The sequence below is a fragment of the Mustela nigripes genome, chromosome 15, assembly GCF_022355385.1.
Source record: "Mustela nigripes isolate SB6536 chromosome 15, MUSNIG.SB6536, whole genome shotgun sequence".
NCBI classification, from domain to species: domain Eukaryota; kingdom Metazoa; phylum Chordata; class Mammalia; order Carnivora; family Mustelidae; genus Mustela; species Mustela nigripes.
In genome coordinates this window covers 80,886,573-80,958,661 of record NC_081571.1, presented here as the reverse complement: position 1 = coordinate 80,958,661, position 72,089 = coordinate 80,886,573, and positions in this window count along the sequence as shown.

The following is a 72,089-nucleotide window of genomic DNA, read 5'->3' as shown; positions in this document are numbered from 1 at the left end:
GGGTGGGAGGTCGGGGTACCAGGTGGTGGGTATTAGAGAGGGCACGGATTGCATGGAGCACTGGGTGTGGTGCAAAAATAATGAATACTGTTACGCTGAAAAGAAATAAATTAATTTAAAAATAAGGGGGGAGAGGGAGAGAGAGGCCTTCCGTAACTGAACAAGTAAGTCATGGGAATAAAAAGCAGAGCACAAGGAATAGTCGATGATACTGTAATAGTGATATAATAGGGCTGGTGATAGCTATACTTGTGGTGAACACAGCATAATGTATAACCTTGTCAAATCATTCAGTTTAACGTGAAATTCTTTTTTTTAATATAATTTTTTATTTTTTATAAACATGTATTTTTATCCCCAGTGGTACAGGTCTGTGAATCACCAGGTTTACACACTTCTATCAAACATCAGGACCCGGTTTGTCCGTTCAGGAGACGGGCACAATTCCTGAGAGGACCAGCAGGTGGCAGCATAGAACACCGCAAAAGCGCAGAAGTGCCTCAAAAAGTCTAGGCTCTCACAGAGGGTTCTCTCCTTACTGTGACGGAGTCTTCCTGCCCGCCTCCCAGCCAGCCTCAAGTGTGAAAGCAGCAGGTGTCCTTATGCTGATGATGAATTAGCTTCGCAGTATGGAGATTACATATCCTGTTAGGACCAATAATCCTAAAAATAGCTAAAATGTACTGAGGGCTAAGTCACTCTCGCTGTTCCCGGCACTAGGTACCATCTATCCAATGTGCATAACAACCTTCTGTCGGTGTTATTGTCGTGCCCACTTTACAGACAGCAAAAAGGACGGAGGGGCTTTGTCCAAGCTACTGAGTCTACTGCTTGGGACTTTAAACCAGGCTGTCCGCCTCCAGTGTTTGACCACAATAAATATCATGTTGCTTAATGGTGGGATATGTAGTAACTGATTAAAATTTAACAGGTTAGGGGAAATACGATGAGTTTTCAGAAAAGAAACTTGAATATTAAAGATAAGTGTTCATTGATGGCAAAAACACTACGTCGTTAAGGAGTTACCCAGTAAGAAATAAAGAAATGCATGAGTAAAAGCAGAAGTCATTCAATCAGGAGATAAAGCGGGATTTCACAGAATTCTGGAGTGGCGGGGCGTGGCACCTGATGGAGAGCAAAGGGAGGTGCTGTGGAAGGGCAGGAGAAGCAAGGGAGTTGTTGTTGGCACAGAGAACTTCACATGCCCATGGGGGCCGTGGGGACTGGCTCTGGAGCCTTACGGAGGGATCAGTCTTTCCTGTGTCCTTGTGCTTCGCCAACGCCGTCTAATTCCAAGATGACTTCTGTATCCTAGCTCGATCTGTGCTGTAACAAGATTACATACCTCACAGGAGGGGAGTCGGACAGAGCTTAGGGAATATTTCGACCCTTTCTTCCTTGTGTGAGCACTGGGAAGAGTGAGCAGGTTTACTGATGACCTCTGGTTGAATCGTTTACTGACACGTCCGCTCATGTCTTCTCTCCCTAAAACCTGGCAGCCTGGCTCATCTCTGAATGCATCCCTCTCTTTCATCCTGTGTATTAGTTTATCTTGTTTACTCGACCCGGAAGGGCCCCTCCCTCCCGGAGCTCATCTCAACGCCGGTTCTTAGACACATGGCAGTACTGACCAGAGAGGCAGAATGATGGGGACGAGAAATGGGGGTGTGGAGGAGGTCAGAGGAGCTGGTGTGAAGAGCGGCCTGTGTTTTAAAAGCAAGGCGACAGAAGCCGCCTCTTGGCACTGCCGGCTCCCTGCTGGAACAGTGACTTCCCCAGCCACACTGCAGGATCTTTGAGAGGTGAGGCCACTTTTTATTTCACTTTGAGTCCCTTGTAACCTTATCTGCCGTACTTTGTGCCCAGTAGGCACTCAATGACTGGTCGTAGAAGCGGTATGCCCGGTCCAGCTCCTGGGGCACCTGGTCTACCCTGGCAGAACACGGACACCGCTTCCCCAAGTTTCTAGAGCCCATGAGCCAAGCTGAAATCAGGCAGAAAGGCTTTCTTGAATTTGGAGGAGAGAATAAACCGCCACAAAATGTGACCGTGAAGAGAATGGGCAGGTGGTCTAAGTCACAGTTGACAGAGTCCGGAATATGTTCAGGGAGGCTCTGCAGGCCCCTGTCAGAACCAGGAGCTGCACTCTTTCACTCACAGATCGTGAGAAAAATTAAAGCACCACAGGAGAGCGAGCTCTGTCAGTCTGCAAGGACACCTCTGTCGGGGGCTGGAGCAGGAGGTCGAGGTGGGGTCAGGCCTCTTGGAGGGAGGCTGGGGACGCCGAGCAGCTCAGGAAATCTCCGCTGGTAACTAGTCCCACCTCCTCCCCCCAGCACGTCGGAGCCAGGAGCTCCCCCATCTGGGGGGATACAAACCTTCGGTCCAGGTCCAGAACTCTCACCATTGGCAGCGCCAGTCCTCTGGGAGCCACTGCGTTAAAAGCTTTGTGTCCGGTGTAGACTTCTTGTGAACCTTTCTGTCACTCCACCCTCTGGCATAATTCTCTCTCTCTCTCTCTCTCTCTGTTTCCCCCTACTCACCACTGGTCTTGGAGGGCAGGAGCTTCTTTCTAATAGCACTTGAATATTCTGAGATGAAGTTATATGTCCTTTAAAACTGAATAAAAGTGTAATTACGAGTGAAAGTAAAGTACACTAAGTAAAATGAAGAGGACAGAGGCCGTCAGTGAAATCACCTAAGAGAACCCATGATTGTGTGTGAGTTATAGGACTCACCTTATCGTGTAATGTTTGGACAGTCTTTTTGCACTTGAAACGTATATTGTGCTGATGACACCTGGATCTACTGGTATATATAAAACAACATTATGAATAGGATCCCAAAAGGGGCACCAGGTGGCTCAGTGGGTTAGTCATCTGCCTTTGGCTCAGGTCAATCCCAGGGTCCTGGGATCGAGTTCCACATCAGGCTCTCTGCTCAGTGTTTCTCCCTATCCCCCCCCCCCCCACCCAACTCGAGCTCTCTCCTGCTCATGCACTCTCTTTCTCTCTTTCAAATAAATAAATAGAATCTTAAAAAAAAAAAAAGAGTAGGATAATAAAAACTTACCTATGTACTCTGAAGTATTTTTGTCACAAAACCTAAATACAAGCAAACCCCTCTGTATAACCCATTTCACAACATACACAGGGATTAGAGGAACAAGTTAAACGACAAGCATGAAATTGGCAAAATTGAGGATGTGGGAAATTCTTTTTTTTTTTAAGATTGTATTTATTTATTTGACAGACAGAGATCACAAGCAGGCAGACAGGGAAGCAGGCTCCCCACCAAGCAGAAAGCCTGATGTGGGGCATGATCCCAGGACCCTGAGATCACGACCTGAGCCAAAGGCAGAAGCTTTAACCTATTGAGCCACCCAGGTGCCCCGAGGATATGGGAAATTCTACACAGAAAAAAAAAAAAAAAAAAAAAAAAAAAAAAACCAAAAACCAAAAAACCAAAAAAAAAGGAAAATTATAAAAAAAAAAAAAAAAAAAAAAAAACAAACAAAACACTCAAAAACCAAAAAACCAAAAAACAACCTACTTATTAAATTATAAATGAAAATGACATAATAGAGAAGGGATTGTTATAGATTAAAAGAAACATCAATAAAATGCAACATTTGGGCCTCGTTTGCATCCAAACTCAGGAATGTTTTGTTTTTTCTTTTTTTTTCTTTTTTTCTAGACAATTGAGAAGACATGATGTGACCATTGACTTGATATTGAATTATGTTAAGTAATGGTGATTTTTATGGTAATAGACTTGTGTTAAAGCAACAGCATATCTGCTGGTAGTACATATTGAAGTATTTATAGACAAAATGATACAGTTAGTTGGTTTTGTTTTAAATATAACAATAGATACTTGTGTTTCCAGCTATAATGGACCCAATTCCAGTAAAGCACATTTTCTGTATCCCCCCAAATTAGAAAAGTAACATGTAAAACCACCTTTGTCCCCCATCTCCCTACCCTCCAAAAAATCTGTTCAGAGACATCAGAAAGCAGCCGAAGCCGCCAAAATTTGAGGGTCCAAGATCACTGGGAGAAGAGACAATCAGTGAGTCGAGCTTGACCTTCCATGCATTCCCCATGGACATTTGTTGCTATTTAACATAAGCTGGACAAGGGGCCAAGAAACCAAGGAGAAATCTGAGCAGACCACAGAGACCGTGCTGAGCTCGTAGCTCTCCTAGAATCAGGACGCTAAATGAAAGACAGCTTACCAAACCAGCAAGGATTTGGAGGACCAATTCCTCAGGCTGAGGTGTAAGCAGGGTTTTTGTTAAGTTTCACCAGCCTGGACAAATGAACTTGGGTTTGGGCCTGCCAGGGAGGAGGCACTCTCTTAGACATCCCAGACTCTTTGTTGGAATGCTGGAAGGACTGCTTTCTAAGAAAAGTGTAAACCTGAAATCAACCATGTCTTTTAGAGTCTGAAATCCCAAACTCACCTCAGAGTCGAGAGCCTTCCTCTTGTAGCCACAGACTGGAGAGGAAACAACCTCATCCCCAGGGGGCAGACAGAGGGGCCCATGCTGCAGAAATCAGTTCCCCATCAGATAAGGAAGTTCTGTCTTTATTAATACTGCTGTCGAAAGCGAAGTGTTCACACACTCCACAATTCCTTGTTAATATCCAGCATTAAATCATTAATTACCAGGAATGTCAAACAGCAGAGAAAAGAAAAAACAAACCGTAGAAGCAGAACATGGAAACAAGTGCTCCAGATGGTAGACTTGCTAGACACAATATTGACAAAAGTCAATACAATAACTGTGATTGTGAGGTTCAGGGAAATGGGTGACAATCTGGAGGATTTCTCCTGAGAATCTGAGTGTGGTAAAAAGAATTCAAGGGTCTTCAACTGAAAAATGCAGGCAGGGAACTACATGGTTTTAATTGCAGATTATAATCGAGGGGCAGGGAAGAATTGTCCATTGAAATATCCAGAGAGAAATGGGGTGACATGCAGAAAAGTACATGAGAGACATAAATGAAAGAGGTTTCATGCGAAATTGAAGTCAAGAAGGGGAAGAGACAGAATAGGGCAAAGGAAGTGTTTGAATGGATAAAGTAGAAACAAGTTGAAAAGATAATGTAAGATAAACCTTAAAAACTTGTGAAAACGAGTGTACCACAGATTGAGGCAGGAGGAATGCAAAGGGTGTCACACCCGGGCAGATCATAGCAAACCTGCTGAAGCAAAGTAGAAAGTCAAAGAGAAAACTCTTAAAGGTAACAGAGGAAGACGATGCATTACCTTTCGAAGGCTCCAGCTCCAAATGCCATTCAGTTAGGGATGCAGGATTTGACATGAGATTTTAAGGGTGCACAAATATTCAGACCATAACAGTGAATTTGCAAAATAATAAGTAGCTGAGCATTACTGCTGCATAAATTCCAGATGGAGAAGAAAGTAGATGGAGATGAAAAACTGGGCAATATTCCATCTTGAAAGGTCTTACTAAGAAACTCAGGTTTTATTATGTAGGTTATGGGAAGCTATGGAAGACTTTCCACTGAAGAGAAGCATGGCGAGAGCAATGTCGTAAGGTTCATTCAGACAGCAGTAACAGAGTGGATGGATGATAAGGAGTAGCGTCAAGGAGGCCTTTGTGAACCCAACTACGAGGGCTGAACCAAGGCAGGGTCTAAACAGTGAGGATAGCGGGGACAGAGCAGCTGTGAGATGGACAAAGCAAAATCCACCAGACTTGGAGAAGACCAGACAGTGGAGAGAGAAGAAATGAGGGATGGACAGTTGGCAGCAACACTACATACCTGACCTGCAAAGAGAAGTAAAATTCGCTCATACGGGTGATGAAGCTGACTGAGGAACACATGTTTGGATTTGTTAAGTAGGCGCTGAAATATTTGTCCATTTGAACTTGGAAGACAGAACTTTTAAGGGCAGTAGATAGTGTCACATCCTAGAAAAAATCAGAAAATGTAAGGACAAAACACTAACCATTCAGTCTAGCAAATGTGTAAGTCAGCGGAATCCACGAGGCCCTTGTGAAAGTTGGCATTGCTTTGAAATGTGGTATAACACAGCCATGGAAAAAATTCTATATATTTATCCAGAAGTGTATTATCTAGGGGATAATTTACTGAAAAGTAAATTGACTGCTCTCCACTCAGAAAGGGTAATTACCAGGTAACACGGTGGCAGGAGCTTGGACTCACTAGTACCGGGTGCCTCGAGTCAACGGTTTCAGTGGTTGGATGTAGTTCAGTTTATTATTTTTTACTTTTTGGAAGTGGTTTAGTTTAACTTGAAGCTACCCTCATTCCAAAATAGATAAAACCAATGTGCCTTCTAAAGGTCACAAGTAATATCCACGTGAATCTCCAAAATAGTATAAAATTAATTTACTTTTCATCTAGGCTACTCTGCTATCTACCTCTGAGAAAAAAATAATAAAATTGAAGTTAATTTAACTATTTTCTTGTTGAACTTTCCTAGCCTTTCTTATTAAAACTCCAAATGAATATCTTTGATCATTCTCAGAAAATACTTTTCAAATGCCAATTCCCTTGCTGGGCCAGTGTGCATTAACAAACAGTGACCAGCCAGCGGGACGTCAGAGCAATTTAATATCAAGGTGCAAAGCAATTTAAGATGCCAGAGCACCCTACAGGAATGCAATTATTTCCTATGAGGATTTCATCATTCTCGAGCTGGAATGAAGTCTCCTCAAGTAGGATTGCCCTTTTTACTTGGGAAAATACGAGTTTCTCTGCTCATAATATTCTATGTACTCACATTCTATTGGAGGGAAAAATTGTTTTGGCTGATCTGAAAACACTTCCGCTTAGAAAACTGCAGGTGGTCTGTATAGGAAAATAATGTCCATCCATATTTATTCATCTTGAGAGATTTTTAGGGCACACGAAACTAAAGTCTGATAACTTCAGTTTAATTTACATGCACTCTGCTTTGTTTTGACTTTGAGCATCGATGCTCCTCGGCAAAGTGTGGTGGACCAGCTGGGATGGGAAGGAGTTTGTACCCAATCCTTGCTCCAGGACCTGGGGTTGTTTGTTGGCAATGTTAGTGACTATATTCATTCATTGTTTGTTTCTTTCTTTCTCTTCCTTCTTTCCTTCTTTCTTTTAACTTAAATTCAATCAGCTGGGGCAACTGGGTGACTTGGTAGGTTAAGCATCTGCCTTTGGCTCTGCTCATGATCCCAGGGTCCTAGGATCCAGTCTCACAGTGGGCTCCCTGCTCAGCAGGTGGTCTGTTTCTCCCTCTCTCTCTCTGTCTCTTCCCCCCTGCTCATGCTTTGTCTGTCATTCTGTCTCTCTCTCAAACAAATAAAATATTAAAAAAAAATAAATTCAAGTAGCCAACATATAGTACATCATTAGTTTCAGACAGAGTTCAGTAGTTCATCAGTAGTGATGATTTTCTGTAAGACTCGTTACAATATGTAAATCCATATCTGAGTGTGTCTAACACCAACACTACCATCTGGATTGTGATGACTGCATTTTCCCGTAAGTGAACACGTTGCTTCATTATAATGCAGCGAGCCTTATCCAAAACTTGGGCGATTACACACCTGGGCTTGAATCTGGACCGTGCTGCTTGCTAGCTGAGTAACCTGGAGAGTCAGCCAGCCTCTCGGTGCCTAAGACCTGTGTCCATGTGCCTGCCACATGGCCGTGGTGCACCTCTTAGAACACTTCCTGCCAAAGTATAAGGGCCCCAAATGTTTAGTATTCTTCTTCATTTTTTCTTCTCTTTCTTTTTCCCTCTACATATTGTTTTCACAATTATTATTTTTCAACATCTGTTTTAGTAATGTTTAAAATACATTTAGGAAAAACACTGCAGTCTTAAGCTATATGGAAATATCCACAAGATGTTTCCGTTTTGTCTGGAGGAAACCTTACTTTGGAAGGTGTCAAAGTCACGGGCTTAGGTTTCACTGCCATTCCTCCCGCATAGTGTTTATCCTCTGGAAGGAAAGAGCCCAGAGTCTCAGTAACCTCATTATCTTTGCTGAGCAGGGATGCAAGTGTTTGGGGATTTTCCTGGTGGCCTCCAAGTTCCTTTCTGGCTCAAATTTACTTATTAAGGTTCAATAAAATAAGAGGCTGAAAGTCTATTTGGTGAGCTGCAAAGTAGTGGATTCTGCTTGATAGACACCAAGCGCTTAGTAAGGCTGCTCTAAGCCCCTCATACGGGGTTAACCGATAAGAACAAAAGTTTGAATGAAATAGTTTCTGTCTTCAAGAAGTTTCTAGCTAAAGTGGCCAGTGGTTTGAAACAAGGGCAATTTACCACATGGTAAATCCTTTGACATGGGGTGCGTAAACAGCTGTGGGTAAAGAGAGACAGTTCTTCGAGGTGGAGAGGATGTGAGCTCAGGCGGGCGTGAACACACCGCACACACGGTGCCTGAGGGGGTTGTCAAAGCACAAACCGCACAAAGGTAGACAGGCAAGGAGATTTTGTTCAAGGTCATTGCAATGGGGGCGAGAGGCTGGAGCTCAGGCTGAGCTTCTCTCCACCACAGCAAAGGGCAGGGGATCCTTCAGGCTAGAGGAGGGGGCAACACGGCTGCCGGTGGTTGCAGAAAGGCAGCAACCGAAGTAAAAGTAAACCCGGGTCCTCGAGACAAGAAGTAGTTTTGCAAAACGCCTGCCAAAGTTAGGGTCTTACCCTCCAACAGAACCTGGGAGAGGAGGGTGTTACCTCCTGGGATGTTGACATTTCAAAGGGAGGACTCTGGGTCCTTAAGAAAGACAGTCCTGGGTTCTGTAACTTTAAGAGGCCGTTAAAAAGATGAGCAGACATCACAAACAGGAAGAGGAGGAACTCGCAGTTTTCCAAAGTAAGCACTCTAAGCAAAAGAGTAGGAGAAGCCTGACTCAAGTTTCCTCTTGCTGAGGGAACATTCGGGCTGTTCAGGGCTGCCTGTGTATCCTGAGCATGCGGCAGAAGGTGTGCCACGTGACCGGGGGTGAGCAGGTGGCCTGAGGCCCGATCGAGGACAGTGGCGGAAGTCCTGACGGCGGTTCAGGCTTCCTTCTGTAATCACCGAACGGTTTTAAGCACGGGAATGAAATGATCAAACTTCCAAATTAAGAAAGTATGAGAATTTGCAGATGAGTACAAAAGAAGAAGAAGAAGAGGGTGAGACAGGTCACGAGAGGAATAAACATGTGGAAGGGGTTCTCTTGCTCGGGGCTCAAAGCTGTGCTGTGGGTGTTTATTGTTTCCGCTTTCACAGGATAAATTCAAGGCTCCAAGTGTTTAAGTAACTTTTCCAAATGTCATGTATTTAGCGAATATGAGTAATTTCACACCCATCTGTCTCCCAGAGAGCTTCCCACTTGGCAGTGGGGCTACTGAACCAGTGACCATCACGCAGAGCATGTTGTGGGCTTACGTTGGGAGATGCGAGGTCACGTGTGAAGGGTGGTAATTCGGGGCCTACGGCACACTGTGTGGTTCTGGAGAACTGCAAAGGGAATCACTATCCCCATAGGGCAGATTGAGATGGATGTCGACGCTTCCTAGAAAACACTACCAGGATCTTGGCCACCGTCAGCTTCGTTTGGTTTCCTAGATGGAATGAGATAATGTGCGTAGCGCAGCTTCACGAACTGTGAAATCCTAAGAGATAAAGGGCATTACTTCACGTTAGAAGAATATGAATTGTTTATGAACCAGTTTGGATCGTCCTATTTTGGGGGGCTGTCTGTGGATGAATCAAAAACCACCCCTGAAATCCAGAACAGTATCGTTGAGAAAACATCCTTTGAAATCTGTGTCACAGTGTTCTGTATTGCAAGTTATAGAAAACCCAATTCAAGCTGTTCTAAACACACGGCGGGTGAATTTACTGGGCTTGCCACTAGAAATCTGGCCTTGGGAAAGCCTTCGTGTAGGAAGGCGTATAGCGCAGGCTCTACACCCAGACCACATTTCGTCCTGAGTGTGCCCTTGGCCTCTCTGTGTCTTGGGCTCGAGCTCTCCCGCAGGCTGCACAGCGGCCACCGTGCTCCCTCCCAATCACTCCACCTGCCGCAGCAAAATGACTTCAACACCTCAGCTGTCCTTTCTCACATCACACAATTCACAAGAACGAGTCTCTCCCCGTGTCTTCTGTGGAAAGAAGAGAAAACTTTCTTTTCCCAGAAGACCTCCGTGAGTATCCCCTCACATCTTAAGGCTTTCCGTTGGCTACTGGATTTTCCCTGAACCAGCTGCTGTGACCAACACATAAGTAGGCTTCTTGACCCATTTGAGTTAGTCGGTCCCTCTCCCCACCTCATGCCTATGGCCACGGTCGGTGCAGTCCTGCCCCCACCACGGTGGTCCCAGAGACTGCGGAACCACGGCAAGAAGCAGGAGATGGACTTTCCCCACAAACCTCCTAAACCATCTTCGTGGTTGAACTTAAATTCAGCCCGTTTCACAAAATGGATCCATTTTCTTTGAGATTTCCTTTTAATTACTTTGAAGTTCATTGGTTCCTCCCCCGGCAGGTTTATTAAAGACTGTTGCATTTCCTTCAAATTATCTATATTTAATTAATAGCTTCATGTTTTGTTTCGTTGACCCTGGAATTTGTCTGGAATTCGTTTTGGTACAATGTGAAGTGAGGATCCGAGACTTTGTTTTTTGGCCAAATTGTTCTAAGTCCTTATGACCCTTTATTGAAAGTTCTTCCCTATGCGTTGTGCTGTCTCACTTAATGTATATCTTTTTAGGTATCTGTTTCATTCTGTTTATTTATTGGCCATTCTCTTGCTGTAACTCTATTTTGTTTATTGTAACTGTTAGTCAATTCTTTTTAACTTGTCTTCTTTTAAATATAAATGAAAGATATTTACATGGTGATTTTTTTCTCCATTAAGGGCATATAAAACAAAAACCCCTTCCTGTACCCTCATTTCATTCCACAGAGATAATAATTTATTATAATTCCTTCTGGAGACATCCAATGCATCTACTCATACATACACGTAGAAATCTGCAAAGAAGACTTTGCACTGCATACCGTTCTAAACCACAGTCTTTGCAATTGACAACATCTGGAAATGATTTCGATATTAACAAGTAAAAACTTTATTCTTTATAGTAGAGAATGTACATTCATGGGGGTACTGTAGATTAAGTAACTAGAATTCTCTTAAAGGACCCTTAGCTTATTCATTGTTCATGCTCTGAATAGATTTCCATTTGTGTACAAGTAAATTAATAAGATAAATGCTATAGGTGGGTGACCGGGTCAAAGGACAAAAAACATACAAATCGTGAAGAGCTAAGTTGCTGTTTGCATCATTCCAGCAAGAGGGGCCGGGGGCGGGGGGAGGGCTGTGTCTTACACTCTTCAATGTTGCAAGTCAAGCGCTTCAAACTTTACCAACATGAGAGTAAAGATAGTATCTTACCCTTTCAAGTTTGTATCTGAGTAATTCTATTTTATAATAACATGTGATTTTCATGTTTCTTATGTGTAAAAGCAATGTGTCTGCCCTGCATTATCAGTTGTATTTTTGTATCTTTATTTAAAAACACGGGATGTCAGTCTTTTCCTACAAATTTAGAGTAATTCTTTATACATTTTAGGTATTATCCTTTGGTCTGGCCTATGTTTTAAAATAAATGTTTCCTTAATGTACGCTTCCCTTTCCACTTAACGTTATGGGGGGAGAGGGGTGCCTTTCCATAGTTTATGAACGTTGACATGTTCAAGTTTTTCACTTTTTTCTTCATGACTTGTGGTATTTGTTTCGGTTTTCCTGAGCTTCTCGAACTAAACTAAACATCAAGCTCTAGGTTATTGTTGTATTACAAAGTTTTAATATCTTGCTGTTTGCTTTTCAGAACTCCAATAGTTGGGTTGTAAGCTCTGTTTTCCCTGCATACTTCAGAATCAGATTCCTTAGCTCCCCCAGAAATCCAGTTGGTGTTTTTGTTGGGAATTTTCAAAAGCATAAATCTGCAAAAGAGACAAAGAGAAAGAGTGAAAAGACAGAGAAGGTAAAATTTTGGCAAAATCTTACCGGGAGCAGGAAAGCAGAGGTACAGTAGTAATTAGGGCTACATGGACAGGAAGCATTAATTCTAAATTAAAAATGGGCAAAGCCAAGAAGCGACCCAACTCCTACAGCTACTCCTCTGGGGGCTCATGGTGGGGAACAAACAACCTCAACAAGGAAGGTCAAAGGCCGCCCTGGGAGAAGCGCTTTTACCTACTGAGCTACCTTCTGTCCTTCCCTACAAAACGTACCCCCGAAGAGGGTGCAACACAGACTTGCCTGATGGGTCAAAGCAGGAACAGCGGAGGATGAGGATGAGCTCAGGTATTTTAAAACACCCGGATAATGTCTTCACACACAATATCCTTTCCCGACTCCTGCTACGAAGCCGGGCCCTATCAGAGTGACCACGGGGCAGGGCGCAGGTGTCGGCCCCGGAGGTCCCGGAATCTGGAGACCTTCCTGCGGACTGAACGTGGTGTCCGTCAGAATTCGGGCCCGGCCGTAACCCCACTGTGAGGCCGTCTGGAGCCCTTGGAGGTGCCTGGGGTCAGACTCCTGCAGCAAAGGGAGCCCCTCCCTTAGTCCACAGGAAGAGGAAGAGACACCTGAGCTCTTCTCTCTGCTTCCTGGGGAAGAAATAACCACCTGTTTCGTCAGCCAGCATCGGTCCGCGGTGTTTTGTGACGGTAGCCTAAACTGACAAGACAACTGTCTGGGAAAGGGAAAAAAAAAAAAAAATCGAGGGTATGATCTTTCTAAATCAGAGGACCCCGTGCTCACGCCGCTCAGGCCCCCGCCTCCCCTGGAAGGGCCCCGCACCCTGGAGCCCGGTGTCTCCTTGGTCCCTCCGCCCTCGCTCTGCCCCGGGCGAGGCTGCTGGGTGGAGCCTTTCCCTCTCTCCTCCTCCCCCTCCTCCTCCTCCTCCTCACTCTTCCTCCTCCCCCTGCTCCTGGCCCTGGCTTCTCCAGGTCGGCTCCGGGATCCGACTGCACTCACTGATTCAAGCCCGGTCGAATTTAACTTGGGTTTTGGCCACATAGGCCAGACTAACCGACTTTTGTTATTCGAAATTCAAATACAATTCGGGCCGGCAGCTTCCCTACAGCATCCGAGGTGGCCTCTGGGAGAGCCACTCTTCAAGTCTTAACTAACTCTGGGTCCGAGGGGAACTTTCTCCTGTAAAATTACATGAATATCTTCTGAATAAAAGGACGTTTGGGAAAATACGGAGGAAAGATGGTCTTAATATAAACCAAAATAAACACAATCCTTTCTTGGGTATCAATCAGCTCTTCTGAAAAATGTTAGTTCAGAGTTATCTTTCAATAACTAGTATGCTTTCTGCATACTAATACAGTTTGCTCTGCAAAAATTGTCAAGAAGACACTTCGAATACCATATAGTTCTTTCTGACTTCATCTTAAAGAAGCTTGCAAACCTCTACCTAATTGACTATCAATATCTTGGAATAGACCAATAAATTACAGAGGCAAAGGAAATTTATGCCTTATTCACGTATTTTAAAAATGCACCCACCTCTCTTTTTCATGGGAGACGTGTGCATACATGGGACATATGCATTATATGTTTCTCTCCGTAGGAACACACACATATCGTCCTGTAATGCGTATGTATGGAACCCTCGATTTTGTGCTCTCCAGGCCATTCCTGATTCCTTGACTTAGATGCCTTGTTTCTTCTCCTTTCTTGTTGAACTTTCATTTACACTCTTTCTCTCTACTTATCCAGTTTTTCCTGTTTTAGGATCATGTCTGGAAGTACGGAGTTAGTTGGGGTCAGGAGCTTCATTCCAGGTGCAGCAAAAGGGGAGCTCCGGCTGAGCGGGAGGGGGAAAGTGCAGTGTGGTTGGGCCAGCTTGGGTGCTGGAGGCACAGGGGCAGAGCCCGCCCAGGGCACAGAGTTGACATCTCCATATATAATGTGTCTTTACACTATACATTATACTAACGATGTATAATGTCATCTTCTCTATAACCCTACACATCCTTATTGGCAGGTCCATTTAACAGATGCGGAAGGCAAGGCACAGAGCGTGTGAATATCTACTCCAAGATCGGCGTAGCGGTGGGGCGTGTACTCCGTGCGGGTCTTCCGATTCCCAGCTATGTCCTGTTCCGTGCCTCATGCCACCCCAGCCACTCTACCTGAACAGAGAAACGTCACCAGTTACTAGGGAGCGAATGGGGGGCTCGGCTCCGATGAGCATCGCACTTCAGTGGTGGGCGTCTGAAAAAGGATGGAGTCATGAAAATGGAGCCTGTGAAAACTGGTCAAAGCATCCCTGGGGAGTGATTTGGCGGGGGGCGGTATTTGCTTTACTATAACGTGACAATGATATTAAACCAGCAAGAAGGCATCTAAAATAATATATAAATACTACTCTATTTTAATTTTCTTCAGCTCACTGTTCATCCATGAATTGCTTATTTATACATTAATGTTTCCATGAGTTTAATGTTTTCCCACATATATGCTTGGTCCTATATATATTCCTGTATCTTCTGCAGAGGGTTCTATCCCAGCCAGGATAACATGGCTATTTTAACGCTGATTCTCTTTGACCGCCTGGGGACCTGCCTGCAGAGCTATTAATGAAGTCATATAAAGGAATTTGTCGGGAAGACGGATGCGAGCACCCAGCTCTGGGCCACACACAGAGAAATCTCGAGAGATAATGATAGTGTCTTTCACTGAATTAACAATGTAGCTGGTATGCTGGGCACTACTCCTTTCCCTTGATGGCGGTACTATTTCAAAGTAACCCACCATAATGTGTGCAAGGGTCAAACCTGGAGGCACCTTGCTGAGGAATCACTGATTTTTGAGAATATTTGCTCTCTCAAGCGAGAAATTACAAATGCATTTTGCAATTATGCAATTTCTACTTACATAATGAACTTATACAGGCTACTGTCCAAGAATGCTCTGTATTATATAGAGTCTCCAGATGCTACTGAAAGCACGGAGTAAAATGCAACATTATTTCTGAGAATGAAGGTATGAACAAATCTTTACCCAAAACACCACATCTTTTTGGGCCTTGCAATTCAACAAACACTTTTGTTGATAGACTATCTAAATGACAAAGGATTTTAATAAAATTAACTGCCTAATAATATATTTTCCTTTGAGCAATAAGCATTTTCCTCGACAAACTTATGTGAGACCTAAATTCAAGTCTGCGTTAGAGTGTGGGGTCTGCCAATTGGCAGCTGCTGGGGAAATAAAAGGAATATAACCAATAGTAAAGACAACCCTATGCCTGGTGAATAATTTAATTATCATTGTACTATTTTTTTAAGGTTTTATTTATTTATTTATGAGAGAGAGAGAGAGAGCGCGCGCGTGCGCACAGGATGGGTGAGGAGGAGAGGCAGAGGGAAAGGGAGAAGCAGATCTTCCCTGAGCAGGGAGCCCAATGTGGGGCTCAATCTCATGACCCTGAGATCATGACCTGACCTGAAACCAAGAGTCGGACCTCAAGTAACCAAGCTACCCAGGTGCCCCTATCATTGTACACTTGATAAAAATATATTTTCATAGTTGATTCTCTGCAAGTGAATTTTGAGTTCTATAAAGTTACATTTCATTCACTTACAGGAAAGCAGATAGTATCCTGATGTGCAAAATAACAGATAAAATGGGAATAAGGTACTCTCACCTAGGTCACCTGCCCTAGTCACTTAGTTAAAACCCACTTTGAACAGCTGTTATTTTTATGATCTCATTTACTTCAACCAAGACCATCATTATTTTCGATATTTCTTCTTTAAGAGGCATTTTTTCCTTGACTTCTTGACTCTCTCTGTTAAATATGTTTTAAGTGTCTTTATTAAATGCAGATTTCTTCCCCCCAAGTGCAGATGAATTTTAGTTGATTTATAGATGCTCTGTAGTTTATCGTTGCTTGTTCTCCCTGGAACTGTATCATTTTAGAGCTTTTAGAACTTTGCATTTGTTGTTATTTATACCCAATAAGCATTCAAGAAGAAACGTCAAATAAATGGAAAATTGCATTTCATATAGTTAATATGTTAAGTCCTAAAGTGACATAGCATTAAAAATAGGAAAGCGTAATAGACAGATGTAAATGATCACCCTTTTCCTGAAATATTAATAGGGCTTTAATCTTGTCATTATCAAGAACTTTGTGCCATTTCTAGGGTGAATTAAGCCTTGCTCTTTATCCCAGGATTTGACTAAAACTTTAATTATTGATATAATTCATCCCCTTTATAACATAGCTCATTATTCAAGCCAGATCTGTTAATTTATCTTGAGCACCTATTTTCCACTGGAACTGTGCAAGGTGCTTTTGGGACACAAATTAGAACAAAAGACAAAATGTCACAATCTGAGCTTTTTGATGTATCTAGAGAGATAGTAGTCCAAAGATTACCCCTTGGAACATTACAATCACGTACTGCAAAAAATAGGAAATGATATGTAGAGCTTATAAATTAATAGAGGAGACATTCACAGATATTATAATATTGTATTATTATTGTTTTCAATTGCTGAGCTGCTCATGTGATAAGGAATGACCCTTAGCTAGGGTTCAGGAAGACATGACCAACCAAGCAACGCTGTATGTGCTGCTTAAGAGGGTTTCTGGAAGCAATGTAAGTTTGGAAGACTTTGGTGGAACCAGGTCACATGAGCGAGATAGATGTGGTGTGTGTTGGAGATGAAGCTGGAAAGTGGAGGGTGACCTTACCGGTACTCACTGAATTTTACTAGGCTTTGTTGTGGTGACAAGTTGCAAATATTGACCACGTAACCAGCTACAAGTTGAATTTTTGATCAGGTCGTCTGCCAGGTATTGAGACAAATCCCCAGCATTGCTACAGTATGAAAACCTCACACTGACGTTCCAGTACAAAGGACAGACACCAGAATATAGAATCTGGAGAGAAAAACAGATTTTCCTAACGGAGTCTCATCTTGTGAAGGCGCACCTGTCCAGGACACAGACTGCACTGGACCAAAAAAGAGCGGCCTGTCCCTGAGCCTGTCACAAGGGGTCGCAGTGAGAAGGCGTAGAAAGCTGTAAGTCCCTCCTCTCCTGCCTTCCTGCCCTCCCCAGCCTCCGGGGACGTAGGTTAGAATTCCTCAGGGAATGGGGTGGTTTTTAAGCTGCTTTAACTTGAATTTCAAAGGGCATCTGGGTTACTATTCAGACAATGCCAGACTCGAAGGATGGTCTCCATCAGAGTTAGTTTCCCCTCCTCTCCTGCCCCAACCAGGGCTGAAGAAAAGAAAACGTGTTAGCTGGCGAACTAAAATGGCAGTAATTTCAAGGCACACGCAAGCTGTGTGTTTGATAATCTAGGTTTTAGGGAGGGAAGTAGCAATTTAGTGAATTACAAGTCAACGTGAAGTGATTTCTTTTTCTTTTTACAGAGAACTGCAACACTTTTTATCCTTAAAGTTTATTAAGGAAGCCACTGTATCTCTACCACAGACATCTGCTGTTGCCATACTTCATGACTAGGACTCATATTTTAGTGTTTTGTTTCCAGTCCTGGCTATAACTTTCTCGAATCTAAGAGTCTTGTGTTACATCCATATCTTTGCCGTCACGTAAAGATTTTCAGGATGTTCCGTACATCTTTAGGGATGGTGGTGTGGAGGGGTCAGGAAGAGTCTCGTTTTGTCTTATTTATCATTCGACGTGCTATAGTGGTTTTCCTGTTCATCTTAGACCGAGTCTGGGAATATTTTAAACAAGAACTTGTCCTTAAAATTACAAATATCTGGAACACATGTGGATTTTGCTTCTGGTATGAGCTATAAGGTAGCGGGCACAGCTGTATTTTAATAGCATTAATGTGTTAGAAGGATAGGGGAAGAGTGAGAAGGGACATTTTCATCTAATCACGAATGTCCTTAACCAGAGCCCTGCCTTCCGCAGGAGGTTAGCACTAGGGAGATGGAAGAGAATGGCGAATAGAGACTCCACCTCATTAGAGAAGAAAAGCAAAGGAAATGATGTTACTGGCAAACCGTGGGATGCAGGATGAGAAAGCTCCAGAATGCGACAGCTGGAGGGAATCCTGAGGAAAAGGGCGAGCAGGCGCGGCCCCCCGGCAGGACAAGAGCTCATGGAGTGAAGAACGTGCCTTGATTTCCGCTGCCTCCCACATGTACTCATTAATTCAGTAGGCTTCCAGCATCATGAAATGGAGCTCAGAGACACTTCGAGAACATTGAACTAGGGGGAATTAAGGCATTAATAATAATATTAAATAGGTTATGATTTTTTTCCCCACCTGCATGCACTGAATTCTTTTTAACCATTGCTTTTTTTCTTTTTTCTTTTTTTTAAGCTCGGGAATATAATGAACATTGAATTTTTAAATATTTTAGGAATATCAAGATGAAGAGAGACTCAGGAGTTTCCCTAAACACTCAGTTAGCTTTCTTATTTCTGCTTTCATGAAGGGTTGCCTTCTGCCTGCCTCATCTCTAAGCCCCAGTTCAAAGCCACCTGTCATCTGGATCACTCTGTGATCTCCTTTGATCCTTGCAGAGGTGAGTAGTATGTGTCTAGTATGGTTGTTACAGTGTAACCCTAGAGGTTATAACTTATGTTTCCTTTTCCTGTGAGGCCCACTAGGGTAGGGATGATGTCTTGTAGTCGTTTGGTTAGTGTGGCGCATAAACAGTGTAAGGACTTAAGAAACATCAGGAGAGAAAGTCAAGGTCTTGAGCAGAAAGAGAAAGACTCTGAAATCAGAGTCACAATGGAAGGGTTTTATTTCATTGACTCTCAGTGGTCTGCTTTTTATATTCCTACGTTGAAACTCAGTCTCCTCTCCCCACGTCTGAAGGGAAGGGACCTTAAGTTGGGACTCAGAAACTCAGGTCTCGTGGCTGGGTTTGTGGACATAGAGACTTTGGTGTGATAGTAGCCATAAAAGGAATGGGTTTGGGAACCAAAAAAACCCACCCTTTCTTTGAATCTGTTCCCTCCCCATTTCTGTCCTCAGAGGACCCCCATTTCTGTCCTCAGAGGATGGTTTCTCCATCCTCCGACAGAAGGACCGTCTTAATGGTCATCATCACAGCCCAAGGCAGAATATTGTAAAAATAGATGTTGGTTCGATCATGAATAAAGAATAAGAACCAGAAATGAAACACAAACAGCAAATAAAACCAAATACCTGGAAAACAAAGAAACACATTTCAAATATTTCAGAACACACCAATACGAGAATTGGCACAGCTTTGCAGATATTGACGTGCTACGATTTTCCCATGATCTCTCCAATGAAAACAGAGCACTTCTATTATTTGCCCGGGTACCCACCTTTGGTTTCCTTTGCCTGAACAGGATCGAATGTTTGTATGATCTCTTAAGGCTTCAGTGAGATTTTGCCAAAACCAACAATGAGCTCTGGTCACAATTAGTTTCCCTTCATCTCACGAGTTTCTAGGTCTGTTGGAAAACTACTTTTGTATCCAGGTTATATCTCACATAGAACATTAGAAATGTATTCACAAAAGGTAAGATCTCTGGGTGAACTGCCTCCTCGCTGTAGGAAAAGGCTGTCGGTTCTGTTAAGTCAGCCCTCAGGAATTCCCACCTCTCAGGGCCCCGATGCCACGGATCGATCAGACACAGTGCTCGATCAGATACTCACTCTGTAATTCCGTTTATACGTTATTCTAGAAAAGGAGAAATTGTATTGACAGAAAGAGGAACAGAGTTCCCTGGACGGGCTGCAAAGGGGGCGTGGAGAACTCTGGAGGTGGTGGAAATGTGCTATAGCTATCATGTGGCAGGGACTAAATGATGTCACGCATCTGGAAACTTCATCAGATCGTGCATTTAAAGTTAGCCATTTTTATCGTCGGTCAGTTCTACTTCAACAAGGCCACTGAAGTCTAAGGGCCAAGTTGGGTGCATGATAACTTGTGATTCTTATAGCTTGTCATTGCCGTGTCCTTACATTTCAGTGCTATGTTCTGAAGAAATCTCAAAAACTCAAGTGATTCTCACTCTTTCACAGGCAATGCTATGGGTGACAGCTGGGCTAAAATAAAACCAGTTTATAGAGGAAGCAGTTGAAGATGGGGAGCTGTGGAAGAAATGTAGGGGTAGGAATCAGTACAGTCCCTATCTCGGTTTCTGGAATAAGAATTGACAGCTTGGTTAGTGGATGCCCTGGAGTTTACTGACTTCCAAAGCTTTGCTTTTTATATTGATTATTCCACTGTGTGTGTGTGTGTGTGTGTGTGTGTGTTCACACGTATGTGCACACTCAAGCAATGTGTAATGGAAAAAAAAATCAGAACTAGAGTCCCAGTTCCATCCCTTACTGGCTGTGTGGCCTTGAGGGTATCATTTATATTTCGGAGCCTTTTCTGAGAGGGGACATAATGAAATTAAAAACAAAATCCTGATGCCCGATATTGTGAGAGCTTCAAACGATAGTGTTAGTTTTACCAACAAAGTAATAACGCAATCAATGAAGTCCTTGGGAGTTCATGGCCTTGAGGGGAAGGGCCCATGGACTCATTCTCCAGCCCTCATTAGAGCGGGTGCAGGTTATGCTGTGCGCTGACATTGACACTGTCTGTCTGTCTTCTTGTTCTCACAGCTAATGAGACATTTTAATAATCTGCTTGATGACTTCAGGTGTTGATCTCTATGAAGCTATACCTCTGTCATTCTCATTCTCTTAAAATAGCGCTAGAAAAGCGTATTAAAGGACATGCCGGTTTTGAACTCACTCAGTTAACAGAATCACCAACAAAAAATTCTCTATTTCTCAGAGGCGAATGCTTCAGTTTGTGGAATAAATTCAAAGAGAGAATAAGTAGAATCATATCTTTCTATTTGTCAATCTGTTATCACAATACATTTTGCTGTTTTGCCACGTCCTCTCCATTTTAAGTGGGCCTTCAGGTAATTTGCTTAAATTAATGTTTCTCATCCTTGCCCTTCTTCTTCTTCTTTTTTAAGGTTTTATTTGTTTGTCAGATAGAGAGCACACAAGCAGGGGGAGCATCAGGGGCAGAGGGAGAAGCATATTTCATGCTAAACATGGAGCCCGATTTGGGGCTCGATCCCAAGACGCTGGGATCATGACCTCAGCCGAGGGTAGATGCTTCATGACCTCAGCCGAGGGTAGATGCTTCATGACCTCAGCCGAAGGTAGATGCTTCATGACCTCAGCCGAAGGTAGATGCTTCATGACCTCAGCCGAAGGTAGATGCTTCACTGACGGAGCCATCCCGGTGCCTCGGTCCATGCACTTCTTGCTCAACAGATTTCCCTTCCTCACATGACTTTCTGGCAGATAAAAGCCTCCTCAGCCCATAACTCCTGGATCATCTTTCATTAAATCAACTCTGTTGTGAATAATCACAATAAATCTGCTTGACTCTTGACTCTTACACTTCCTGACACCTCATGTGTGGCCCTCATTGTTTGCTCGTGTCTTACAAACCTTGTCTCCTGATCTGCGGGTATGAGTTACTCCAACTCACTGGTTGCTGGGCACGCTCCGTGGATTACGGAGTGAGCTCACCACATGCTTCCATGAGCAGATGCCATTGCTACCTTGCTTCTGTAATTAAGGAAATTGAAGGAAAGAGACGCTCAGTGTGTGGCCATTGTCTCACATAGAGTAAATGAAGACCAGAAGATTAGGAGGGTCAAACTGATTGCCCCTTTAACACGTGTATTTGTTGAAATATTTGTGCCTCCAAATAGACTGATTGCTCAGAAGGCAAAAGATGTTTCCTCCTTATGTCTCAGGTGCTTCGCACATGACTTCACCCATAATAAATCCTTGGTAAGTGTTTGTTGAATGACTGAATGGAAAGACTTATTTGCAAATCATGACAACCAAAATGTATTACTTTTAATAAGTGGAAAATAAATATTACTGCAGATCAACAATAGATGATTAATAGGAAAGGTAATCAGAGATTTTCAAAAGCAGTGCAATGAAAAAATGAAGGTAAACTGTGTTCAGCTGCATCAGAACTGAAAAGCAAGAACATCAGTTTTCAATTTTTACTTATATTATCAGAAAACAGACGGTGCTAGAAACCATCTTCTGTCAAATACTGGGCTTTGTAGACCAACCAAGTGGTTAAGAACACAAAATCTTAAGCCAGGCTGACCAGCTTTAAGTCCCCGCTCTGCAGCTTGGTGGTAATATTCCTGGGCCTCAGTGTTCTCATCTATAAAATGGGAGGCTGATGTGCTAATTGTGCTTTCTTTAGTGGGTGAATGTGAGGATTCGGAGAACTGACCTTCATAATTTTCATAAAAGTGACATCATAATGTGTTATGTAAATGTTTGTATAACACGTAATTCTGGTGTCTCCAGGAGAGGCCAGACAGAACCCCATGTCTGCTGACAGCCAAACATGTTCTAGGAGCACCATGTATCATGTTCTCAACTGAGCCTTTTCGTACAGATGCTGAAACCAAGAGCAAGAAACCGGGAACCCATCCGGGGCCCACGTTGAGTGGAGGAACTAACGTGACTCCTAACCCCACCTGTTAACACGACACCCTCCCTCGACTGGCTGTAAGCTTCTTGATTAACCTGGGTGTTTATTTTTGATCGGCACATTATGTATCTTATGGTATTTCACAATCATCATTGTAGGAACACATATAGATTGAGAACCGAGAATAAATTTCTGTCCTTAAGAGACTCACAATGTATTTGGATAAGATAAATGAGACACTTCAGGACAAAACCAATGATATAAATAAATTTGACATAAATGCCAACTGAATTAGAATTAAGAAGTATTTTCAGGAGTCAGAGACAATCCCTTGTGTGCTTATTTAATACTTAGTAGTTTTCTTTAAAGCTAACTCCTTTAAATCTCTATTTTTTTCTTTCTATCTCTGAGATGATGCAATCTGCGGGATGGACTTCCTTTTGTTATGGTTTTCCAGGATGGTATTCATTGGTTTACAATAACTTCAGTGTTTCTCACTCTACATAGATAAACTTAGTATTGATCATATGGCTTTAAACATCCATTTCCTTTTAGTACTCCGTCAGAAAATATTCAATGATATTAGACTCTAGTGGGCTACATGACACGAGGTATGAGACAGAACTCCCTTTTGTCTTCTGAGCATTAGAAACCATGCTGAATATGAAACAATCAGTTATCAATTAGTGGAGGACACAATATCTCTATTGATAGAGAATAAAGTCAATAGGTCTCGGTTCAAACACCTATATGAAGGGCTGAACACACAGGGAAAACAGTGACCCTTTAACAGGTTGTGTCTCCTTGAGTAGGATCATGGGGAGCACTTCTGCGACATGCACACCTGGGCTGGCAGGGGACCCAAGATGGTGCGACTTGCCGTGGGCGTTCTGCCTGGTGACATGGAGGGCGAGGAGTTTATTTTTTGTGCAAGGATGTCAAATGGAACGCAAACTCAGGTTTTGAGAATCAAAAGGACATTATAAACCCTCATTCCTCAGAAGACAACAACTGGGGACCCCAAGAGGTGAACAGATGTTCTCCAAGTCATACTGTTAGGTAATGCCAGCTCTGGAACGGAGACAAAAAGCAGGGTCTCGACGATTAAAATCATGTCTTTATTCTAGATTCTGCGCTGGCCCTCTGAAACTTATGCCAAGTATAAGGGGTTTTGATTATTTTTTTCTCCATGTATCACCTGTCTACCTGGGCTGCTGCCCCACCGTCCGCCCCAATAATTCCTCCCCTCACCTCCCCATTTCCTCTTCCTGTACTGCTTTTAGCCGAAAATGGCAGTACTTAATTATGGATGGACGTACTGGCTGAGAGGTAGTGCTGGAAATCTACTGGGAGGTTTCGGAGACTGAATCCTCCCCCGTATGCCAGGAGGGGGGCTCCGATTGGAAATGGCGAGGTGCGGGCGGTGACTTTAGACACACGAGGCCAGTATGTCGCTTGAGGCCAGTGGAAGGCAGGAGGTCCACCCGACATCCTGGCTGAGGGGACGTTTCCCATCAGGTGTGACCTCCGTTACCTGGTGGCTCCCCCTGCTTGGTATAAAATGCAAGAGGACAGGAATCGTCAAGGAAGGACTTTCAATGAAACGAAATCGTGACTTGCTGGCTTGGAAGGCTCCCAGCTCTCCAGATGCCAAACAAGGCTAAAATTTAAAAATGGCTTCGGAGCAAACCTCCAATCCAGAGCACTGTCAGGAAAGCCTGGTGCGAAGAAGAGGGTGAGAAAGTCGCTGTGAAATTCGCCATGAAAGCTCGGAAAGATCAGCCTCTGTTGCTCTCGGGGCCCCCTAAGGCGATGGCGGTGTGCCCCGTGGTCCTCGACACCACACGGTGGCCTTCTAGCCACAAGAAGCCCGAGAGCTAATTTTTTGCGCAGTCTGGGCGAAGTGTCGCAAAATTCAGAGACTTGGTTCCTAGCAAGGGTGTTAGTCAAGTTGTTAAATTGTGCAGACTTCTCCTCAGAGCTGGAATGCATTTCTCTCTCCCAGAGAGGCTCCAAGCAGGGACAAGACGGAGCCCGAAAGAAAGGAGCTCTTCTCACTCTGGAAGCAGTGTCACCCTCTTTCCCTTTCTTTCTCCAGTGGCCTTGCGGGGGGGAGATGCAGCTAGGTTGCCCCCTTCGAAAGCCAGCACCTCTCCTGTGGTGAGGTTTCCTCCTAGCCTGGCCTAGCGTGGACCCCAAGACTCCCAATTCTCGTGGAGGCTTTTTAGTGAGCAGGGGAGCCCTTTCTCTGGGCAGGTTTTACTTTCAGACTCCCTGGAGAACGTGGTAGAGAAAGAAAGCAACAACAGTGATGTGGGCAGTTGCAAAGACTCCTGAGTTTCACAGACAAGCTCCTTCCGGGGCCTGATACCCAGGGGGCGCGGAGCAGGATGTCTTAATGAGGGTCTGGGGACTACACCACTTCGTGGACAGGTTCTGGGTTAAAGTGTAAAAGTTTATTTTTAGCCACATGTTGGAGTTTTTGTAGGCAAATGTTCGTAGTACTTTTACTTTTGAAAAGTTAAAAACAGCCTGTGTATATAAGCTGGTTTGAAAGGATATGTCTACACATGGACTCAAAACAGACTTCTCAAGTGTACTATCGAGCGTTTATAAAAATTACAACTGACTCCTAAAGCAGGTATTAACAAACAAATACCAAATAAAGTAACTGGTACCATACATTCCATGAACCTAATGCGATTTTATTTGAAATAAATCAAAGAAAAAGAAGAAATGAAAGATAACCAAAGAAAGCTCTCATAGTTTTATAAATTTGAATGTAGTCCTCAGTCATATGGGCTTATATCCCACAAAGCTGAACTGACAGTCGGTGCTGCTAAGGGCCCCTGTACCAAAGCAGAGACAGACGCCGAGTCCCGGATAGAGCATCATTGGCTAGTGGCAGGCTAACTCCATTGGCCCAGTTCCCTCACCGAGGGGGCCCGTAGACTTACTTTCAATATGGATCCAACTTCCATGCCTGCTCTATGTCTTCTGGAACCACCCTGTAAACTCACGAAATGTCTTCTTCTCTTTCATAGTATTCCATACGATGCTATTTCTGAGCAAGTTTTCTCTCTTTCCTTTTTTTAATTTTTTTATTTTTTAATTTTTTTAAATTTTTAAATTTTTTATTTTGGCAATGTACACGAGGCCATACACTTGTACCATGGCATTCACTCGTGTTCTGCTCCCCGTTAGGAGATGCACCTGGTTCAGGTACAGCATCAGCTGGAAGAAAATAGCTCCTGAGTGTGGGCTGTTGTCCTGTGGGGTGGAGTGAATGCCCCGAAAGATTAATGAGGAAATAATGCTGTCTCTTCCATGGCCAGAACATTGAATCAGAGAATTAGTGGTAAAAGAAGAGATAGCACCTCTCACTCTTACACCTAAGGCCCATTTGCAAAATCCTTGTTATCCATCACCAAGAATTTAGCCTCTGCTCTGTCAGAGGTCTAGGGCCTAAGGGAGAGGTGATTCCTCAGAGGATATAACGTTTCCACTGAGACTGCCATTTTGGTTTCCTCATGTGTTGATCCAGAAGCACCACAACACTCCATGTCAGCCCAGCTTGTTTGTCCTGACGAGCCTGTGGAGCTCGTGCTCCTGCTGACGGGAGGCGTGAGCGTCCGGGATAATCATTTGGGGTACCACATTCCAATGTCAGGTCCAGTGGGAAACATTCATGCAAGACTTCAGCAAGTCCATACACACAAGTCCACGAGGGGCTCACACCCTGTGGAGATGAAGATGTGCGTCCTCCGCTTCAACCTTCCACGCAAATGAAGAACTCACCCAGCTAAGGTGCTTCCGTGAAAGGTGTGGTAGGAAAATACATTTTAAACGTCACCACGATCTCTTGATTAATTGCAGAAACTAGAACCCTGGTAAATACCCGTTTTCAGCTTTGTTTTCTTAAGCATGTATTTGTAAAAATGAAACAATTTCCTTCTCCCTTTTTCACAGCATGAATGAAAGGAGTGCCAATAGGCATTAGCCGTTAAGTCCTTAGGTTACAGGCCAGTCAGGTGGGATTATGACCGACCAGAAGAGGAATGGATGTTACCCAGGGATGCGTACAGTGATCGGTGGACTACGGTCTCCCTTTTAAGGGAGTGGGAGAGTATAAACAAAGATGACTGAGACTAAGTAAGTGTCCATGGAAGAGGAGGTATGTTGGAGAGGAGCCACAGCACTGGCTCTCAGCATACCTTCTAGTAAATCTGCAGGAACTCAAAAGCAGAAATCTAAATTTCCCAGCTTCCTTCACAGATAAGGTTCTGAAAATGAATTAAGTCCTTCCAGTTAGATAAACATAGGAAATCTGGAAGGTGGAAGTTGGGTGACAGCTACGTTCCTGGATATCTTAGAAAGCCACGTCAGCATATGTATGTATTTTCTTGCATGAATAGTCAAGACTCCACTACCCCAACATTTTAAAATATTTTGTAAGTATTAACTAATTTTGTGCCTAAATTAGAGTGGTTTCATTTCCTTAATGGAATCCTTACTGCCATAATTCTTAATAAAGAAATGTTACAGGCATTCCCCCCTTAAAATAAGAAAGGTTACAAAAATGGCCACACGTTCACAACTTCCATTTACTCTGAAGAGTGGAGTAAGGCAAGAAAAAAGAAATAGAATGTATAAGAACTGGAAAAGAAGAAAAAAACCCTCATAGACTGCTGTCAAAAAGCCTATTGTCAACACCGACTCCTGACCTTGAGGATGTCTTCTAGGTACGACCCCTGAGTAGTCCCACTCATGGATCCTGTTCATAATATTTTTGCAGTAACACGGCAACGATTTGGTCTTCAAAGTCGTAGGTATCTTGAGAATTCCAATCTCTTTCTTACCTGTTAATATGTTGGACAAGATATTTCCCCAATGAGCATATTTTGTAACACTGTACCCTTTGCAGAGGAAGATCATTCTATTTTTGTTTGGACAATTCTACGACTGGAGAAAGGGGAAAAGTCTTCGTATTTACAGAGTATAAATTCTGAAACTTTAAATTATTGGTACTAATAAGATTTAGCTCTTTGTCTACATTTTTTAAACAGTGCTATACTCATTCGTATTTTTCTATTTCAGGTTAAACCTAGTCCTGCTTTTCTATAGCATAGTTAGAGATGATCTTGAATTCTGACTACTGATCTCCATTTAGTATGTCCTTGTGTCTTCTTCCGTCTTAACCTTTATGCTAAGAACACAACATGACATTTTTGGTGTGAACTTGACAGTTCAAAAATAGAGTATCAGTTACACATTTTATTCTAGATAATATATTTTTATTAATTTATTCTTATTCCTGAAGATTAGTGCCAAGCTGCCTATAGTAGCCATGTTGCACTGGTGACCCTATGTTCCATCTTTATCTGTCCTGACATCCCTCTGCTAGAGGACCTGGCTGAAATAGCCAATAGCCATTAGAATCACCACTGCCATCTGGGAGAGGAGAATAAATCTCACTCTCACTTTTTAGCTTGGCATCTCTTGTTCATAGTGGGGATTTTTCCTTCTGTTCTCCCCTCTCCTGTATCTGTAAACACCCGGCAGCCACCTAATCTTAATATCCCACACTGTAATCTCCTAGCCCAACAAGTGGCCTCCCCAGACCCTGATATACACTCTTTTATCTCACTGGAGATGGATTCCACTAATGCATTTGGTTGTGGCTCTATAACCTGTCTACCCTTTGCCAGTCTTCTCCTGCATGTGGCCTAAAGTATGAACCACATTGAAAACCCTGTCTTGACCCTCATTAATGTGACTACGAGGACGTGAGGTGAGGAAATGTTGCCCCTCTGACTGGGACACCTCAACACCTCAATCAACCGAGTAGGGTAGAAAATCGTCTCCAGGCACATCTCCTGTGGTCTGGTGGACTTTACCATCTTTCTTTCCTATCTTACTTCCCCATGGAAGAATCCTGTTCTCCAGTGGCAGAAGGAAGGTCTGTGGATAGCTTGAATCACCTTCCTCCTGAGTTCCTCCTATCTTTTCTCTGCACCTAAGTACTTTTCCTTTTTATGTACCTTCCCATTGATATCTCATCCATTGGAGAACAGCCTTTACGGCTACATCAGCCTGTTCAAATAGGTATGTTTCCCTTAGTTAGGTCATACATTAGTGTATCTTCCCGATTTCATTATGAGAGTCTTCTATCACTCTTGAGCCCTCCTCCCTGGTGTTGGAACATACCTACCTTTGACATCCTGAATCTTTTATTTGACTCAGCCAAAATTGCTGGTGATACAAAAATCAATGATACAGCCTGCCTTTGAAGACTCATGCCTGGTTAGGTTCGATGGACAAGGTAAGACAGTGCCTTACAGTATAAATTGGGAAGGGCTCCAGTAGACGGTGTCAGCACGTATGTGAGGGCACTGACCGAGGGAAGACTGGGCCACCCTGCAGAGGTTTTGCAAAGTGAGTAGGAGTTTGCCCAATATAAATTTCTGTATTTTCTGACTAATGAGGCAGCCTACATCAAAGCCTGGTTACATGAGAGAGCGTCTGTGTCCAGAGAGCAGGGGAGACACTGTTCTGCCTGGAAGATGGTGTAGAGTAGGGGAGTGATCCGCAAGGATGGGGGGAGCGAGATCATGAAGGATCCCGCTAGGGTAGGCATCTCATCAGGAAATAAGAAGCCTCCACATAAGAATCTTCAACCAAGAAACGAACAATTCTGTGTTCTTGGGAGGAAACAAAAGACCTCTCTGAGATCTTACAGTTAGTCTGGGGGAATTCTAACATTTCACTTTTATAGCATAGGTGGCTTGAAACAACTCTTCTGGAGAGTACCTCCCCTTCCAGCAGTGGTTATGGAGCAGCGCTCACATGTGCTGGGAATCACAGTTTCTAGGGTTAATGTGTCCGGAGCGTTTATCTGCCCCGCCTCGACATGAGGATCCCCAGGCCCAGGTCAGCATTCACATTCCAATTCAGCTACCTTAGCCCTGGTCTACAGCAATGGGAGTTGCTTATTAAAGCTTATTTGGTGTTGTACAGAAGTGTTGGGTCACCACATTGTAAGCTTGAAACTAGTATAACACTGTGTGTTAACTAACTGGAATTAAAATAAAAACTTAAAAAAAAAAAAAAACTTACTTTGGGACCATGAGAGACAAGATTGAACATTTTCTTATCGTTGGAAGGCGTCTCTAGATTCCCCCAGCACGTTTTCCTGTGTTCCTTAGATGCTGTGAAAGACATGCTGTCTGTAAGTCCGACTTGAACTTGTCACTATTGTATCCCTGTGGCCCTGTCACAGGGCCTAGGAGCTAGTGTCGGCATTCAGTAGCATTGAGTACATGAGCGGAAGGAGAGCCGGAGTGTCACCGAGCCACAGCGAGAAGCGTCCGGGGAGAAGGCAGGGGAGGAGTTGTGAACGTGAGGGCGGGTTCGGACAGGATCCTGTCAGGCAGGAATGCGGTGCCCCAAACTGGACCTCGAAACGTTCTCTTCTTCTTCGGGCATGTCCTGTCAGAGACAAGGGGGACCAGAGTTTCAGGTAGAGAAATTGTCTAAATTCATGAACTAATCAAAGGTTTAAAGGCAAGTTCAAAGATTCCAGAAGGTTCTAGGGAAAGGTGACTTTTTCTATTACTTGTGTTTCTCAATTCTTTCTTTCTGGGTTATGCCTGAGTTATGGAACGCATGAATCTGTACCACGACTGGGGCTATACAACAAAAGAATGCCATACCTGGGAGTGGAGACAGTGCAGGACAGTAGGATGAGAAGTATTTCCTTGTCACCGTATGGCTCCTTATTTTCTGAGTCTTACCCATCTTTAAAACAGGTAACCTTGAATCTTCCTTCATATACTCAGCCTGAATTTAGCACCTAATATTGCCATAGACTATGCTTAGGGTTGAAGGAGGTTAGTCTTCTTATGTCTGTTTATGTCTTCAGAATTCCCCAGGACGTATCGCCTCGCCTCATGGTAACTACCACACAGTAACTAGTGTATTGATCGGTGTGTCCCGGACCAACAGGAAATGCGTAGGGACGGCAGGGGCAAGAGTGAGGCCATTTTCCCGCTGGTGGCTGAAGCATTGTGTCCGCTGAAGAGCCGCCTCCCCTGCGTGTCTCAACGCCGTGAGCGGCTTCCATACTATTCACAGACCAGCAACTCCGACAAGGCAGAGGATGACATTTAATCTCTGGAAAGGCGCCTAAAGGCTACCTAGGCTTGCCCGATGTTTTACTTAGGAGACATTGGGATTGAGAGACGTTACAGCAAAGTACCCCGCGTCCCACACGTGACTGATAGCCGAGTGGAGGCGAGTACCGTGTCTTGATGGTCCAATGTGGTTTCTGCGACAGCTCGTGAGGGTTAGCGTCATGTGGGGCCATGATCTGCAGAACTTGTTTCCGTGGCCTACAGACTCATGAAGCAGTCATTAATCGTGAGATTTCAAGCACTGCGACTCAGAACTGAAATTTATTAGGCGCTTTTTGTATACAAGGTACTTTATGCTCATATCTGAGCGAATGTTCGTGACAGCCTCCTACGATGGGTATCCTCCTTCCTATTTTGTAGGTAAAACCAGTGGGGCTTAGGAAAGTCAACAGCCTCGCCCTACCCCCCTCCCCACCCCAGCCATGCTGTCGTTAATCATGAAATGAACACCCGAACCCAGATTCCATCTAACAGACATCTCAGTGCCCCTCACAAGTAAACCATCTTTCCTGAGTCAGATTTAGCCTGAAGAGAGAAGATTAGCCCCTGTCTACTGTACCTTTCTACTGCAATAATGAATGATTTGGTTCCCAGTGCAATTACGAAAGTGTGTGCGCTCAAAGACAATCATTACCTCTTAAGTTAGAACTACGGGGGTTCAGTGTTAAAACTCTCCTCACCGTCCCCTCCAAGACTACAGGGCACCGATGTCACAGCTCCCGCCCCTCCCACAGACGTTTGCTGTTGTCGCACTGAGAGAAGGCTGCCCTGATGGGAACGGACTGCAAGGTGACCCCTGCTTGCCTGTCCGTTGACATTCCTCCCTGTTTTTAATTGAAAGGATGGCACACCTAAGATTTTCCTTTGAAACTGTACAAGCATCATGCTGACAAACATTGATCTTTTCCAAATACCAGAAATGTTTGACTTTTAAAAATATTCTGCCTTCTTATTATTTTAGAGGGACGGCTAGCTGCCTTTGCAGGGGAGCCGGCGATCCGGTCAGTTCATTTTCCATGTCCTGGTGTCCCTCCGTCTCCTTGTTCTGCTGTCTTTGAAAATGTTGTGCTCATTAGCAACCCCGTCGCACACCGAGGAAAGGCAGGACTGACAGAGTTTCTTCTGCCTGCTTCAAAGCGGTGGAAGAGATAAACAAGGTAAGTAAAACCAGGGTCGGAGAGAGTCCCTGATGTTTCTCCATTTTACACCATCTCTCATCTACACGAATTTTGCAAGTCACTAGCTGAATATTTAGCTTTATTTCCTGCAGGCTCTGTTTCCTATAAGAAAACCAGAGAGTAGCAATGGGTAACGGATTTATTTAGAACCTCGATAATGTATTTAGCTTCTTCAACTAGTTTCTTGCTTTTACATTTCTACGTAAAGGCAATGCATTCTCAGATTTCGCTTACAAAAAGAACCTTAATATTTTTATCAGCAATTAGGCTCAGAATCCAAATTTCTCAAATGGTGGCCCCAAGTCACCTCCTAGCCCAGGAAATACTCTTAGAGGCTTTCCGCTTTTCCATGTTTTTACATTAAATGTTTGACTTTATTTTTAATTAAACATTTATTATAAGCATATTCTGGATCATCTGAATGAGCCTCAACCGAATCCCAGCTGTTTGTTTCTGCTACAATAATTACCTTCGTGTTTAACTTCATTTGGGGTAAAGACCACATGTAAACATTTGTGGTGCGCTGGAGAAAGGAGGGGTTTGCAGCCGTCTGAGAAAATTGGTGGAGGAATTAGGCCGTAAGACATCTCTCCCTGGCAGAGGGTGGCTGAGTTCAAAAAGACCTCTGTGATCACAGACATTACCGCCTCCAGACTGTGAGCAGACACAGTTGTCAATTTGCAACAGTTTCTTTTCAGTGAAGACGTCTGCTCCGGGTCCTGGCAGTGATTACCATATAGACTCAGGAAATGCAGAATTCAGTAATGCAGCTATGCAAACTTTGTATTCAAATAACACATGAATGCTAATTAAAATCATCATTAGAGAAACTTTTGTGACAGAGTTTCGTTAAAGGGAGAAGCTTGATGAGCTCCACCAGTCAAGTCAAAGTGGTTAATATTTTGTAAAACATACCAATGCAAATAGGCACTTTATATATAGTATATTTAAGTCAACATGGGAAAAAATGTTGCAATAGAAAGGGAGAGGGCCAACTTTTCCTTATTAAACACAGATTCTTTATTGTTAAAATCAGCTTTTGTAGTTTAATTTCAACAAAATAATCTAGTTAAATACACATTATTGATTGGAAATAAATTTATTTTTCTAGTTTTATTTTCATTTATTTTATAATTTCCTTGGGTTTTATAGGTATATTGGACTGGTAGGAATAAGGAATTTATACACGTCTTACAGATTTAAGTATGTGATGGGGACATGAGGAAATTTTTATTTATAAGGAGACTCTATGTTATAAAAGTCTGAGAATATAACATGATATGCTTCACAAATGGTAGCCGCCCCATAGAAATTCTTCAATATATTGGAATCACAGAACTGGAAGAGAGCTTAGTTTACATCTGTCCTGCTCCCCCGGGTCAGGAAAATGTGGACTCAAGGAGTTAGAACTCATGTCCAGACCATATAGCAGGTTAGTCATTCAATCAAGTCATGTTTCTGAGCACTTAAGACCTCGGAGCTGAGAATAAAATGTACACATGTGGCTGGTAGAGCCCTACTTGGAACCTACACCTTTTGTGACCAACCCCTAGTTCTCCGTCAGTCTTTCTAAGCTGCGCACCAGCCAAGACGAAACCTGACATCCATGCAGAAATCCAGCAAACTCTAGGGACCTTCTCCATTCTGCATTCTCTTTCCATTAACACCACAGCTCATTCTGAAGTTAGTTGAGGGGCTGAAATTTTAATTCTAATTATAGAGAAGGAAAAGCAAGGGAATGAGTTAAAAAAAAAAAAAAGACAAATCTGACCTCAGACTGCCATACAAACTGAACTGTGGGTCTTTCTTAACCAAAGACAGCATTGTATTTTCTTGATATGGAAGGACAAGGTTTGGTTATCCTCCATGGGTCTCTCCAACTTTGAGGACAAATGACAAATTAATGTGGAAAGTGTTGAAATAGTGGAAGGTGTCCATGTTATGCCTCTGCTCAGACTCTGGGGAAAGTTACAAGTGACGTTTTATGTCATTGGACATTTGGTTTGAGTATCAAACTGCATTTCCCATCAGTCCTCTGAGCTCTGCTCTCACTGATGTTTGACCTATATCAACTTGAATTCCTGGGATTTAGGTCCAAGAGGGCTTGCAAATAGTGGGTATTTCCTTTCCCACATTTTGTAGTGAATGTGGTAAATGGAAAGTTCAAAGTCCCTGTGTGTAATAACATGGCGTGTTTTTTCTCAAAAAAACACAAAAAACAAAAACAAACAAACAAAAAAACTTGCTTTCATCCAAGGGGCACTGAGTCTTTGTGACAGTTGGGTGGGAAGTTATGACTTCTGGCTAGATACCCCAAGAAAAGCATTTTATAGTCGACACTAGTACTCATCACCAAATATCCTCAACTCTCTTTCCCGCAAGTGTGGGGCAGAATGGCTCTTTGTGGTCCCTGGAGGGTCTGACCCTGCAGCCCACCACATCATGGAAAATTGCACAGTTGTTTTCTTTAACTGAAATCTAGAGAAACAATTCTGATTAACGTAAGGAAAAAAGGTATTTATTGGAAGGACAGCGAGTAGCTGAAAGGATTGAAACAAGACGGGAGAAGCAGGCTCCTCCGAGAGGAGAAGAATAAACCATCTCAGGTACCAGCAATGAAACTCTTGAGCATCTCTCTGGTGTGTTGGTTTTGAACTCAGAATGAATCCTGGCTACACAGCAGACTCACCTGCAGAACCTGTGAAAAAAACTGATGTTAAAAAATTAGCAAGACAGGAAACAACATGTGTTGGAGGGGATGTGGGGAAAGGGGAACCCTCTTACACTGTTGGTGGGAATGCAAGTTGGTGCAGCCTCTTTGGAGAACAGTGTGGAGATTCCTCAAGAAACTAAAAATAGAACTTCCCTATGACCCTGCAATTGCACTCCTGGGTATTTACCCCAAAGATACAGATGTAGTGAAAAGAAGGGCCATCATGTTCCCCAATGTTTATAGCAGCAATGGCCACGGTCGCCAAACTGTGGAAAGAACCAAGATGCCCTTCAATGGATGAATGGAGAAGGAAGATGTGGTCCATATACACTATGGAGTATTATGCCTCCATCAGAAGGGATGAATACCCAACTTTTGTAGCAACATGGACAGGACTGGAAGAGATTATGCTGAGAGAAATAAGTCAAGCAGAGAGAGTCAATTATCATATGGTTTCACTTATTTGTGGAGCGTAACAAAAAGCATGGAGGACATGGGGAGTTAGAGAGAAAGGGGTTGGGGTAAATTGGAAGGGGAGGTGAATCATGAGAGACTGTGGACTCTGAAAAACAATCTGAGGGGTTTGAAGTGGCGGGGGCAGGGTGGGAGGTCGGGGTACCAGGTGGTGGGTATTATAGAGGGCACGGATTGCATGGAGCACTGGGTGTGGTGAAAAAATAATGATACTGTTATGCTGAAAATAAATAAATGAAAAAAAAATAACCCACAAAACAACAAAACAAAACAAAACATGGAAAAAACTTGGGGCATCAAATTAAGGACCCCATGGCTGAAATTAGTTGACAGTAATACAAAGAACTGTTTTCAAGTCTAAACCTGGCAGCTAACATCTAGAGTGTGCCAAGAATTCCTGGAAATGAACAATAAATCAAAAGCAAAACTATGACCAAAATTTAGTAAAAAATCAAAATTTAAACTCTGATCTCACAGTGAATGAAGGTTATGAAGGGATAATCCCTATATGGGGAAAAACAAACCCTAAAGCTAACCAACTTATGAAGAGTTACTCAGAATCATTGACAAATATAGAGATGAAACATAAAACGAAAATATCCCCTTTGAAATTGGAAATGAAAACAATGAACACACTGGTTGTTGCCAAGAGTTAGCGAGGATGGGAACAAATATAAAGCTTCATGCCTTGCTGTTGGGAGTGTGGACTGGGGCAGTCATTTGTAAGCGCTTTGGCCATCTGCCATTTAGCCAAATTATGCACATAGCACGGTATTCCTCTTAGCTGTCTATCCCCCAGAAAATGCTCACCCAGGTCCCTAAGGGGACGTGTTGAAGAATACCCATCACCGCATTATTTGTGTTACAGTGAGCTGTTTTCAAGTTGACCATCCATCCCTGGAAGAAAAGAAAGTCAAATTGATAGATATACACCAAGGGGTATTGTGCTGCTGTGAGAAGCAACAGTTAGAGGCAATGAATTTTATATTAATAGAAATGTCTAATCGGGGGTGTTAGGTGGAGAAGGTAGACAGATAAAAGGATAGATAGATAATAGATAGATGGCTTTTAAAAGCATTAGCTTAGTGAAGAAAGAAACAGTAGAACATATTTAGCTCACTATCATTAAAAGAATTTAAAATGCATGCACACCAAACAAAGATACACAATTTTTTTTTTCAAGAATGCAGTAAACAGAAGTATCCTATAGGGTTAAAGAAGATAATTAGAGTGTAAGATAAAATACATCTCTCTCTCTCGCTACCCTTATTTTTGGAGAGCTCCCCAGGAGATAATAATGTGCAGTAGGAACTACTATTGAACAAGAAATGAAAGTTAACAAAAGAATAAATAAAAAGTCTCCAGTGGTTTTTACCCCTTGTAAATGTTCTCACACCAGTTCTCAGCTCCCCCATGGGAGAATGTGGTCACTTGAGCACGGGCGATGTGTGCACCCCAGCAGGTTCCTGGACTTCTACCTTCATATAGAGCAAGAGGAGCTGTTTCCCAAGAAACAAATACTGGACGGCCCCAAGCCCCACATGGGCCCTGCAGCCCCCAGTACTAAGTAGAGTAGATGTTTGGATGTTTTGATTCTCAAAATATATTTAAAACAAGATTTTTGCTTCCAAGGTGATAAAGATTTATTAATGTATTGACAATGACTCTCCATACATTCAGGATTCAATTTATTTCACTTAAAGAAATGGTGGAGGAATCTTATGTGCTTTCTTACTATGTAAATGCAGGGGACAGAGCACAAATACATTTGGATCTTGCCAAAGGGAAGTCCAGGCTAGATGGATTTCCACCTCCCATTAGTGCTACATCATGTCTTAGAATGAGATATTTACCAGAGGTTTATGAGTGATTAGGAAAAACTATCTAAAGCGATGAGTTGTATGATGTGTTTGGGTAAAATCCCCAGTATTTGTCCTGAAAGTGCTTGACAATGATCTTGAATTTCCAGCACTGGGTGGGACTCCGTTCCCTGTGCTCTTCTCTGGCACCTACACAGGCAAAATTTAGATCATGACTTCGTGCAGAACTCCATTGTAATTACCATGCATGTGTTCTAGCCACAGAAACAAATTTAGATCCAGAAGTGATCTCTGGGGTTCTTCTCATCCTTGTTTTCACTTTGATGAAAGAAAGAAGGAAAGAAACTCAAGTCCAGAGAAATAAAGTCACTATAGCTAGAATGTGGGAAATCTAGGGTCTCGTTCCAAGCTTTCTCTTGGATATCAGGACAATTTCATGGTTCTTCCCACATTTGTTTTCCCAAAGGGGATGATGTGTTCCTGGTGCATTCATGGTAGATGATACACAGTGGTGTAGAACCTTCACGTCTGCATAAATTATATGGAAATGCTCTGTCACTGTATTTTGACAGCTTAGTTGTTTAAAATTTGATGTATTCTTCATTGGAGAAGTGTCTGTCCATATCTTCTGCCCATTTTTTGATATGATTATCTGTTTTGTGTGTGTTGAGTTTGAGGAGTTCATTATAGATCCTGGATATCAACCTTTTGTCTGTACTGTCATTTGCAAATATCTTCTCCCATTCCATGGTTTGCCTCTTTGTTTTCTTGACTGTTTCCTTGGCTGTGCAGAAGCTTTTGATTTTGATGAAGTCCCAAAAGTTCCTCTTCGCTTTTGTTTCCTTTGCCTTTGGAGACATATCTTGAAAGAAGTTGCTGTGGCTGATATCGAAGAGATTACTGCCTATGTTATCCTCTAGGATTCTGATGGATTCCTGTCTCACATTGAGGTCTTTTATCCATTTTGAGTTTATCTTTGTGTACGGTGTAAGAGAATGGTCGAGTTTCATTCTTCTACATATAGCTGCCCAGTTTTCCCAGTACCATTTATTGAAGAGACTGTCTTTTTTCCACTGTATATTTTTTCCTGTTTTGTCAAAGATTATTTGACCATAGAGTTGAGGGTCCATATCTGGGCTCTCTACTCTGTTCCACTGGTCTGTGTGTCTGTTTTTATGCCACTACCATGCTATCTTGGTGATCACAGCTTTGTAATAAAGCTTGAAATCAGGTAACATGATGCCCCCAGTTTTATTTTTGTTTTTCAACATTTCCTTAGCGATTCGGGTTCTCTTCTGATTCCATACAAATTTTAGGATTATTTGCTCCAGCTCTTTGAAGAATACCAGTGGAATTTTGATTGGAATAGCATTAAAAGTGTAGATTGCTTTAGGTAGTATAACATTTTAACATGTTCATCATCACTAGCCATCAGGGAGATTCAAATTATAACTACATTGAGATACCACCTTACTCCAGTTAGAATGGCCAAAATTAGCAAGACAGGAAACAACATGTGTTGGAGGGGATGTGGAGAAAGGGGAACCCTCTTACACTGTTGGTGGGAATGCAAGTTGGTGCAGCCTCCTTGGAGAACAGTGTGGAGATTCCTCAAGAAATTAAAAATAGAATTTCCCTATAGCCCTGCTATTGCACTACTGGGTATTTACCTCAAAGATAAAGATGTAGTGAAAAGAAGGGCCATCTGTACCCCAATGATTATAGCAGCAATGGCCACAGTCACCAAACTGTGAAAAGAACCAAGATGCCCTTTAACGGACAAATGGATAAGGAAGATGTGGTCCATATACACTATGGAGTATGATGCCTCCATCAGAAAGGACGAATAACCAACTTTTGTAGCAACATGGACGGGACTGGAGGAGATTATGCTGAGTGAAATAAGTCAAGCAGAAAGAGTCAATTATCATATGGTTTCACTTATTTGTGGAGCATAACAAATAGCATGGAGGACAAGGGGAGATGGAGAGGAGAAGGGAGTTGACAGAAATTGGAAGGGGAGGTGAACCATGAGAGACTATGGACTCCGAAAAACAATCTGAGGGTTTTGAGGGGGCGGGGGGTGGGAGGTTGGGGTACCAGGTGGTGGGTATTATAGAGGGCACGGATTGCATGGAGCACTGGGTGTGGTGCAAAAATAATGAATACTGTTATGCTGAAAATAAAAAATAAATTAAAAAAAATTTGATGTACTCATGCTCCAGTGTTTTCAATCATAAGTAACATAGGACTCCTGAGCTGTTAAATACATTTGTCCAGTGTGTATGTATATGTGTGTAAACGTGCTATGTGAACACATGCATATGTTTTATATGTACGTGTGCATATAGAACCTTCTATATGTTCTCCAAGACACTAGTCTGGACTCAGGAAATATCATGATGAAGAAAACAGATATAATTCATGCCTCCAAGGAGTTCAGGGGAGGTGATTCTATCAAAACAAACAAACAAAGCAGTCCCCAACTCAGAGTGTGATGTGGCTTTGGTGCTGAAGTGTTTGTGCTTATACTTGTGTGTGTGTGTGTGTGTGTGTGTGTGTGTGTGTGTGTGTGTGAAAGAGAGAGAGAGAGAGAGACTGAAAGAGGAAATGTGGAATGGGACACGTGATAAAAAGAAGCTATACATTTCTTTTATATAGGTCTTAGAAACTTGAATTAAATTGTATTTGTTTGGGTAGATTTAGGTGAATGTTTTCACAAGAACACTTTCCAGGTGCCAGAAATCACTGGGCTGGCGAGGCCCAGCACCCATGTGGGGGTTGCCTTCTTTTCTTTCCAATATCTTCCCACCAGCCCAGAGCGTGATTTACCAACTGATTACTCACTTTGCATTTTATGAGCTTTCACCATGGTGGTAGTTCACCTGAAAACATTTCTCTGGTCTTGTCTAAGTGTGTGTGTGCTTTATGTGAAGGCACAGGGACTCCGGGTAGACTACAGCTTCTGATGACCACGTGTTCTTTCGTACACATGGATGTCCGCACGCAGGACCCTGATTGCTGAGTTGACTTCCTCTTGTGGCTTCTCTCCAAGGCGTCCTCAAATCTGTGCCCCTTCTTCATAGAACAGCACATCCCTAGCAGACCTGTATGAATTATTCCCTTCCCAAAGCTGCAACCTTGGACTATGCTCTGAGCATGGGTTTCACTTGTCCAGACGCTGGTGAGCTTTTCCACGAGCAACAGCGGACATGCATACAGGATGTGGTAATTTCCTGAAAGGTGAACTACCCTGACTTCTTCATGTCTATGGAGACCCTGGCCTTCTCTTGGTCATTGTGGCTTAAGAACTTAAAAGCATTTTAACTCATCTTACACTTTTACTTCTTTTATCCATTCAGTCCCAGACATTTCTGATTCTTTTTTTGCAATCCTTGTCCCTGAGATGGAAGTAAACTGATGATGTTTTTTATAGAGACACCGATAGGCTGAGAGCCATATGGGCGCTGACCACTGGGAAAGACTTTGGCTGGGTTCCTTGTCCAGGAGAACACTGTGCGTGCTTCGCTTTGGTTCTGATTTCAACACTGTGGCTGGAAACTCGACTAGTTTTCATTTGATCATTGAGAAGATATTTTTGAAATTCCAAGCAGGTGAATGTGTTTGGGGGAATGCATTGCTGTGAATGATCTCTTACCTGTAACCAATCTCTAAAAACCACTTGAATTTCCTGGGCAGAGGGCAACTCCTAGCTTCTGTTGCTACTGTTCAGCACCCCCAACGCCAGCAAGCATGCAAGCCCAGCAGACCTGCTCCCAGACATGAGTGCCGTGCTGCTGAGATCCACCAAGCAGCTGCTCTGGAGCCTTGTGAGGTGGGTGCAAATTCGAGGTCCACCTACTAAGTGTGCAGAGACGAGAGATGCGGAAGAACCTGCTTCATTATTCTCATCTCTCAGTCGGAAAGCGTCGACTTTATCTGTTCAGTTGCCGCCGGCTCCTTGAGTCTGACCACGTCCTCTTGTCCCCACCATCAGCAGCTTTGGCAAAGTGAGGATTACTATAAAAATATTATAAAAATCTCTGCTTTGCAGGCCTCTCTTTGTGTGCACAAAGGTTTATTCTTCAAAGGCTAAAATTTTAAAATCACATATGCTACCGCTCTGTGCCCTCTGTGCTCTCAGCCTTGAGTTCCACCTTATTGGATGAGACCGTAACACCTGGGGCTTTCTTCGCGTTTTCCTTTGCTTGGTATGCCCTTGCTGTCCACTTTTCTTTTCTTTCTCTATCACCTTATTTTGCGTGCTTTTGTGAAGAATAATAAATAACAAAGAGCTTTTCTTGTGTCTAATAGAGTCTGACACTGTACGTGACCCATTGACATTTTGAGAAACTCTAAATCTTTGAGTTGTACTTACACATAATGATTAGTTGATGCTGTGTTCTCTTCTGCCCTTTCTTTATCTTCATGGCTTGGATTCTTGTCTTTTCTTCTTCTTCTTCTTCTTCTTCCTTTTTTTTTTTTTTTAAATTTTTCCCAGTGACTTTGGAGGTTCTGTTTCCCAAGCCTTCTTCCTATTTTATAAGAACATATCCACGCTCACTAATTCTTGTACACCCTCCCTCACACACTGACTTGCCGTGTCCATGTGCTCCAAGATGAAATCTTGAGAATACTTGGGATTTCCCCGTCTCTTTTCTCTGAGAGACTCTAAAATCATTTATTTCCAGAACACTAAACACCCCCGTGACACATCTCTTTTACTTTAGGAAGCTCCTAGAACAATGATTTTTCAGATCCCCATGTTCATATCACCGTCCACGGATGTTTAGCGATGGCTTGCGAGACCCATTGTTCCCGTGTTTTCTGCCCTGTAATGTGGCTGCAGATACCTGCTCCGATCTGATGGTTGTTTTCTTGGAGCCTCCAGTGGATTGAGTGATGGCAGATGGCAGACAATGAATCAGGGTTTCATCAGAGAGAGAGGGTCCATGGGAGCTAGTTCAGGGGCTGAGAGACCTTCACAGGCCATGGGTGTCAGAGGCGTGTGGAGCAGGGAAGCAGCCGCTGGTGAGAAGTGATGAGAAGCCAGTCATGTTTCAGGGCTGGTGGGACCAGGGTATGGGTGGTGTTGCCAGCACAGCAGTGGGAGCTGGGACCGTGGGAGAGCCAGTGCCAGCCAAAGGACGCAACAGAAAGCCAAGAGGAGGAGGAAGAAAGATCCCAGTGTCTCCTTTTCTTCCCCTCCTGGTGGGTCCTGAAGAGCCATCTGGCGAGGGGGCCTGGGACACAGCCCCTGGGGAAGGGCAGGGCGTGGGGTGGGCTGACAGCCAGCAAGCCCACACCAGCACAGGCAGACACTTCCTGAACTTTGCAATCCCAGACTATCTTTATTTTGCACGAGCAGATGGATGCTGTCTTGGCTTGCCACCGTGTTCTTGGTTCCGGTCCTGGTCTTCTCCATAATTTATAATATTGCTCCACTGCCATCCAGCTCCCAGGCTTTCCCATAAAGAGTCTGATTTCATTTTTATCCTCGCATTTGATGTTTCCCATCACACAACGCACATTGTATTTCCTTTTCTCTTGGAATTCAGGAATTCCACCAGACAGGTCACCAACTAATCCTGGAATCTGGGGAAGACGTTTAACCTACAGATTCGACTGTGTTTTCATTTTCACCTGCAGCTAATTCTTTGTATTATTTTGTCTGCTGGTGCTCCTTTCAGGCTTCTCATTACCGGTGGGTTACGTCTCCAGCATCTTCCTTCCAGATCACTTGCATCATTTTCCCCCAATAATTTTCATTACTATGTTCTTACCTTAGACACTTTCTCCACCTGCTTCTCAAAGCAAGGGGTAGGGTTTCTAAACTAGACTTTCTGGGAGGCTATCATTTCTTCACATATTCAAACATGGTGCAGTCCATAGCAGGAGCTTGGTAAGCACATGTGGATGAAAGAATGTGTCGGTTAGTCAGCAACACACTTGCTTTCAGGTTGCAGATTACAGAATATGTGGACGCAGGTATAGAGGTAGAGGGATGTGGGTGCACATGTAGATGACTGTTCAAATATAAAAATAGTGCTGAATTTGGAAACATTTAGATTTCTAAGAGCTCCATGGAACACACAGATAGGACTCCTACATAAAGGCAATCACAGAAGGATATACAAGAAAATGCAGACTTTTCAGTGCACTATGCTATTCATTTTTTTCTTTTCTAGTTCAAAACAGGAGGCGAGGGTTTGCATAAATTTATTGAACATTGTACTTATAGAAATCTATGGGTTTCAGGCCTCAAGTGATAGCAGAATACAATCTTTTGAGTTCTACTTTTTTTCTTAAACCATTTATAATGTTACTTTGTTTTCTCGACTGGGAATGAATATAATAATGCTATTCTAAGGAACAGAGTTTTTTTAATGATACAGAGGAGACTAGAATTTTAAAAGAGAACCTGGGTGATATTTTAACCGTACTAATATTAAAGCCCCTTTTACAGAGCAGCTCACAGCAGCTCGCCTACTCATCTATGGATAAGGACAATGGAAGAGCTTACCTAAATACTGCAGACACATTTGATTCGTAAATGTGGATGTTTGTGGAATCCTCCAGCTTTTGTCCATTAATTCGAACTTAGAAATAAAAAAAAAATATCAAAGGAAGCCACAGTGTGTGTCTCTTCCTCCTGAATTTCTTCTCTAATTGAATGGTAGATTGTGATACAGAACTCTATTGGAAGCCTGATTATAAATTACATACTATTTTGGCAGACAGTGTAATTGAGTCACTGAGGCATTTCTAGCAAGTGGTTTATTTGTTTATTAGTGCACTTTACTTATTCAGAATTGATATGTAATAAGCTGCACACACCCGGAGCATTCAAACGGGTGGTTTCTGACGTGTGTGTGGCCATCCCCCAAATCAAGATGTAGAATATTTCTATCATCCTATGAAGTGCCTGAGAGGATCCCAAATGCCATGCTCTAATTAGGGCTGGGGACCACAGTGCCCTTGTGGGTTGTGGTGTGTCCAGCATCCTGGGACAATAGTCTCCCCGCACCCACGACCCCCCGCCCCAACACACTCAGTGTGGAGTTCTGACCTTAGCATGGAGACATTGCCCAGTGACATGAAAAATTCTCACAGAGGAACTGAACCTCAGTGAAGACCCAGGAGTAGAGGCTGCGGGTGATCTTCACTCTGATGACAATGCCGGAGAGCAGCTCTCATTGGCCCTGGCTTCACAGGAGGATCACCCTGGGGGCTCTCAAAAGGACCCTTCCCCTTCCCCCCAGGCTTCAGACCTTGGGTTCTTTGATCTTTCATTTTATGAGCAAGTCTCCCAAGAGAGAAAATAATGAGACCCTGGCTTACTAGAATGGGAAAGGAAAGAGAAGCAACAATCCCACAATAAAGATCATTTTTCAAAAACTTTACTAACGCTCCTGGCACCATGCCACGCAGGTAAAATGCATTATCCCCTTCACACGTACCTCATGAGGTAGGGGCAATTATTGTCATCAGCTCTGTTTGACATGAAAAAATAAATGGGAGTCTGAAGGATGTGATGTGCTCAGACTCATCACTTACCAACAGCTGAAAACAGATTTGAATTCAGTTCCGTCTGAAACAAAATTTCATGTTCTAAACTGCCCTGCCGTATCACCCCTCCGCAGGGTGTAATGGATTTGCGTGATAACGCCGTAGTTATTCCAACAATTCTTACTTCGCCTTCATGGGGAGAAAATTGAACCCAAAGTATGTTTTTCTCTGATAGCAATACTAGATTGTACATATAATTCTATACAAAATAAAAATGTAATTAAGAAAAACACAAGAATTTTGTCGACACCTTTGAGAACTGGGATGTTATACACTCCTCTTTAAATGCATTAGGTTTCTCCAGGTAGCCTCCAGAAAACAGACTGGCCTCTGACATAACACACTGTGTCGTGGCATAACACACTGTCTACAGTCATTGTGTTTAATTTCCAAGTACGACTTTCTCTCATTTGCCACATGATCCCTAAAGTCAGTAATAACATTCCCAATAACAACCACCAGGGAAGCACTGTTGTGTTATGGTTCTCGGCAAGTCACACCAAGCTTCAGTCTTCTTTGTGTAACCCCCAGCCCCCAGAAGAGAGACAGCGGGGAGGCTGTGTTTGTGTAGGTGTGTGTTGTGTGGTTGTCGTTGCCCCCGTCCTTTGGGTTCACATTTATGAAAATTTAGAGATGAATTTCAGAAGCCTACCTGGGAAGTCACCTTTGGAGAAAAGTAAGTAACATTTCTGGAATGCCTCACCCTGCTGTCTTAGCTTTTCCTCCCCAGCAGGGATGAGCTGAAGAACATGAAATCTCCACGGGTTGATGCAGCCTTGATTCCATGCCTTGCGGAAGCGTTCCAGAAGCCTCACTGTAGGCAGGTGCTGTGCCCGAGAGGGACTAGCTCCATGCACATCTCTTACTGTCCTGTAGACCTTGGTGCCCGACCCTAACCCAAAGGACTCCCCGTCCTCACCGCCAGCCTTCTGTCTCCCTTGGGGGGGTGGTCAGAATTGAACAATCATCCCATCATTATCACTTTTTGTCTTATTTTCACCTGTCCAAAAATTATTTTGACCTGGACATATTTCCTTAAAAGAATCAGGCATTTTGTGTGGTTCTATTGATTTGCATACTTTCTCCTAATAAATCCAAACACACAAAATATCTTCTGGTAGGCACAAACAAATACAAAAGCCTTTAAATTAAGATTTATAAGATTTCTCACTTGTAGACAGAACCTTATAATGTCTACTTTAAGACTATTGTCCTATTAATTAGAATTTTCCATCAACATCTCCCCTTTATTCTAGGGAAATTCTATTTCTGTCAAGTCTGACAGGAGATACTTTACTTTTCCTTAATGATCTGTATGTTAGTATCAAAATGTGGATACAACTTTTACTTTTTGTACAGCCTGACAATCTCTATGCTCCCTTCTGGAAATTCAGCAAAGAATGCTCAGTGTGTTGCCTTCATTTGAATAGTCCAGTACCCTGGGTGCAATATGATGCCTGCTTAAAGTCCACCTAGCTGATGACCTATGTGTGGCATAAAGAAACCATAAAACCAATCTTTGGGGAAGATTCTAACTCATAATGACTGACTCGTTTCTTCTAACCGACTCTAGAACTCCTATCTTGCCACAATTCTACACGCCCTGAGTCAACATCCACTAAACCAACTGATAGGAGCTCTGAGTGGGTGGTCTGTTTGTTCCATCTGTACAAACATAAAAAAGCATCCTTTAGATTTTTTAAGAAACATTTTCCCTGATAAAACAAGTCTAACGTTGGCCACATGAGAATCAGGCAGATATTTGGAAGACGAGATCGTGATAAGAAGATAACAGGACAAAGGATATGAAAGAACCCATTTTCCACTTAACCTTCCTCACTCTTCAAAAAAATTTCTACATTTTCTTTGGATTCTCTCTTCAGAATGTCACCAAAGGCAACAAAACTCTGAAAAGGAATGTTGCCATGAGAGTTAATGAGGAAATGATGGTAGACGTCACTGTCACCGTGTACTTCTTCCTTGCCAGGCATGAAATCAGAATGAGCCTGTCACTTGCAGTGACCTGTGAGATTAAAATAGTCTGATGTAAGTCAGGAGAAGCCAGGCCTATTCTTGAGGTTTGCCCCAAATTAAAATAAAACAATATATTTGAACTTTGATTATAGGATGAATTCATTTTGTATAATTATAATTTGCTAAAAATAATTGACTCAGGGTCATTTTTCTCTGTGTCATAATGAAGTTCTGTGAATTTCAGGGAACAAAGAACAGATTGACTTGTTATCATCGGCGATCCCTGCAGTTTATCTGCAGAAAAAGAGTGATCTATTCGACGGGCCAGCTTAGTCAAAGGTCTCTGGCGCTTGGAAATTCAATCATGCCATAAATTGGAATATTGTCATTTAAAACTCACGGTTGACCATCATGTTTACTTCTCTCAGTACTCTTTGCAATGTGACTTTGGTATGTGACAGTGATGGGGAGAGAGTGAGACACGGTTGGTCTGACGGAAACAGTTCAGAAGCCACTTGAGGATCATGGGTATCAAGTAGGAGTTACCTCTATAAAAGGTACAGTGTACTTTTACCTACCGAAAGGTAATGACCTACTGAATTACCTACTGAAGATACAAAATGGACACAGTTTATGTAAAAAAGCAGAAAATGGAAAATAAGGATACCAAAAAAATCAATTTCTCCAATTTAATTTCTACACATCCAAATCCTGTGACCTATGAAAACTCTGGATTAGAGCCTTTCAAATTATTCATGTTTAAAACACTGAAGACTTCTTTGTGCATGGAGCCCCCAGCAAGGAAGATCTCCACGTGCTTCTGGGGGTGCCCAGGGCACAGCTGCTAAGTGACCCATCTATGGGTGAGAGGTCAGGCCAGAAGGTGTGAGGCCTGCGGCTGAGAAACAGAGGTGGGGGGCGGGGATCGGAGGGTCGGAAAGTTGTCCTTTGGCAGAGTTGACCAGATGTACAAGTGGGGCCAGGAACGGGATTCTGTAAGACCCACAGCACCGAGCCACACTCGGGGTCAGGCTTGGCTAGGAACAAAGCACTGGAAGAGGAAGGACCTGGGGTTCCAGGGACAGACTGAATAGTGACAAGATCTTGTTTTCTGTGCACCTCCCAACTTCCCTTCCCTTTGGCCCTGCATCTTAATTTGGGCATTTGATTGCCCAATAGACAGCTATCAGAGGCATTTATATCTTAGTCGCCGAAGTAGATATCAGCTGTGAGAAGAAATTGCAGCAAAAATCCATTTATAACCACCCTTTCCCACCCCTTGGAAATACTATCTCCAGTCTTTCCTCAACACATGATCCAAACATTTTGTTAGGCACGCTGATTTTGCTTTTAAATACAAAAGAACTTGGGGGAATATTTACAAACACCTTGCTTGTGAAAATCAACCTCCAACTTTCTTTATATATTCCCAGTGGAAATCTAATAGAGCTGCCCAGAGTAAACATTATTTCTGGGTGCGTCTGTGAGGAAGGGTCCAGATGAGACCAGCCTTTGAATTGGCAGACTGAGATACAGGGATTGGGCTCCCACAGGGCCGTGGGCCTTTTCCGATCCACGGATGGGGGAAGTCACCCTTCTGCTTCCTGCCTGCCTGCTGGGGCTGGGGCGGCTCCTCATCTTCTTGGGCCCTCAGACTGGGATCGGCTTCCTGGTTTCCAAGGCTTCAGACTCAGACTGAATTACACACCAGCTTTCCCGGGTCTTCAGCTTGCAGATGGCAGATCGTGGGACTTCTCAGCCTCCAGAATCGCTGAGCCAATTTCTCATAATAAATCTCCTATATATACCCTCCCTGTTCTGTTTCTTTACGAACCTTCACTAGTAGACACTGAGAGCAGGTTTTCTTTTTTTTCTTTTTTTCTTTTTTTTTTTTTTTTAATAATCAGAACATCTCTCTGAGAATGGCCAGAGATGATCAGAAGTTTCCCTAGGAACATGGACCTTTAAACGGATGCAGGAAAAAAAAGTGACCTTTGCATGAAATGTGGCCATATCGGGTCAGATTTTGCCCTTTCTCTCAAAAGCGAGGCAAACACAAACATGAAAATGGAAAAACAAAACAAAACACCAAAGCACGCTTCTATTTCTGTCAAGAATCAAACCTGAATGGGAAGGAGTATGAGACAAGTTTCTCCTCAGCTGGGCTGAGTTCAGGGATGCTGAGGAGATGGGCCCCATGAAGACACGACAGAACAAGCACAGTTGCTAGAAGCAACCGTTTTGGGAGAGCTATTCCAGCACCGTGACTTCTGTTCCCCTGTTGGCATCCATCACCTCCCCCGTGGTTTATAGGAGGACCCACAAGAAAGACAAAGCAACGGTGCTCTGGGAGGGAGTCACCTCCGTTTGAGCAAGGAACAGTGACTGTCTCCCACCATCAGATAACTCTCCCAGCCTCCTTGGAGAAGATAAGGCGCTGGGTCAAGAGGCCTGGACGTCTTGGAGGAAACATTTCCAACTCGGAAACCCGGGCAGAGAGAAATTATCAGCTCCCATCATAGGAGTTATCATTATTCTTAATTGTCTAAGAAGTGGATTGCTACTTAAGCTATGGAAGAAAGGAAACCGCCATGTTCTGAATACCTACTAAAGTCAAAATTCTTTCATTTGCCTCATTTAATTGCCATCCTAATCCATGTGTACTCTGAGGAACGAAGGTTTCAACAAATTTTATCTACAGACATTATAGGACACATTAGGGCAGCTGATGGGAATTGAACAAGGTAGACTGTCCCTGTGATGGTCTGTTCACCAGTTTTCTGTTTCCATCTAAACTGTCTGAATTATTGGAGTCCTTTCCTCATTTCAAGGAAACTGAGAGGCCATCAATGAAACATTCCACTGTGATGCCACAGATGTCCAGTAGGAAAGGCAAGGCACCTCCAGCTAAACCAGGATATGTATTGATGATGATAGGATACATATGACTCCCAGATATTAAAATACGAAAAGAAAATTAGAACTGATGAAAATCTGATCTTCTTAAGCTGATGTGAAAGGCAAACGTGTAAAATAACTCTCACAACTTTATACATGAGAGAATTTACTGGACTTCGGTTAAAAACCCTGAATCAGCCCAGCCTTTTGATAATAATTACCCACAGAATAGTTGGGTGCTGATTGCTGACACACAGTGTGCTTCCATTTCAGCAAACCCTGGAGAATAGTGGAGTCATTTTATTTGTGCATAATAAGAATGAAATAAAAGTCAGACACATCAATCAATGCATCTCCCATCATGCGCACACTTCCAGATACTAGAATGATCCTTGCTGCTAAACCCTCACTTCTGATCGACATGTTTTGAAAGTTTGTGTTGTTGATTCTTGCCTTAGCCAATGCCTTGGAAGATTTTTTCTGTTGATTACATTATCTCATAGGTCTTTCTTTAAAAGGATTAGAGTTTTGTTGCATTTGCTGGGTCTGTTATGTTAAACACAACTTCAAAGATTCAGGTTCCTGCAGAGAACGTTAGGGGAGAAAATAAGGTGATGCGGGTTTAGAAAGATGCAGGGTTCAAATTCTTTCTAGCTGCTGTGATACAGAGTAGCTTTCCTTCGTAAAGCATGTTTCCTAGAGCTGAAATAGTTATGCAGGGGTGTATCAATGCGCAAGTATTGTAACCAGTAGGATGTTGTACATTTCCAATTAATACCACTTGAGAGTGAATCCAATGCTTGTGAAAGTTACTCGTATAGTAAAGACTGTGTTTGTTTTTATTCGCAGGTCATTATAGACAGCACCCACGTTATCCTTTGGAGGCATCCTTTGTCTTTACACCAATTCCAAAGTCTATAATCAGTTGTTCCTCAGGATCCCAGAGCAGCTCTTTCTGCCTGCGCATCCTGTCCCTGTGCTTTAACGAAAACATCTTTTTTGCACGGAGACATCTCAAGGATCCTTTCTTCTCCATGGGTTCTGAACCCCAACATATCTACCTCATGCCTCCGGGCGACATCAGCAATGCTGTGTGATACCATTAGGGGTCAGAAAAGCCATGAAACTTAAAAAAAGCTCAGTTGTAGATGAGCTTCTCTCATCCTTCCAAGAACAGCAGAAATGCCATCGGGAGGATTCTTCCTGTCCTCTGAGCCACCAGATATCCATAGCCAGCTTATGGAAGCCCATTCCTGAAACCAACCTTTCTGCCAGATGCCGTCAGGGCCCAGAGTCAGCATCAGGAGGATAAAACTCGCAGGATACTATTTTTAAAAGCCAGTGAGGCGGGGGAGCAAGGTTCTTTTCTCGTGGAGTCGAAGAGTGAATCCCAAGGACAAAGGAGTGTGAGTAAAGCAATAGAGTTTTATTGAGTGAGGATACAGAAAAAGCTCTCAGGAGTGAGGGGTTCCTGACAGGGTTGCCTCTGAGGGCCTTCCGGGTTGGTCTTTTATAGAAAGCTAACCAGGGCACATAAATTTTTTGACTTCTCTACTGGCAGCACCATTGAGTAAGAACTAGTGATAATGGCTTACTTCTTTGTAGGGTCTGGTTATTTTCTGTGGACCACAGAAGACTGTCCTAAATAAGACTTACTCCTCGGACACTTAGGGCAGAGTGGTCTAGATGTTCCCTTATCTCTGGTTTCCTTACACCTCTGCATTTTGGGGGATTTCTGTGAGCCTGATCACAGAGCCCCCCATCTGTCTCTCCCTGCCTAGCCCTGCCTGTCCTTTACTCGTCACCAGGAAGCACCCCACCTGCTTCAGTGAGAAGCTGTCATGTCTGTTTTGCAGACAAGAAGACTGAACCGTAGAGTGGTACACCAGGCTTGAAGGGATGGTCCAGGAGACTTGAGCTGATGGAAGATAATACATCTGTCTCCAAGACCCTTCCATGGCAATGCTCATGGATGAGAATGTTGAAAACAATGAGCAATGAAAGCAGTTGTCAAAACTTGTGCGTCGAGGATCTCCGGCCATTCTTGCTACGACCCTAGGACAGAGAGAATTGTGGTCAGATTGTGAGTCTGGCACCAGAATCACAGAGGCTGGCAGAGAGACACAGAGCTGATATAAATCAAGGGGAGGAACAGAGGAGGTAGATCAAGCAGCTGAAGTAAACCTATCTGCCTATCTGCCCACTCTTGACAACCCCTGTTTTTCCAGGGCCTGTACGGAAGGCTGTGGGCTCCACAGGCTCCTTGGGGCAGGAGCTATAGCGGCCCGTGGTAGCTGCAGATCACGTAGATCGCAGGTTCTATCTTCCACCAACCCCATGTCCCCTTGGGGTAACAAACCCATCTTCTTTGTGTGTAACTCGCTTCACGTGGTTTGCGCAGCTCACTCTTCTCCCAGTCCTTGGCTGGAGTCGGGCAACACTGGGAGCTGTTCACAAAAGCCCAGTATCCACCTGGTGTACAGTAATTAGCAAACAGATTAGCATTTGACCCAAGCAGGGCTCATGAGAACCCTCCAAGGTCATCTGCTCGAACAATGATGTGATTTAATTTCCCTGGGCTTGTTAGCTGGGAGGATGATAGGAGCAGGTGCTTCCTGTCTCTATCTTCACCACACCAAGGCAGCCTGCCAGCGAAAGAGATTATTTTAAACTCTGGGTACAGAGGAGCTCAGGGACTGACCCACTGCATGCCAATAAATTCCTTTTGCTTCGTGTAAGTTAATGTGTCTTGGGTTTGTATCATCTGCAACTAAAGTCTGAACACAGAAATAAGAGCAGTTAAACACAGTGGTGCCACAACCTTCATACTCACCTTCACCCTGAAAACGTTGTGCAACTTTCTCTTCTTCAACTAGTTTTTTATGGGTTTTGATGATGTATTCCTGCTTTGGTCCTATTGTCTGGCTGTGATGTGAACATCGAGCCTACCTTATATTTTGTATCTAAATCAGTATACCACGTGTCCTGAGTTTTTGTTTTTAAGTAGACGCCATGCCTACTTACTCCATGTCTCCTTGTGTGGAACCCAATGGGCTTGAATTCACAACACTGAGATCAAGACCTGAACTGAGATCAAGAGTCAGATGCTTAACTGACAGAGCCACTCAGGCATCCTGTGTCTTGAGTTTTCTTAGTGAAAGGAAGTGGACTAATACTTTATGTTGCTAATTAATTAACATACTAAATGTTAACATATTAATTAACATACTGAATAGAGAAACACATATGGTCACTCCCACTCTTAGAAGAGGCTATCCATACATTGCATGACTACATAACGCACACATGGCATTCATCCTTGCTAACATCCTCCATGCAAGAATGAAGATGTGTATCATTAATAACATCACTAAGAAGGAAAATCTAGGGAATTCCCTAATATCATTTTTTTAAAGCACAGTGAATTGCAGAAATGCAGTAAAGAGAAAATATAAACTTCCTTCAGCTTCAAACTAATGGAAACATGTTTCAAAGTAAAGAACACAGTAAGTAAAAGGACACAGGAAAAATGGACTTTTGAATTTTCTACACATTTAAAGGTAGTGGAAAAGGCAGGAGTATCTTCAAACACATAATTAAATAATTAAATGGAAGACCTTGAAACAAAACCCCACAAAATGTAAGTCAAAGAGAATATAAACATTTTTCACTTTAAGAATGATTAAGGGATTTCACATTTTAGAAATATTATATAGATAATGACACAACCTTGTTCGAGATATGATACAGTGTGGAACAAACCCACTCAATGTGAAAAATAACTTCATCAAAAAACTCGATGTCCAGAAGCTGAATTAACCCAAGCCAATTGATGAAGTCTGGCTGATGAGCTACCAGGCAACAATTTCCTCTGGCTTACTCTCCCATAGATTTTCAACAAATCATTTGTCAATCATGATACCCTTTGCCATAATTATCCCTTGCCCCTGCTCAGGACCATCACTGGGCAGATGTTTGTGCTCATTAATTTGGGGTAATATTTACATTTACGGTGAACCTGTGTGAGACCTTCAGGTCTTCGTGAAGACTGCCATCACTAGAGATTTTAGAGCAAAGGAAAAGTTGCATCATGGTTTTTTGGTTTTTTTTTTTTTTTTTTTGGCTGTCTCTTTTTGTCTTTGGCCAGCGCAAGTCTGTGAACATGAATGGCACCTTGCACAAGCCCTGCTTGTTAGCCGCATCATAGGCATGAGAACAGTAGACAGCATGTGTTCCTGAGACCCCTGTGATTTGATAGAGAATGTGGGCACACACTCTAGACTCTAGAGCAGATGGTCTTCATGCACATATACTCTACCCATTATTTATAGAAAACCCAGGACCAACATTTCAATATTGTGAGAGTTTTTCTATAAAATCAGGGCTTACAAGTTCTCTTAACTCCTATGGTAAAGGGTGTTCAGTATCAGCTCAGAAATTCTAAGTATTGGGGTTGCAGAGCTCCTCACTCATAGGGCCATAGTCGTGGGGTGAATGCCTCTGCACTTCATTGAATTTCTAGGACAAGAATGAAAAGCCCATTATATCATTTAAGAGATTTAAATGAGTCTTCCCAGCTAGACACTATGGGACAAAAGCATACTAAACCTGTTCTTGGTGTTTTGATTTGTTCATTTATTTATTTCTTGGTGCTTTGATTTCTTCTAATGTGTTTTCATAGTGTAAGACATACAAAGAATGAATGTAAAAATACAGAAGTTCAAACTATGACCTTGGAATTGTTAAAAGGGTACATTTATGTTATGTGTTTCCCCCAATTAAATATATATATGTAATGTATAATATATGACTTAAAATGTTATATTACATATAATTAATGTAATAGAATAGATATGCATAATCTTATTGGATTATGGATTGTAATCACATCTTACAACCACACCTCACAAATTATAAAAGTATTGGATTTAAACTTGAGAGGTCCTCACTGGTAACTAACACAGAAAGAAATGGCTAGGACTCCAACATGCTCAAGTTCAGGAGCGGAACATGCATAGTCACAATCTCATTTCTAGTTTCACTGAAATGCCAGCTGGGGTACCAAACAGTCATATCCTCTCCAGCTCCCAAGAATCACCCTTATTATCCCAGATCACACAAGAAATTCCCAGTCACACAATGGGCCGGTCACAATAAGCTTTCACTGAATCTTCTCTTAGTGTTCCAGAACCAGCATCATGAAAAATGCAATATTTGCAATGTTAGTTTGGCAACTCATTGTCCTGGGGATTTTTTAAATTCATATAGCAATTAATCAAAAATAGTCCTGCCAAATACAAATTGCTATTGTAAATTATGAGTACTTTAATCCACACTCAAACGACTTCTCATTGAAGTTCTTCTGGGGTGTGATTTATGTGCCGAGTCTTACATCCACTCAGTAAAGAACAATTGTGTTCTGTTCTTAAAATAAACACATTTCTCAGAGCTGAGAATATGATTTTCCTCTTTTTTCTTTTCCTCCCAGTATCTGGGTTTTCCTTTAAAATGTTCTAGGCAGCTTAAGAATTCCATCTGAGTGATGAATATAACTGGGGATTCTGTGGAGACTGTAGCCCACAGTTGAGAGCCTTCTGGCAATATTGTTGAGTGATTACTGCACACTGGCGATAAAATTTGTTAAATGTTTTGGTGACAATGTATGGAAAACAGCAAAGAATTGTCTTGGTTTGGGGGTTTATTTTTATTTTTTGTTTTCTTTTGGTAAATAAATCCCCAATGGAAGGGAAATTAAGTTCTACCTCCTGGAATAAAGGGTAAGTACAGATGTTATTTGGAATTCTTCTGTAAGAACTTGTCTCTCCTTACCTGTTTACTTACACCAGTGTGAACTCCTGCATGTTTTTCTATACTTCAGGATATAAACAATTTTACATTATGTATTTTGTTGCCAAGTTGTTTTGGATGTATCCACTGGGAGATCTTTTAGATTGGCTTCTGGGTCATTTCATATCTCCATCATTTTGTGTGTTTATTTAGTTTAGGGCCCTTTCTTACATGGTGAGACACAAGTCTAGGACCATCTTTTATTTTCCTTGCCACACTCCCAGAATCAGCCATTTCTCTGAGGTGCTTTGGTTTCTTTTAGCGGACAATAGTATCCAGAAATAAGAACTGGGTACTTGAGTACACTTGGTCATACTGGGGTGTCACTGCTTCTAGATTCTCTCAGCAGACAGAGCTAGGAGATTGTGCATGCATGATAACCTACACATACACACATATCTGTAATTATTTCTTCATTTTCTATACACACACACACACACACACACACACACACACACACGTTCATTCTAATATCTGATTCTAATCCATTCTAAGTCTTCCATTCCTTAATTAGTTGTAGCTTCTTTCTCTAACAGTAAGAAAGATGGATCTCATTATCCACATCATTTTTTAACTGATAGAAACCTCATTCATCTTTGAACAATAGTTTGCAACAATAAAACCATTTATCCAAACCCTGACAATCTTTCCAGAGACTGGCCTATGACTGAGATCATGGCCATCACAGCTCTTTCTTATTATAGATACTTATTAATGAGGGCAAAGATGGCAATAACCCAAAATACTTATGATTCATCAATCTTTAATAAAAATACCTCTTCATTCTTGCATATTTCTAGCACTTCTGTAAATGGTGCTCAGTATTCATTTCTCACAGCAGCAAGGCCCTATAGGGTTAGATGTATTTTCTTAATCATCAGGGTAAACTTATCATTGTTGGCCACAAAACTAATAAAAAAAGGTCACCTGGTCCTGGTACTTACACAGACTTACAAACTGTCTTTAAAATTTTTTATACATCTAGTTAAAAACTTACAGAAAATTTACAAGAATGATGCAAAGAAGTCCCAGAGAACTTTTATCCCAAACCCCCAAATATTTTTTAAGGTTTATTTATTTGACAGAGAGAGACATCACAAGTAGGCAGAGAGGCAGGCAGAGAGAGGGGGAAGCAGGCTCCCCGCTGAGCAGAGAGCCTGATGCAGGGCTTGATCCCAGGACCCTGAGATCATGACCTGAGCCGAGGGCAGAGGCTTAACACACAGAGCAACCCAGGTGCTCCCCAAACCCCCAAATATTAACATTCCTTCATCAGTTTTATGTTTTTTCAACCACGTTGGAGTGAGTTGCAAACTGAACGCTCCTTTTACTCCTAAATGCTTCATTGCATGGTCCTCCAAGTGGATCCCCTCCAATACATTGTCCTGTTTGATTACTATTAGTAGGAGAAAGAATAAGAATATTGAGTGCAGAGGCAGAAAAACTGCCTTTTGGAACAACTAAGACAAGTCAGTCAGGGTAATGAAGATGGCATTGGTGGTAATTATCGTGAAAAAGTGGGGTTGCATGATTTTAACCCTAAAGTCTTCATCAATGGTCTCATGCATACTTGGTCACCAAGACCATGGAGAGATGTATACAAACTATCACTGATTAAACAAGCACTAGTTACTAGTTAACAGAATCCATAAAGTTTTTGAATAGAGCAGTCTTGTAATTTTCAGTTATATTAAAATAATGACAACGTTTGCTCTAAATGCAAATGAAATGCCAAGTGCCTCTCTGGTTTGAGTCGTCCAACACTTAAATTAGTCTTCTTCCTAAACGATTGTATTTTTAATCCTACATTGATTCCTCTTGCCATTTAAAGTCAGAGTTTTAAAGTTTTTGCTTGGCCTGACAAAAATCTTATGTAGCTATTGCTGACACAGGGGCACACATTTTCTTCTCCTGCATGAGACACTAAAATATGAATTTTTATTATGCTTGTCTTTGGACAGTAGCTCAGGACTCTATTTCTCTAGAAGGTATTAGCATTCTTTAACAAGGTTCCTTTTCATCAGGGATGTAAACTTGTTTTATGACAAATAGAGAGTGGTATCTCATTATAAAAGAACTGGGTAAACATATCTTCTCCACCTGCATTTGAGGAGGCTTTTTCTGCTAATTCGTTAAGAGTAATTAATGCTGGAGGGTTTGGCTCTTTTCACTGCCACCAACTCACTTGTAATTGGAGGCAAAGGTTCTGCTGTTCATCTTTTAGGAAATTGGCCAGATTTTACAGGATGGAAAAGTTTGTTCTGTTCTTTAACAGTGAATCTAGGTATAAAAAAAGTCACTTCCTAATCATAACTCACATTTATAGAGTTCTTTTACTCCTTAACTCCAAAATAGCATCTTTTTTTGGATCAAAGGCCCTTTTGATTCAAGACTGAATTTCAGGTTTTTAGGTTATTGTCGCTCTCGGCCCGCAAGAACGACCCGCAGACGAGGTGAGTGGCAAGCTTCTTCTTAATCATGGCGGCCGCCGCACCAAGCACACAGCGATATTTATACATGCGCGTTCACCCCCCCACTCTCGCCCAATCACAATGCCGCGCACGCAGCGTCCTCGTGGCACTCTTATGTAACCATACAGGACTCTATTGTTCTCTAGCGGTGATCATGCGTTTCTCTCTTGGCTCCTGGTGCTGCTCATGCGTCAGCCACGAGCGCACTCACATCCTCCTAAACCAATCATTCTTAATTCCTCAGTCTACAGGCCCTGCCGTCTACGTGACTCCCTGCATCTGCTGAATGGCTCTCCACAGCTCCCCCTTTTTTATTGTTTATATGGCAGGGATCGTGCCTGTCTTAGGTTGCCAATCCTCAGCACACATGCTTACCCGTCATCGGGTACTCCCCCTGGCCGAGGAGCCCCTGTCTTAGGTTGCTATGGTGAGGGATCAGTCTTACCCGTCTTTGGCTACCGACCCAGCATGCTAAGCCATATTTGGGGGGGGAGGTGCCAGCCTCCAGAGCCATCATGGCTTAGACCAAAGCCCGTTGCTGCAGCCGCTATTGTCGCGCGATGCATTGTAGAAGGAGCACTTGAGCCAGAATCATCAACATAATCAGGGCTCCTATGCCTGCCCAGTTTTTGAGGAATGAGAGTGATTGTTGTAGCATGATAACCCAATCATGGACAGTGCCAATGGGTACATTAGTGGCGTTTATAACAATTTGGGCTCGCAACTGTTTGGTAAATTTGCGGCGTGAGACAAATTATTATAAGCTACCGGGGTGACACAGAGTCCAGGCAGGTTTTGTATACACCCAACAGTCCATTAATCTGATTTTGTGTTGCAAGGGCTTCAGCTACCCTCCCGGTGACATTGTTGAGTGTTGCTGCAGTCTGTATTGAGGTTGTCAACACCACTGCAGCAGCAGTAGCAGCGGCGGCGGATGCTGCAATAGCTGCAATAATGGCTGCTGTTATTCCAAAGTCTCGTTTATGTTGAAGCAGCACCGGCAGGTTGTCGGGGTTCACCTGTACTGGCATCGGGATATACGTCGGTATCTTGGCTATTACTGCCGAGTCTCCCACCGTGGTGTTCCAACATTCTGATAGCAGACAATTCTGGGACTCACAAGAGAAACTAGATGACTTGTTAATAGTAGAAGCATTAAAAACTATGAAGAGAAAGGGAGCTCTAACACAGACGGGCATTGATAAGTAACTTATGTGCTTAGCTGAGGTGCAATTGCAAGTAACATTTGTTTCAAATCGAGAGCCTACGTGATCTTAAAACCGCTCTGGCCAGGTTAGTCCAATCCTCAGGAGTGAGGTAAAGTGTTCCCAGCGACTCCACAAGGGAGACAATGAAAGCTGCCTGGGGTCCATAGGCGCTGACTGCCTCCTTAAGCTGCTTTACCAACTTGAAATCTAGTGGCTGGTGGTACCTCTGCTGATTCTGATCTTCTAACACTGGAAAAAAGCCTTTTCCCGAGCCAAGGACCTCTCTCCAATTTTCCGCGGTACAGCCCGAACAATAGCACGTCTTGGCGCAGCTGGGCCTATAAGGCAGGGGCCACTCATGGGGTGGCGCCATGGGGCTAGAATGCGGAAGCGGTGTAACTTCCGTTTTTAATTTCGACTGCGCCACAACTGCGGCTTCTGCTGCTGCTTTCAGCTGCGCCATTACTTCTCCCTGCACTCTTAATTCTCCTAATGCCTTTTGCAATTCCGCCTTCTTTTCCTCAAGTTGCTGCTTCACGGTCTCCAAGTCTGTCTGGAGACCGGGAGATTCCCTTTTCTTGTTACTTGCCTCTATCTTTCCTAGCTCCTGTAACTCGAGTTCAGACATCCCTTCTGAGCTTTCGCTTTCGGATTCAGAATCTCGGGAGGAGCCCTTACGGGACTCTTCCCTCATTTGCTCAAGGACTTTGCCCCCCTGTCGTACAGCTCGCTGCAAGGGCCCTCGGGGGGATTGTAAACATACCTTCACCAAGGACCACACAGCTAGAGTCCCCGGGGACGTAGAGGGGCAGCGTTTTAAGTCCTCACCCAGGTTTTCCCACTGTGGCACATTTAGGAGCCCTTCTTCTATAAACCAGGGGGCAATCTCTTCTACTTCTTTCAAAAAGGCCCTCGCTGTTTTTGCCTTTAAGGGGGTACCGTTCGTCTTGAGGACATCTTTTAAGGAGTCCTCCAAGCGAGCAAGATCGTTCCCCATTCCGAGGAAACTTACCTTATCGTCCCCGTAGAACTTCACAAACACCCTAACGTCTTATCGTCTACGGGGAACCTCTTATCGTCCCTGAAGAACTTCACAAACAACCTTATGCCCGATCGTCTTCAGGGAACTTCCCTGTCAATAGACAGAAATAGGTGCACTCTTTACCTTATCGTTGCTCTTACCTCGATCCTCGTTCTGCGTCTGGAGATAGGGTTCCCGGGTTTCGGCACCAGTTGTCGCTCTCGGCCCGCAAGAACGACCCGCAGACGAGGTGAGTGGCAAGCTTCTTCTTAATCATGGCGGCCGCCGCGCCAAGCACACAGCGATATTTATACACGCGCATTCACCCCCCCCCCTCTCGCCCAATCACAATGCCGCGCACGCAGCATCCTCGTGGCACTCTTATGTAACCATACAGGACTCTATTGTTCTCTAGCGGTGATCATGCGTTTCTCTCTTGGCTCCTGGTGCTGCTCATGCGTCAGCCACGAGCGCACTCACATCCTCCTAAACCAATCATTCTTAATTCCTCAGTCTACAGGCACTGCCGTCTACATGACTCCCTGCATCTGCTGAATGGCTCTCCACAGGTTATTATTGTAAGTTTCTACATTTTGCTTAGGTAGCAAAATATCTTAATATTTTTTTATATGTGGCCTTTTGGGCAAAATTGAAAAATCTCTAAGAAGTAACAGAACAAGGATTTAAGTATGTTTTGTAAGAGTACATAGATAGTATTTGTCCCTAATAGAATTGTGCATATTTCCAAGCTTCTGAAAGTCTTCATCGAAGTGATCATGCAGTTAATCAAGCTTGAGACAGATCGTATGTATATAGTTGATCAAATTAGATTTGGTATCTATAGGACTTCACTTGGGGAATATAAAAACCAAATATATATAACATTTATTTGCCTAAAAATAGGATTTAGTCTTCAAGCATCAGTTGACTCATTTGAGAGAGACATACTTGTCAATAGAGGTTGTGTTGTGCTATAGAAAGAGGATGAAATTTGGGACCAAGCAGAAACAACTTCAAATTACCTAGAAGTTAATTTTGTCACTGTAAAATGGTGATCGTGATATTTGCTTGGGAAGATCAGCTTTAATAAGTGCCAAGATGCTGTGTCACTTTCAGGTGTCCAAGGAGCAGATGTCATGGTGGGACCAGGTATGCAAAAAGTTTATTGAGGGAGGTACGTGAGGACCAAAGAAAGAGGGACGAGGAACAGGCAATGATCAGGGAAGTCTCCAGGTCATGATGCATGTCAGACAGCCACGGGAAGAGAGGCAGAACAGGCTGGGTAGGGAGAGGGAAGTCATCCTTCCACAGACTGATTTTGAGGTCCCAAGCAAGGCTGCCCATCGCAGGGCTCTCAGGTCAGGTAGGAGCAGGCTGGCACTGGTACCTCAGCTGACGGCGGGCAACCCAGAGAGCGCATGGCCTCAGCATAAACCTGGTACAGATGCCAAGGGTCAGCCAGTAGAGGTGACTGTCAGTATGCTCTCCACGGGGAGACTGAGAGCAATATCCCTGACAACCTCTGGTAAGGAGAGTCAATAAGGATCACATATATCGTGAGGTCCCTTTGATCCAAACGAAAATGCTGGATTTTCAGGAAAAAAGAAAAAAAAAGGTTGATTCAGAATCTTAAGTTATTTGAGGAGAGATATACTGTCTAATAAAGCGATGTAGAGAATCAGATTAGGAAGTAGAAACTGTAGACTTTACATTTTACAAAAGAAAATGCTATAGACTGAATGTTTGTGTCCTCCCTCGAATTCATATGCTGAAACCTAACCACGGATGTGATAGTATTTGGAGGTGGGGCCTTTGGGAGGTGATAAGGTCATAACGGTGAAGCCCTCAGGAATGGGATTCTTGTAAGAGACGCCCCAGAGTCCCTTGTTCCTCCTGCCAGTGGAGGACACACTGGAAAGATGGCAGTCTATGGACCCAAACCAGCCCCCACCAGACACCGATCTGTCAACATCTTCATCTTGGACTTCCCAACTCCCGGAACAGTGAGATGTAAATTTATATTGTTTATAAGCCATCTAGTCTATAGTATTTTTGTAACAGCAGCCAGAACAGACTAAGACAGAGCGAAATGGCTGTGAATATAGGTGTTTGTGACCGGCTCAGTTTCTGAATTCTTGTTTCCAGGAATGCCCTCCTCATGACAATAATGTTTATTGTGAGAAAAACCATGTGCAAATAAAATACGGCAGCCAAGACAGAGAAAAGCACACGGACTAGCTCACTCCAACAGAGAAGAAGATTGTGTCCTTGAGTGTACAAAATTCACTGGTAAATTTCTAAAGCCCACCTAAAATATCATACCATATTGGGGGCAGCATAAAGATTTCAAAGCAGTATATTCTGAATTTCTTCCTCGAATCCCTCCTGCCAATTTTTTTTTAAAGTTTTATTTATTTGAGAGAGAGAGAGAGAACATGAGTGGGAGGAGGGGCAGTGGGAGAGAGAGAGAATCCCAAGCAGACTCTTGGCTGAGCTCGGATGAGCCTGATGTGGGGCTTGAACTCTCCACCCTGAGATCACGACCCGAGCAGAAACCAAGAATCGGAAGTTCAACTGACTGACCCAATGAGGCACCTCTCTCCTGCCAACTTTGTCACATGTTTTACTGTCACAGATTATAATCACACAATCCATTGCTAATATTATTTCTTTAACAGTGATTTATCTTTTAGAGAAATTAAAATAGGATAATGCTTTATTTCCTTTCCAAAACTCTTCATTTCTTTTAGACCCAGGTTTCCAACCTGCATCTTACTTCCCCTCCATGAATGACTTCCTTTCATGTTGCTTATCCAGTAGATGGGCTGGCCATGAGCTCCATCCGTTTTTGTCTACCTGGGAAATTTTGTTACTTCCTTTCATTTTTGAAAAATGTTTTTTCTGGATATAGATCTCGAGGATGACTGTTCCTTCCTTTCAGTGCTCTGGATCTGTCCTTCCTGCTGTCTCCTGGCTGTGTGGTTTCTGAGGAGAAGCATGCGGTTAAGTCTTACCCTTGTTTCTGTGTAGGGGAGAGTCTGCCTATGGTTGCCTCCAGGATGTTCTCTTTGTCTTTTGTTCTAGAGTTCGAGAGTTCTAATGCAACATGCTCGAGAGTGTGTGTGTCTGTGTGTGTGTGTGTGTGTGTGTGTGTGTGCGTGTGTGTGTGAGCACGTACGCAATATACCATGTCCAGTATTCTCCAGCTTCTCGGGCCGGCTGTTCGGCCTCCGTAAGAATCTTGGAAAGTCCTCGGCCTCCCTTCCTTTGACTAGCTCTTCCCTCACGTTCTCTCCATCAGCTGCTTTGGCTTTCCAGCTGCCCATGCGGTCAAGTCTTTGATATCATCCCACAGGGGATGGCCCCTCCGTTCTAGGTTTCTTAGTATCTTTTCTCTTTTACATTTGCATTCCGGTAACTCCTCTCGACCTATTTCAAGGCCAGCATTTATTTCCTCAGCCATGTCAAGTCTACCGATGAATCCATGCAGCTTCAGCCATGGTGCCTTTTTCTCTAACATTTCCATGTGGCTATTCCTAGCAGTCTCTGTCTCGCAGCTGAAATTACCTTCTGATCTTGCACATTATCTGCCTTTTCTGTTTGTAGCCTTTAAAATATTGATCAGGATTACTTTATATTCTGTCTGATACTCACAACATCTGTTTCCTAATGGATTTGGGTCATGATGATTATTACGTTGACTCTCCAGACTGTGCTGGTACTTTCTGTCTTTACTTTCCGTATCTCACGAGTTTGTGGATGATGGTAGATACGGAGGCAGAGCTCATTCTGTTCCTTCTTCCATGCCTTTAGTCTAGCATTTGTTTTCTAATGGGTGGGATTTGGGCTGGATTTGAAGGGTATTTTTCTCTAGTTATTGGAGTTGAAAATTGTTGTGGTGGTGGACGCCACAGACGTTCAGCTGCCAGTGGTATCTTATTTTATCTCCCTGGTTGGTGCTAGGTCGTGCCTTTGTGTTTCTCCCTTGAGACTGTTTCCCTTTTGTGGGTGTGTCCCCTTATTTTTTGCTGGAGCCTTGTTAGTGTGACTGTGGAGTGGAGGCAGAGAGGAGGTAGGTTTTCAATTGCATTCTGGTTTGATTTCAGACTTAGGGAAGTCCTGGAGACCTGGACCTTGGGTGTGTGGCCTTCACAAGGCCTCCTGCCCTCCTGAGGTTGTCAGTCTTCCCCACCCCTGCCTCCCCCAGCAACAGAGCCCCCAGGCTACTGTTCTGTCCCCCCTCTTCTGCAGATTAGCCTTTTCCTACCAAGGAAAGAAGGGAGGAATGAGTCTGTGCTGTGTCTAAGTGGGGCCTCTGTCCCTCCTCCAGCAGTGGTGGGACACCTGTCCTACCTTTTCTGCTGACTCAGGTGGAGTTTTCTCTAGTGAGAAAAGACGGGTTAGGTCTGGGTAGATTTTTACAGCGGGGTGCGAAGAGAAGAAGCGGGTTATTTCTGATTTCCCTTGAGATGCTGGTGGATGTGTCCTGGGGCAAAGGCCCATAGGGGTGTGACAAGCCCTCTAGGTCAGTGTCCCCCATGACACTCACATGAGAGCCCCCGTCCAGCTTTTAGCAGCTTCTTAAATTTTTCCAGTTAAACTTTATAGCAGATCCATATTGCACCCAGACAGGTCTGGCCCCAGGCAAATGCGTGAGTTCTATTTCTCTCTGCAGACTTCTGGGTCTCTCCTGTAGCCTCTGCTCTGTGGCTTCAGGTCTCTGTGGGGTTCAAGAAAAGTCATCAATTTTCAGTTTGCCTTGCTTTTTCTTCCTCTAGAATGTGAATGATACAATTTTCCAGCTCCGATACCGCTGAGGCATCTTTTTGTTGTTGATGAAATGGCAGGATTTGTTTGAAAAGTTTTATTGTCATTTTGATGAGTTAGCCAGGTGTTGCCTCTCTGGGGACCCATATTTCTGTCTTAATCAGAAGTCCAAATTTCCCATGACAACTGTGATTTTTTCATGCTTCCATTGGACCTTAAAATATAGAAAAATGATAATTTTCAGGATATCTTTTAAACCCCAAAGTAGCTTGAGGTTTCCCAGAGGGGCCCTGGATAATCACAAAGATTTGTTCTCTCATCTATAAAAAGAGGCGAGCTGGAAATCATTAGGTTTATTTAATATGTTACTATTATGGTTGAATGGGAAGATGCATCGAATTGGAAGGGATGCTGACTGAGCCTTGCTGAGAGGGAAATGCTGGTACAGTAAATATTTCAGAAATGGCATATTTTACAGAAAGTTCCTCGAGTTTTGTCCACGCCTGCACTGTCCGCGACCTGTCCTCCCCGTTCTCCATCCCCCAGACCTCCCGCTCCCCCGTCCCCCATGCCTCATTCTCCCCATTCTTCAAGCACTTCTGGTTGCCCTAAAACTAAGGAGAAAAACAACAACAAGGCAGATGGTTTGCCAATAGAAGTCACAGTCGAGCAGAGCTGAGCGTCCCTCAGTTTACCAAGGTCTCATTGATTTACAAGAAGAAGCTTTCTTATCAATAACCGAACTCCCAGAGACCCATAAACTCACTTGCCTAGAGCCTTAATGTCACCCACCTACCCATAGTGATGGGAGAAACGACATTAGAAGGGAATTTAAATAAAAATAAAATTCCCTTATGACCTGCAGCCCATTGACAAGGATTTGTGATAGGAAGAGAATAACATTCCTCCTGGAGTATCTTACTAAAGAGAAAAACAACCTTCCCTTGACAATGGCAAGGCTTCCAGTATGGTACAGGTCCTCTTTACCATATAAAAATTCCTCGAGGGGCGCCTGAGTGGCTCAGTTGGTTAAGCATCTGCCTTCGACCCAGGTCGTGATCTCAGGGTCCTGGGATAGAGTCCCGTGTTGGGAATTCCTCCTCCGTGGGGAGTCTGCTTCTCCCTCCGCCCCCTCACCCACTCCCACCCCATGCAGGCTTGCGTGCTCTCTCTTGCTGAAATAAATAAATAAAATCTTTTAAAAAATTCTTTTGAAAACCTCCCTTTTTCCTTACTCTCAACTCCCAAGTACACAATCAGTCACCCTTCACCTTTCTAATGCAGTTCTTTCTGCCCATGGGTCCTGTCCCCATGTTTTAATAAAATCACTTCTTTGCACTAAAGATGTCTCAAGAAGTCCTGCTTGACTGTCAGTTCCGGACTCACCTATATTCAAAATCAACATCAATATGTTTACTTATTATTTAAAACTATTACTTGGCTACAAACTTACTTAATTTGAGTCTGTTACTGGAAACTGGATTTGCCTCTTGGTGGGCATTGAGCTCCCAGAGACAACCAAGCCAAAGAATAGGGCAAAGTAGCGTTTTGTTTGCAACAAGAAGGGAAAACACCAAGGATCTTTCCCCAAACAGTGTCCCCTGAACAACAAAACTGGGGAAACATAAGCCCAAGGTGTATGCATGTTCATGAAGGGGTTTGCACAGTGGGAATTCAGCACAGACGGGGCAGAAGCCACCTTCAGGTGCAGAGTTTACGTGGAAGTCTCATGGGCTGTGAAGATCAGCGCGCTCGATTCTCTGGCTCTGCTGGTTGGAACCTGAGTGCTCAGAGGTTCAAATCCCGCACAAGTAGGTAACGCATCGATGTGTGTGTCAGGTCAATCTTCACTTCTGAACCAGCACTGGCTATTTTACCACTGATTTGTCGCCCTGGATGTGACAAGCTCTCTCCTGGCCCCCAGTGGGCTCTTTGCTCTTTAAATTCTCTCACAAGATGGCCTGGGGCTTAGAAGGACTTTTCTTGTGTCAGGAAAGCTGTGTCTCATCTTTCATTTTGGGGGGACTCCTAACTCCTTCTGCCCACAAATCTAGCATCTTCTAGGCCAGATAGTCTCAACTGCTGACACACAGACAGCTGGGATCAAACAGCACCAACACCCTGTTTTGCAGCTTGGCCAGGACCACACGGACATTCTGAACAACTTCTGCAAAACATCCTAAATAAGACAATGAGCCACCAAAGTGTGTGTCAACATCACGGGCAAAGGCCAGTTAAGACCTAAGCCCCCAGATGTCAGCAAAGAGAGACTATCAGCACGTGGATATTAACCTAACAGGCACATAGACACGTGACCCAAGACCCGATCGGCATCCCTCAGCACTCCTTGATTGCCTAAGAAAGTTCCACTGAAGAGCTCATAAAACCCCCTAATCTTAGAAACTCTGGGGGCAACCCCCTTGGGTCCCCCTGCCTCTCTGGGGGCTGTGTCCTCCTGCTCAGTCAGCTGTGCTCACCGCACACCACTCTTGCTCTCATCCAGCTCTGCCTTCTTCGAAGTAGCGCGACCCGGAAAGGGGGCACTGTGGGAACACAGAATCCTGCCACCTTACAACAGTAGTGATCAAAACTTACTGAATTTTCTCATTATACGTCTTTTCAACCAAGAAACATCGAAGTACACTTGCATCATTGATGTCCCCAGACGTTTTTGTTAAATTTGGAATGTTTTCATAAAAAGGAGTTTTCATTTGAACCGAAGATTTGGGGAAGAGGAGAATTCACGATCCCCAGACAAAGGAGCCAGACCTCAGTCCTGCAGGAGGCTCCTGCCTAAGTCATGAAAGGGAAGTTTGTGTCCTAGAGCAGGAAGCCTGGTGGCCAGGACCCACTGCCCAGTGGTGAGAGGCTTCGGGCAGCGAGGCTGCTTGTCCTGCCCCAGTCCCTGCCCTCCGCTGGTGGCCGCCTCCCTCTGCATGCTGCTTTCCCACAGTACCTTGTACTTGTTTTTATTATTTATGGATTGTGAGTTCCCCGGGCTACGGAGCAGTCTGTGTTTTCCTGTGGCCCCTCGGGGTCCAGAACAAAGAACTAACCCTGTGCTTCCCTTTTGAACTAGTTCACAACTTACAGAGAATTGCTGTGAACATACAGAAATGGCCAAAAATTTGACAAGATGCTGGTGGCATAATGGGAGCTGTATTCCTTACACTAGCACACGCATGTACACACACACACACACACACACAGACCCATGCGTGTCACACCCACGCACACATGCTGCCCATATACAGACAGACACAGACTCACACACACACAGGTCGTGAAGTCCTGGGGGAAATCCCTCAGGCACCGTCCAGAGCTTTCAGGGGCTGAGAGGAAATGACCTTCCTGCCAAAGGGGCTGTGGCTTTGGCTTATCCTCTCTGGTGCCACAGGGCTTCCAGCGTTTGGAAGCCAGGGCTGGCCTTCCTGCCTCCCTAGCCCGAGCGCCCCTCCCCCAATGTCAGTGCTCACGTTGGCCACCCTGCACCCTGTGCCGCTCACCGTGACCTTCTCTGCCTCTGCGAACGCCATCTCCTCCGCCCCCTCCCGTGCCTTCCCTGCTGCCTCCGCCCTTCCTTCCCCGGGACGCCTGCCCCCCCAGAGAGACGGCCCTGGCCTCCTGGCCTCGGCCCGGTGGACGCTCCTTCTTTGTCCTGCCATGCGCTGTGCGTGTCGTCCTCTAAATCCTGATTTACTTGTCTTTCTTTCTCACCAGACACAATTATCTTTGAAAGCAGAGGCTGTGTTTTGTTTGACTCTGTGTCACCCGCACTTATTTTAACTCCTAGCAGCAATATTTGTAGAATTAATGAATTATTTATGAGTGAATAAAGGCAAGTAAGAAATAAATTTGACTTCGAAATCTCTTGCTCCTGTGCCTGGGAGGGTAATAAGATTCAGATCGGATAAGTGGGTGTAGAAACAGGCTTTGGGAAGAAAAATTGAATTCAGTTCAGACTGCAGAGCACGAGTAAACTGTGGGACACCTAGGCAGGTAGTCAGTAATATTTAACAAATATTTATTCAGAGCCTCCTGATTACCAGGCCCAACATTACTCATTAAAAGGGGAGTCACCCTGGGACGCCTGGGTGGCTTAGTCAATGAAGGGTCTGCCTTTGGCTCAGGTCATGATCCGAGGGTTGTGGGATTGAGTCCTGCAATGGTCTCCTTGCTCAGCGTCGAGTCTGCTTCTCCCTCTGTCCCCCACACCCCCTGCTTGCGTTCTTTTTCTCTGACAAATAAATAAAGAAAATCTTTAAAAAAAAAAAAAAAAAGGTGGGGATAGGGGACGTCATTCTGCCCAGGGCATATGGTCTTTGAGCCCTCTCTCAGGCAACCAGTAGGTCCACAGCTGAAAGACAGACCGAGGGCTCCGAGGGCTATGCCAGCCCGCAGGATGAGCCCAAGGGGCAGAGCCCACAGCAGAGCTGCCCCGGGTTCACACCGGGGCCCGGTGCGCGTAAGGAGGTGTTCTTGCCAGCTCTGTTCAACCGTGGAGGTGAATGTCTCCCAGTTCTCTACAGTCCCGAGCCCGACTGGAACAGCTGTTGGGTTTTGTTGTTGTTGTTGCTGTTTCTGAATCACGGATTCTTCCGCAGACAAATTTTACACACAACTATTTTAAGAAGCCACTGTCACAAGTCTGCAAAAAGAAAGCAAAATGCCTATCCTTTAGGAGCTTGTATTCTAAAGAAACCCACACACACACCATAAAATACATGCACAATAAAATCCCACCAACTTGCTCGTTAGGAATGAACGGAGCACGATGACTGTTTAATGTGGAAAGACGGAGTTTGGAGGTATTTTTGTGTATTTCAGAATTGTTCCTTGGAGAACTACATTAGGGTTAGGAGAGCACTTCCTCGTATGTTCTGTGTTCTTATTTCCACGTTTCTTATTACCTGCCAGTGAGTTGCCATGTGATTATTATGGAACATTGTTACTGGCTCTCTATGACTTCACTTTGTTTACCAGAATACAGCCACGAATGGTGGATCTCAGCACGTTCTCCTCTAATGGCCTTGACCCTCGGGTCACCACCCTTATTTCGCCTTCACCAGAGCCCCGAGTTTCCTGTTCAGATCTGTGTGTCCGGTTTGTTTTCTTTCTTTTCATAACTCATGTATTACCCTTCTGTCTTGGAAGAGATAATTCTTTAAGAATTATCCCAGGAGAAACTATTTGGGATATTGTCTTAAATACTCAGCCATATGAGAAAGAAGGAATATTTCCATAGATCTCCTTATCACCTACACTTTGATTAGGCTTATGAAAGAGATGGAAAGGACATTATTTTAATATTATTTAACATCTAAGATTTTAGTGAAACATTAAAAATATTGTTGCATCTTGAGGTTTCTGTGTTATTTAATAATATTTAAGGAATATTTAAATAATAAAACCTTTAATATAATTAGAAATAGTGAAAAATTGCTAGTTTTGAATGGTATAAATACTTTTGAATGAATATAGAATATACCAACAGGTTTGATAGTTATATACAAATATATAAATACATGTATGTATAAATACATGTGTATATATTTATATTTAGAGAACTTAGGAGACACTCCACTGAAGACATTTAACCCTGTAACAAACTGATAAATCAATATTCCTTGTCTCTTCTGCCCCCTCCCAACCCTCCTAGCTCCCTCTCTCTCTCTGTCGTACTGGGTTCATTGAGTAGACATTAGTCGCATGCGTGCACTACGAGAGAGTTCAGTAATGCGAAATCCTATTTTTTTTAAAGCAAAGACTTCGATGGTTTATTTTAACTCTGCATTTATTTAGCACATTTATAAAAATAAGTTCACATGGAAACATTAGGAACAAAATTCACAAGTTTACAGGAAGAGAAGGAAGATTCTTTTTTTTTCCTCTAAAGGTTCTGGTAATTAGATTTTTCTCTTTTTATCTAGTTCCATTACTGAATAGTTTTATTCAGAGTAATCTTAAATAGTGAGATTTTTGGCAACAATAAGGCCTCATATATATTACCTCTGTTTCAACTCATACCTGTATTAATAACAGCTAATTCTGTTTTGCTGTTATATATGGTTTTATTACAATTTTAACACAATTTTGATATGAGACAAAATGGAAAAAACACTCAAAGTTTGATTACTTTTGCACAAAATTTTTTAATATGTTTTTAATTATAGGACAGGTATGTTCTTTTTTTATTGATTTGGTTTTATGTAAACATTTTGTCTACTGTTATATCATGCGTATTTCTTCTTAACCATCTTAACTTATTTTAAATCATTTTATATAATATCCTACTGAAAAACTTCCTTTACTATTTCATAGTACTGAAAAATCATTTCATTTCAGATTTTTAATAATGTCCAAAATGCCATAAAATCTTTCTGCATTTATGCATCTTTTATATTTAATAATGTTTCTTTGGAATTGATTACAGAAGAGGGGATTACTAAACACTTTGATTACAGAACATGAGATTACTAAACAGCATGAAAATTGAAATGTTTCTCACAATGCACAGTCTTAGCATTTTAAAGTAACAATATGATTTTATAACATGTTTTGGCAAAGTCTGAGACAAACAGAGTCACTACCATTCTGTAGACATGAGGCATTTAAACTTTCCTAAATGCTTCTTCAATAGGTCAAAAGTTTATATCAATTCAGTTATAATTTACATGAAGTTGCATATTTTTTCATAGAGGTTTACTTATTATTTTTACATTCATGTAAATCATATCTCAAGAATTTTACAAATTAATTTTCTCAAGTTATATATCTCCTTAGTAAAAAGGAAAACACTGTGAAAAAAACTAGAAGTTTAAATACATATGAAGATTTCCTATTGGTAAGAAATGCTGATATAACTTCTGAAGATTAATGTGTAAAATAAAATAAACTTTTGACAAAAATGAAATGATTTTTCAGTTTTATGAGAAGGATAGATTTAATGTTGAATTTGCAAAAATGGAAATACTTTAAGAATATTTAGTTATTTTGTCTAAGTCATCATTATATTCTCTTTACTTAAAGGAATGTCAGTAGTCTTTCATTATCAATCTATGAACATTTCAATGCATGTACATTAATTCTGTTAGGAAGTGTTTTCAGTCCATGACACCAGTCAACGAAAATTAAAACAAGGGGTCTCAAGGAGAACAACACGTTCCAAATGTAAGTGGATAATTTAATGAAAAATCATATATTCAATATATCTAAGATTAATATGATTGATTGTGTCCTTGCCATTGTGATATAGGTTTTCTAAGGCACGTGGTTCCCCAGCTAGTTAGTTGACGTGGAGGTCTGTGCTTGAAGGACAGAAGAATTCTGTTGTTGATGATGGAAGAGAACAGTGGAAGCAAATAGAGAGAGAAGCTTAGAGAAATTTCCTATGATGAGATCAGCTGACCAAGTGTCTGTGTGCCTGTGAAAGAAGGA